Source organism: Gadus morhua, chromosome 13, assembly GCF_902167405.1.
Source record: "Gadus morhua chromosome 13, gadMor3.0, whole genome shotgun sequence".
Lineage (NCBI taxonomy): Eukaryota > Metazoa > Chordata > Actinopteri > Gadiformes > Gadidae > Gadus > Gadus morhua.
Window position 1 is genome coordinate 632,248 of NC_044060.1, and position 69,584 is coordinate 701,831.

The 69,584-nt window shown below is 40.9% G+C and overlaps 10 protein-coding genes, 1 long non-coding RNA gene and 2 pseudogenes across 11 annotated transcripts in view; 12 read left to right on the forward strand and 1 right to left on the reverse strand.

The window, feature by feature from the left end:
• Positions 1-2,852: 2,852 nt before the first annotated feature.
• Positions 2,853-4,267, forward strand: LOC115556794 (transcription factor HES-5-like). The gene is made up of 2 exons (XM_030374113.1): positions 2,853-3,107; positions 3,216-4,267. Exons 1-2 carry the CDS (start codon positions 3,045-3,047, stop codon positions 3,645-3,647), a joined length of 495 nt encoding a protein of 164 aa, XP_030229973.1. The 5' UTR covers positions 2,853-3,044; the 3' UTR covers positions 3,648-4,267.
• A 2,610-nt stretch (positions 4,268-6,877) lies between these two features.
• LOC115556795 (transcription factor HES-5-like) lies at positions 6,878-8,175 on the reverse strand. Its single transcript, XM_030374114.1, has 2 exons — positions 7,898-8,175; positions 6,878-7,789 (listed from the first exon to the last, which is right to left on the reverse strand). The coding sequence occupies exons 1-2, from the start codon at positions 7,958-7,960 to the stop codon at positions 7,358-7,360; spliced, it is 495 nt and encodes a 164-aa protein (XP_030229974.1). The 5' UTR covers positions 7,961-8,175; the 3' UTR covers positions 6,878-7,357.
• Positions 8,176-19,026: 10,851 nt separating this feature from the next.
• LOC115556796 (uncharacterized) lies at positions 19,027-22,618 on the forward strand. Its single transcript, XM_030374115.1, has 15 exons — positions 19,027-19,169; positions 19,382-19,417; positions 19,630-19,645; positions 19,773-19,802; positions 19,901-19,945; positions 20,081-20,128; positions 20,292-20,339; positions 20,615-20,662; positions 20,840-20,887; positions 21,313-21,360; positions 21,538-21,585; positions 21,719-21,757; positions 22,066-22,113; positions 22,255-22,332; positions 22,478-22,618. The coding sequence occupies exons 1-14, from the start codon at positions 19,139-19,141 to the stop codon at positions 22,304-22,306; spliced, it is 585 nt and encodes a 194-aa protein (XP_030229975.1). The 5' UTR covers positions 19,027-19,138; the 3' UTR covers positions 22,307-22,332; positions 22,478-22,618.
• A 4,726-nt stretch (positions 22,619-27,344) lies between these two features.
• LOC115556797 (uncharacterized) lies at positions 27,345-30,915 on the forward strand. The gene is made up of 10 exons (XM_030374117.1): positions 27,345-27,453; positions 27,614-27,649; positions 28,119-28,158; positions 28,638-28,685; positions 28,853-28,900; positions 29,802-29,849; positions 30,140-30,178; positions 30,366-30,386; positions 30,525-30,607; positions 30,790-30,915. The coding sequence occupies exons 1-9, from the start codon at positions 27,423-27,425 to the stop codon at positions 30,568-30,570; spliced, it is 357 nt and encodes a 118-aa protein (XP_030229977.1). The 5' UTR covers positions 27,345-27,422; the 3' UTR covers positions 30,571-30,607; positions 30,790-30,915.
• A 1,982-nt stretch (positions 30,916-32,897) lies between these two features.
• LOC115557373 (uncharacterized) lies at positions 32,898-34,570 on the forward strand. Its single transcript, XM_030375134.1, has 2 exons — positions 32,898-33,432; positions 33,622-34,570. Exons 1-2 carry the CDS (start codon positions 33,377-33,379, stop codon positions 33,929-33,931), a joined length of 366 nt encoding a protein of 121 aa, XP_030230994.1. The 5' UTR covers positions 32,898-33,376; the 3' UTR covers positions 33,932-34,570.
• A 4,736-nt stretch (positions 34,571-39,306) lies between these two features.
• LOC115556581 (transcription factor HES-5-like) lies at positions 39,307-40,072 on the forward strand. The gene is made up of 2 exons (XM_030373686.1): positions 39,307-39,502; positions 39,614-40,072. The coding sequence occupies exons 1-2, from the start codon at positions 39,440-39,442 to the stop codon at positions 40,043-40,045; spliced, it is 495 nt and encodes a 164-aa protein (XP_030229546.1). The 5' UTR covers positions 39,307-39,439; the 3' UTR covers positions 40,046-40,072.
• Positions 40,073-43,425: 3,353 nt separating this feature from the next.
• Positions 43,426-44,891, forward strand: LOC115557728 (transcription factor HES-5-like). The gene is made up of 2 exons (XM_030375791.1): positions 43,426-43,513; positions 43,624-44,891. Exons 1-2 carry the CDS (start codon positions 43,451-43,453, stop codon positions 44,053-44,055), a joined length of 495 nt encoding a protein of 164 aa, XP_030231651.1. The 5' UTR covers positions 43,426-43,450; the 3' UTR covers positions 44,056-44,891.
• A 3,051-nt stretch (positions 44,892-47,942) lies between these two features.
• Positions 47,943-49,729, forward strand: LOC115557725 (transcription factor HES-5-like). The gene is made up of 2 exons (XM_030375789.1): positions 47,943-48,052; positions 48,163-49,729. The coding sequence occupies exons 1-2, from the start codon at positions 47,990-47,992 to the stop codon at positions 48,592-48,594; spliced, it is 495 nt and encodes a 164-aa protein (XP_030231649.1). The 5' UTR covers positions 47,943-47,989; the 3' UTR covers positions 48,595-49,729.
• Positions 49,730-53,113: 3,384 nt separating this feature from the next.
• Positions 53,114-54,711, forward strand: LOC115557726 (transcription factor HES-5-like). The gene is made up of 2 exons (XM_030375790.1): positions 53,114-53,198; positions 53,292-54,711. The coding sequence occupies exons 1-2, from the start codon at positions 53,136-53,138 to the stop codon at positions 53,721-53,723; spliced, it is 495 nt and encodes a 164-aa protein (XP_030231650.1). The 5' UTR covers positions 53,114-53,135; the 3' UTR covers positions 53,724-54,711.
• A 2,417-nt stretch (positions 54,712-57,128) lies between these two features.
• Positions 57,129-58,571, forward strand: LOC115557729 (uncharacterized). The gene is made up of 2 exons (XR_003979234.1): positions 57,129-57,238; positions 57,349-58,571. It is a non-coding gene; the product is annotated as an uncharacterized LOC115557729 (long non-coding RNA).
• A 3,357-nt stretch (positions 58,572-61,928) lies between these two features.
• On the forward strand, positions 61,929-63,779 carry LOC115557730 (transcription factor HES-5-like; annotated as a pseudogene).
• A 2,460-nt stretch (positions 63,780-66,239) lies between these two features.
• On the forward strand, positions 66,240-66,918 carry LOC115557607 (transcription factor HES-5-like; annotated as a pseudogene).
• Positions 66,919-69,459: 2,541 nt separating this feature from the next.
• The window catches only part of LOC115557749 (transcription factor HES-5-like), a 1,756-nt gene continuing 1,631 nt past the window's right edge, over positions 69,460-69,584 (forward strand). The window contains exon 1 of the mRNA XM_030375826.1: positions 69,460-69,549. Within this exon, the coding sequence (XP_030231686.1) occupies positions 69,487-69,549 (63 nt within the window). The 5' untranslated portion in view covers positions 69,460-69,486. The remainder of the gene's footprint in view (positions 69,550-69,584) is intronic.

The following is a 69,584-nucleotide window of genomic DNA, read 5'->3' on the forward strand; positions in this document are numbered from 1 at the left end:
GAGGCCCTGCCCCCTCAGGGTACCTGGGCCGGGTGAAGAGCAGCGTGAGAAGCAGGAGGAAGAGGAGGAAGCGGAGGAGGAGGGAGGAGGAGGAGAGGAGGAAGAGGAGGAGGAGGAGGGAGAGGAGGAGGAGGAGGGAGGAGGAGGGAGGAGGAGGAGGAGGAGGGGAGAGGGAGGAGGAGGGAGGAGGAGGAGAGGAGGAAGAGGAGGAGGAGGAGGAGGGAGAGGAGGGAGGAGGAGGAGGAGAGAGGAGGAGGAGGGAGGATAGCCTAACCCTAACCCTGGGAAAGAGCAGCGGCCGTCATTCTGCAGGAGAGAGAGAGGGGGGGGGGGGGGAAGGGAGAGAGAGAGAGAGGGAGAGAGAGAGAAGGGGGAGGGGGGAGGGAGTCTGAATCGCTGGGGAATATGAGAAAGAATGTGTGTGTGTGTGTGTGTGTGTGTGTGTGTGTGTGTGTGTGTGTGTGTGTGTGTGTGTGTGTGTGTGTGTGTGTGTGTGGCCATTCAGCGACGCTATTCACCGACCACAGGAATGCGTCGCCGCTCCATCTGCCACCAGAGCATGACCTCACCTCTCCGGAATGAGGAGGAGGATGAAGGGAGAGAGGAAGAGAGAGGGTTTCAGAGGGTTTCCCTCCGAAACGCGCCTGGCCATCTGCGCCCCCCCCCCCCCCCCAAACCCCCACGGCCGTCAGCTCTCATTAAGGACCTCGGACGGTTCGCCCATCTCCTCGCTCCCCGGAGCAGCCCTCCTCACGCCACTGTGTGTGTGTGTGTGTGTGTGTGTGCGTGTGTGTGTGTGTGTGTGTGTGTGTGTGCGTGTGTGTGTGTGTGTGTGTGTGTGTGTGTGTGTGTGTGTGTGTGTGTGTGTGTGTGTGTGTGTGTGTGTGTGTGTGTGTGTGTGTGCGTGCGTGCGTGCGTGCGTGCGTGCGTGCGTGCGTGCCTGTGTTTTTATTCAATACGTCCATCAGGACGTGCACTGCAAACCCACGAGGGACGCATGTGTCTCTCATGTATCTCTCATGTGTCTCATATGTGTCTCATGTGTCTGTCATGTGTCTCATATGTCTCTCATGTGTCCCTCATGTGTCTGTCATGTGTCTCATATGTCTCTCATGTGTCTCACATGTGTCTCCTGCTGAAACAGCCCCGGGCGTTGGGACCATCACAGCCTCCTGACGCCTGGAGACACGCTGCCCTCAGAGAGCAGCCTGAGTCTTACTGGTTTAGAATGGACCCCTGCTGCTGGTGTGAGAGCCTGGGAACTGAGGCGCAATCCCACACACGTACGCACACACACACAGACACACACGTACGCACACACACACACACACACGTGTCCGTACACACAATTACACGTGTACGTACACACACATAAACGTGTCTAACGCACACACACGTGTATACGTACGAACACACACAGACACACGTGTCCGTACACACACATACACGTGTACGTACACACACATACACGTGTCTAACGCACACACACTTGTATACGTACGAACACACACAGACACACACAAAGTAACACCCCTTTACCCACACAAGCTCAGGACGTTTACACTTAGCTACAGACACACAAGCCGCACCACGGAAACATGTTAACTCTTACAAACATGCTGTGTATCACACACACACACACACACACACACACACACACACACACACACACACACACACACACACACACACACACACACACACACACACACACACAGTAGCCAGGGCAAAGTGATTAAGAGTGTGCTGAAGCGGGGGGGGGGGGGGGGGTACGAGGGGGGTGGGTCGTGGGGGGCCCCACGGCGCCTGTGATCTCAGCCCGCGGGTTGAAAGGCTGTCCCTCCGGTTGGAGGGGGGCTACGGGTGTCTGGGGGGGGGGGGTCCTCTATTGACAGGAGGATGTGTGAGTTGGATCCCCACCTACTTTCCCACATTCTCTTCCCTATTTATTACCTACTCTGCCCAGCGCCCAGGGGGGGGGGGAGGGTGGGGGGGGGGACAATAGAAGTGTGCCCTCCCAGAGGACACTGGGTAATTGGCATTTACAATGCGACCCCCACCCTTCTCCCCCCCCCCCCCCCCTCTCCTCTCTCCCTCTCCTCCGACCCCTCCTCTGTCTCCCCTGTCTCCATGGCGCTCTCTCTCTCTCTCTCTCTCTCTCTCTCTCTCTCTCTCTCTCTCTCTCTCTCTCTCTCTCCCTCCCCCTCTCTCTTTCCCTCTCCCTCTCCCTCTCCCTCTCTCTCCCTCTCCCTCTCCCTCTCCCTCTCTCTCTCTCTCTCTCTCTCTCCCTCTCCCTCTCCCTCTCTCTCTCTCTCTCTCTCTCTCTCTCTCTCTCTCTCTCCCTGATGTTTTCCCTCCCTTTTTTAAATGATGCGATGGTGGGGCGAGGCATGTTTTATTTGAAGGTGTGCAGCAGGTCCTTCAGACACGCGGTGGGCAGGCCTATTAATCACCGATCGCTGGGGCTGTTGTTATTTTTGTACACAAGCACTGACCACAGGTGTCTTTATGTTTAGCATAACATGAACATCTCTGACTGTGCAGATCCTTCTCATTATATTTTGACAAGCGACCCGTGTGTGTGTGTGTGTGTGTGTGTGTGTGTGTGTGTGTGTGTGTGTGTGTGTGTGTGTGTGTGTGTGTGTGTGTGTGTGTGTGTGTGTGTGTGTTATCTTTATGGCCTGAAGTGGCCCTTATCGGACGCTTTCTCACCCACTCCCCATCTGCAGGGGCCCGTCCCCCAGACAGAGGGAAGGTTCCCAGGTAATAAAGTGTAACGACCTGCCTGTGTTGGCTCTGTACCTTGGCTGGCTGCAGCACCACTGCCCGTGTTGAGGCCAGTCAACCAGGAGATAATTGATGCCTCTCTCCTATTGGTGTGGAGTCCCGCCCACAGGCCTCAGAGTGTGGGAAAGCTAATCCAGCCCGGGACTCATGGCTTTGTAATGCTAATGTCCGGCTATAAATAGGGCAGGGAGACCTCTCTGTGATCACAATTCACTCTGCTGTCCAAGAGAAGCACTGCTCTCCCTCCCTCCACTAGAATGGCTCCTACCACCACCACAGACTTCCCTTGCTCTGCGCTCTCCACCAAAGACAAACACAAAGTAAGTACCACTACCTCTCTGAGCCCAGACGGCTCCCAGCGCTGTGGACTCGTCTCCTTGACTCCCAGGGACCAGACCTCTAACCCGCTCCCCTCTTTGCTTCTGCAGCTCAGGAAGCCGCTGGTGGAGAAGATGCGCCGAGACCGCATCAACAGCTGCATCGAGCAGCTCAAAGCTCTGCTGGAGAAGGACTTCCAGCAGCAGGAGCCCAACGCCAAGCTGGAGAAGGCTGACGTCCTGGAGATGACGGTGATGTTCCTCCGGCAGCAGCTCCAGGCCCAGAGCGCCACTCCGCACGCCGCCCACCGCCGCGGCTACGCCCGCTGCTGGAAGGAGACGCTCCACTTCCTGTCCGCCAACTCGGTGGAGGAAGTGGCGCTCCCTCGCCTCCCGGCCCTCCAGGCCGCCCAGAAGACGTGGGGGGGCGGCGGGGACCAGAGCCCCCCGTCTCCCCTGTCCTCCACCCAGCAGCTCCACAGCCTGCAGGGCCCGGAGAAGCAGAGTCCTGGGTCCCCGAGGCCGGTGTGGAGGCCCTGGTAGACCCCCGGACCCCCTCCCTCACCCTGGATGGATGTTCTCCGTCGTACAGCTGTACCAGGATATGTTGAAATATCCCAATGTTTCATCAGACGCTCGGTTTGAGGACTGAACGTCTGATCCGTTACGCTCTCCGAGAAAGAGCGGGAACGGCATTTTAAAAGTTTACTCCATGTTGGAGAAGCACTTAGAGGAGCTCCTGTACTCAGCGGGTTCCTCCCGCTGTGCGGTCGGCGCGACTCTGTACCTCACTATGTCATGTTGTTTTCAATGAGGATGATCCCGAGGGATGATGTCTGTATCTGGATGGTTGCTGTGCCAACCGAAGCCCTGCCTTAGACGTTAAGATTGTAACGTTTTATCTATGAGTGGCGTTGAACATTGTATGTTTGTGCCTGTGTATGTAAAGAGAGCATTGTTGTTCCACAAAGTGAAGTGTTAACACTGAGTGTTGGCTGCTGTCCCTCAGTGAAGAGGCGACCTGTTTAAAATGTTTCTTGTAGAAACGCCCTTAAACTACAACTCCAAACGAGCTGTGGTTGTCATCAATGTCTTTCCTAATGGAAACCGAATACTGATTGCATTACTCAAAATAAACATTTCAAAATCTCAATTTAAAATCACATACTTTCTCAGTGTCTCATTTGATGCAATTTGTTTTGGTGTGAATACAGAGCAATATAACTTCAGAACTACTATAGATCAGCCAAGTTATATTAGTTGGTTCAAAAGTTAAACAGGCTGGCATCGTAAGTCAGCCTGATACAAGAGGAACCTTTTAGAAACGGTGAGTATTGATCCAGAGCAGGACAACAGGGCCCTGGCTCAGCGGGGACGTGCACTGAGGGGTTATTGACAAAGGCTTCAGCGTCATTGATCAGCGATCAGGCGGCTGTTTTGTGTAAACCACTGCTGGAGCTCCGGTCTCACGGGTTCAGAGAGCCAATCCCTTTCCCACACTAGATAACATCAGCCAGTGGGGTGGGTGGGGGTGAGGGTGGGTGGGTGGGGGTGAGGGTGTGTGTGTGTGTGTGTGTGTGTGTGTGTGTGTGTGTGTGTGTGTGTGTGTGTGTGTGTGTGTGTGTGTGTGTGTGTGAGAGAGGTGTGTGTGTGTGTGTCCAAATATATCGTATTAATGACTGTGTGGATTTGTGTATTATGTGTGCTTGTTGTTTGCATCTTTCTGATTATCTACCTTTATCTGTTCACACATCTGCCTGTCTGTCAGTCTGCGTGTGTCATCCTGTATCTTTCTACGTGTGCCTGTCTCTCTGTCTCTCTGCGTGTGTCATCCTATATCTGTCTGTTTGTGTGTCCGTTGATCCATCTGTGGAATCTGTTTGACTGCCTGTCTATATGTGTGTGTGTGTGTGCGTGCGTGCGTGCGTGCGTGCGTGCGTGCGTGCGTGCGTGCGTGCGTCTGTGTTTATACTGGCTTTAGTTGCGGTGTGTAAACCCATTAGCTTTCATGTGGGAGCAGAGCAGCCCGAAGCCGGCTTACACCTGAGTGCGTCACACAGGCCACTGGTTTCCCACGATGCTTTGCAGGTGTGGCTGCAGGCACTGGCCCTTCCTGCCACACACACACACCAGGCTCAGGAATCAGACTTAAGATTAATTTCTAAGTCAGATGGCAGACAAGCTTAGATTTGGGCCTTTCACCTTCTTTCGCTCCATATTTGTCAAGACCAGTCATGTTGATAGAAGCGGGGCTTTGTACTGTAAGAGTTCTTTAGGCCAACACAAACATGGCAAAGATGTGTGTGTAAAGGTTTCAGAGGAACACTGTGTGACTGACCGCTGGGTCCCAGACTACACACGCCAACGCCTCGCTCTTCAAAGGCCCACTGCCCAGTGCAGCGGGATATTGGAGGTCATAAAGGCTACTTAGCAACTCCCATCTGTTGCAGCCCACCGCTAAGACACTATTCTCAATTTAGTTGAAGTTTTTGAAAGTAGTAGACAGACTTTAATTATTGGTTAGGATTATTGATTATCTAACGGTTTAGATGGAGCTATTCACCTAAAAAGCCTTGACGATATCAGAGAGCCACGATGAAGAATACAAACATCAACATCAATCGGAAATCTCAGAACATGCCGGACAAAAGGTTTGGCGGTGGACTGACAGCCGACCAATGGCTGCCCTGACAAAGTGATAGGCTCTGGTTTCCCTCCAAAACCCAGCAGGGTGAAAGGGGGGGGGGTGGACAAAAGGGGTCAGGGCATCCTCATGGTGGGAGGGAGAGCCAAAGGAGGGGGGAGGTTGTGTGTGGGGGGGAGGGGGTAATTCAACCCGGCACACTTCCTTTGTCCCGGGGATCAAGAGGGAGAGCGAGGGAGCGAGGGGTAATGGCTCTGGGCTGTGGGAACGCAGAGCGGAGTCAGGCTCCACAGAGGCAGCCCCCGCCCCCCCCCCCCCCGCCCCCCGCCCCCGCCCCCCGCCCCCCCGCCCCCCGCCCCCCACCCCCCGCCCCCCCCCCCCCCGCAGCCCACCAGCTGTTTGATGGAAGTGGAGACAGGCGATCGGTGCAGTGGTCCCGGGGGGGGGGGGGGCACAAAGGCCGGGGGAAACAGTGGAGCGGGAGGGGGGGGGGGGCACACGATTGCAACCACACGTGCAAGAGTCGGAGGGCGCTCATTTATTGGATTGGCTGAGCCCTGGAGGGTGTCTGCACACGTGCACCACGCTGGTGTGTGGGAGCAGGGGTGCACACATGCTGGCAGGTATCAGCTTCAGCAGGTTGATGTGGGCGCTACACCTGACCTCATCATGGACTGAAGCCACCCAGGTCCTTTCACAGGTTGATGTGGGCGCTACACCTGACCTCATCATGGACTGAAGCCACCCAGGGCCTTTCACAGGTTGATGTGGGCGCTACACCTGACCTCATCATGGACTGAAGCCACCCAGGGCCTTTCACAGGTTGATGTGGGCGCTACACCTGACCTCATCATGGACTGAAGCCACCCAGGCCCTTTCACAGGTGGCTGCATGGGTGAGTGTGGAGTACGTTTGTTCATACTTATGATTTATAAATGATTCGTATTATGAGTAATGATTTAATACAAGTGAACAATGACTATGTATAAGTGGTATCTTGCACTGCAACAGCAGGTTTCATCCCTTTAAAGAAAGCCTTCTCCACTCAACTGATCATGCACGTGTTACCGTGCAACCCTCTCAAAGCAGGGATCACTGGAAACAAACCAAGTAAGGAGGGAAATTAGTGTATATTTGAAATAAATATCATAGATTTTATTTTAAGTATCACAACAGCAGGCACACTGCACGCCATCACAGCATGGGCTGTCCTTTATAAAAGGACACAATTCGATTATCTTTACAATGTCATCAAACAGAGGTAAAGTAATACACCATCAATATGAACCGGTTAACTCCACAGGAGTTAAAGAGACAGGAGTTATTCCTTGACAGGGTCTGGAAGAGATTCTCTGCACAGCAGAGATTAAACGGTAACCTTTTACATTGTAAAGGCACACAAACTTCTCAAAGAAGTTAACAAACCACAGTTAGAAGGTGCTCAGTGTCCGGGACACCTCGACCACATCTAGTCCTAAGAATCAGGAATATCCTGAACAGCGTTTGGAACGGAGAACATCCATCCAGGGTGAGGGAGGGGGTCCGGGGGTCTACCAGGGCCTCCACACCGGAGAACCTCCATCCAGGGTGAGGGAGGGGGTCCGGGGGTCTACCAGGGCCTCCACACCGGCCTCGGGGACCCAGGACTCTGCTTCTCCGGGCCCTGCAGGCTGTGGAGCTGCTGGGTGGAGGACAGGGGAGACGGGGGGCTCTGGTCCCCGCCGCCCCCCCACGTCTTCTGGGCGGCCTGGAGGGCCGGGAGGCGAGGGAGCGCCACTTCCTCCACCGAGTTGGCGGACAGGAAGTGGAGCGTCTCCTTCCAGCAGCGGGCGTAGCCGCGGCGGTGGGCGGCGTGCGGAGTGGCGCTCTGGGCCTGGAGCTGCTGCCGGAGGAACATCACCGTCATCTCCAGGACGTCAGCCTTCTCCAGCTTGGCGTTGGGCTCCTGCTGCTGGAAGTCCTTCTCCAGCAGAGCTTTGAGCTGCTCGATGCAGCTGTTGATGCGGTCTCGGCGCATCTTCTCCACCAGCGGCTTCCTGAGCTGCAGAAGCAAAGAGGGGAGCGGGTTAGAGGTCTGGTCCCTGGGAGTCAAGGAGACGAGTCCACAGCGCTGGGAGCCGTCTGGGCTCAGAGAGGTAGTGGTACTTACTTTGTGTTTGTCTTTGGTGGAGAGCGCAGAGCAAGGGAAGTCTGTGGTGGTGGTAGGAGCCATTCTAGTGGAGGGAGGGAGAGCAGTGCTTCTCTTGGACAGCAGAGTGAATTGTGATCACAGAGAGGTCTCCCTGCCCTATTTATAGCCGGACATTAGCATTACAAAGCCATGAGTCCCGGGCTGGATTAGCTTTCCCACACTCTGAGGCCTGTGGGCGGGACTCCACACCAATAGGAGAGAGGCATCAATTATCTCCTGGTTGACTGGCCTCAACACGGGCAGTGGTGCTGCAGCCAGCCAAGGTACAGAGCCAACACAGGCAGGTCGTTACACTTTATTACCTGGGAACCTTCCCTCTGTCTGGGGGACGGGCCCCTGCAGATGGGGAGTGGGTGAGAAAGCGTCCGATAAGGGCCACTTCAGGCCATAAAGATAACACACACACACAAACACACACTTGCACCCATGCTCACACACACGATGTTTGTATGCACGTAAAATCAATAATAATTTGCTCAGCGTAAATCCTTTTTTTAAATCCCCTCAGGAGGTTTATTTAGAGACACATTAATAATAGTATTGTTAAAATAAAATACCAACTTAAATATGGCAGTGCACCTGAATACCTGCAGTTAACCTGTAACATAACAACCACATACAACTCATGAGTTGACTCAATTTCCTTTATAGATACTTTTTGGTTTGAAATAAGAAAGGGAATAACCGGTCATTAGCTCAGAGGTATAGGCTACTAGAAACTGCACTACAACTTTACTGATGACTCATGATGGGAGCTACACGAAGCGGCTTTTAAGGAGGGAATGACGTCCATATCTTTTTGAGGATCAGTCGAGGATCAGGGATACACTCTAATCAGTTTGACTTCCCGTTCAGTAAAGCGTGCGGTGTCATCATGCCAAGTTACAGCATGCGTCCCACTGTCCTGTCCTTCACCCGGCTGTAACGGCACACTTCTCTATTCCTGTTAATATTCCCACTTCGCTCCCAAACCGACCCCGCCCCCTCGACGAAGCCACATGCGTCAATACACTCGCGCACAGGTTCGGTACGGCTTGTTATGTATTCCTGCTGCGTGGCGCGTGGGTGCCTCCGAACACCTTTGATGTGGGCGGGAAGTTCACTCGTGTGTTGCCACCTCCGTTTATTCGGCTCGCGTCTTCGATCCGTTCTCACGGTTAAACCGAGACAGCCAGCCAGGTGAGTTGTGAAGAAGCCGTCGTGGCACGCTTTCGAGGTGCAGGGACACATGTCACATTAGGTCTTAACAGATACAGCTCACAGGAAGTTGTAGTGGCGGGTGGCGGATGCAATCAGGTTTCATGGTTTGGCGCCTCGCCTTTATGATAGGACCTTGTGTTGATCTGATGACTGTGGGAAGGCGCAAGGTCCACGTCCACGAGCGACACGAGCCAGAGCGCCATCCTTTATAAGCCCCCCCAGTATATGGAGGTGTGAGCACATCTGTGCGCTATAGGGTGTCCAGATCCCAATTCACCAGAAGTGGGACAAAGACTACGTTTGTGCGGGACAAAGTGGGCAGGCCCGATTTTACGTGAAATTACGCACACCTCCGAGCCGGGGCCCGGGGCGGGGGCGGCGCGCGACCTGGGACCTTCAGTGGGGGTTTGAACGCTAGTTAGTTCAGCTGCTGTTACCTTATCTACGTTTTAATCTTGTTTGGGTTTTAGCAGGAACGTATGCATGGACTGGGAAGCCTCCTTTTGAGCAACCCGTTGAATTCACCCGTCGAATTCACCTCCGTGTGAAATGGAAAATTGACTTATGCAATCGTCACATAACACTTTACAAGACTCCTCTTGCACTGGTTTCACTCATTGATATATGGTTTCCCTGTCTTTGTTCTGCATTTCCTTTTAGTCGTACGGGTCGCGCTCTCCATCTCTCCAGCCGTTCTGACCTGATTGTTTCTTGATGGTGCGCATGTCCTTAACCGGCGTGTTTGAATTGACATGATCACACAGCCCGCCCCTCCCCCTGAAGACAGCCCTCACTGCTGTCTCCGCACACAGCTATTTCATAAATGCCATGCGAGGTTGAGATCTCAATCATGGAATGTTGCCCTATGTCCCGAAATAGCGAACCAATCAAGTTGCGCCATTTTGGGAGGTTCACGTGTAGCATATACTAAATTACAATATAACATAATATTAATCCCGTTATATTCCTATATTTAGTTGTATTGAATTCACCGTTTCAATAGTTGTTTGTATCAATGTCCTCTAGAGGGGGCTGTTGATCAAGCCTCGTATCTATAGGCATGTCATTTGAGGCGCAAGTCGGTAGCCTAATTAAAGGGCTAGTGAACCCAAAACCGTTTTTTGATTTTTAAACGTAGCAATATGGGTTATGTTGTTGTCAGCATAGTACTATCTTCCATTATATCAGTGTCACTAAAATAACTAGTAGACTGTCATTTAGAGAAAACAGGAGAAGAATATTTTGTTTTTACCAGTTTGTGAATAGGCAGCGTTTTATTTGTATCTCCGCATCCAAGAGAGGGTTAATCTTCTCGGACACTTTAAAGTATAACACCACGTTGTGTTGCGCATTTAATATACATCATTGCTCATTATAATACTCATACACACAACGACTGTACAACAAATATATTACAAAGTAGGCGTGGGTTGTAGCAATGGGATAACATGGTCCTTCCTAGACCACTGAACCCAAAAGCCTTTGTTTTATCATCAATTGAAGCATTTTCGAACCCCCGCTGGAAATATTCAAGTCTAATTATTATAACTTTATTCAAGACACAGGAAGGTCCACATAGACAGCACACTACATATATATACACATATACATATACTTACACATATATATATACGCATATAAATACACAAACACACACACACACACACACACACACACACACACACACACACACACGCATATATAAAACAATATAAAACATTTAAGAAGGAATGCAAATGAGGCATTATCAATTATAATACACACATAATTAAAACACATACAAGCTTCGGGTCCAATGTTTCCAGTAGCAAGATGTGTACCTTGTGTCACTCTGAGAGATATCAATTAGAGACACAATAATCGTGTTCATAGACCCAGTCAATCTGCCCATGAATCTATACATAAAATTTCTCAGAACAGCATTGAAAGTGGGCACATTGTTTGTCACGAACATTTCACTGGCATTACCCCCCCTGGGAGTTTTAAGCAAAATTCTCAGAGCATCATTATATGCCACATGAAGTTTTTTCATTTTTGCTTTACTGTAATTACACCACAGGTGGGCAGTGGAGTGCAATACATTGGAGTGCAATACGCTTTGAAGAGCGATATTTTAACATCAGTAGTACACATGTAGAATTTGCGTGCCAGCATGTTTGCCTGCCCATACAGTATACCACACTGACGCTGCACATCATCATCATCATCACAGAGGTCATCTCTTATCACATGTCCCAGATATTTGACCTTCTTTACAACCACTAGCGGTTCACCTGCCAGTGAGAAAGAAGGAAAGACAAGCCTCCTATCCTCCTTGGTTCTAGCAATCAGTACCACACTCTTCATTGAGTTAAATTTGATATCATACATTAAGCCATATTGAGAGCATATTCTAAGAAGCTGCTGCAGGCCAGCACTGGAGGGAGACAGTATAAATCCTCAGCGTAAAGCATATGATTAATGAGGCTATCCCCCACCAAACAGCCAGTTCTACACTCCTTTAGCTCTACAGATAGATGATCCATGTACAGATTGAATAGTAGCGGGGACAGAATTCCGCCCTGCCGCACTCCATTGGAGACATAGAAGGGTGTGGATATTCTCATCCCCCACCTAACTTGCATAGTTTGGTGAGAGTACCAGAACTGCAGTATCCTAATTATATAAGAGGGGACCCCTCGCTCAAGTAGTTTAGCAAACAGTTTCCCATGATTGATACGGTCAAAGGCTTTTGACGCATCCAGGAAACACATGAAGACTGTGCTATTTCGTGATCTGTACCTATGGACCATTTCTTTAAGTGCATAAATACACAGATCAGTTCCATGCTTACTCTTAAAGCCAAACTGGTTATCTGTTGATGCTATATAATCTGCAAGCCTATCCATAAGGATCCCTTCTAGTACCTTGGACAGTATACTTGCAAGTGCAATAGGCCTATAGTTATCAATACTAGTTAATTGACCAGTCTTATTCTTAACTACAGGTATCAACAAGACAGATAACATGGATCCTGGGAGTATGCCATGCTTCATTAACCCAGAAAAGCATAGAGCAAGTAACACTGAAATACTTTGGCTAGAGTATTTCAGATGTTCTGCTGTTATTTTATCCTGCCCACAGGCTTTGTTTATTTTAAGTTTCTCAATAGCATAAGATACTTCATCTGGCCTGATGACTACACCATCACTGTGAGGTATTTCCCCTATGTTAAACACATCACTCTTCACGCAGTTAAAATGTTCTCAGTGTCTCCTCCATAGCTCTGCAATGTTTTCAGGTTCAGTAATGCCATCAATGCTAGAAGGCAGTGGCATCTTGCTGTTGTTTACCACCTTCACCTCCTTCCAGAACTCATATACATTATTAATTTGTAACTTTTTCGCCATAGAGTTCGCCCTCATAGTCTGCTCGTTTCTTTTTATAAAACGCACAGCATATTTAAATCTAGCATTAGTCCGTACCTTGTGCTCACAGACTGGGCCATGCCTCGGTTTGCCTGCTAAAACCCATCTTCTAAAAGCATCTTTTGCCTCCATATGAACTTCATGAACATAGTCATTCCACCCTGGTCTCACAATATGTTGTTTCACCCCCTTTCTTGTCAGTGGTTCACTTCCAACAACTAGACAGTTCACAATTTTATCATACATTGCACCCAGGTCATTATTATGACTTACATTCTTACAGTTGATATTCCCACACATAATTGCATCAACAGGTAACTCAATAATTCTTAAGTACACATCAGTCAGTAACTTGTAATATTGCAGGTCAACATCTGTGAGCCTAGCCCAGTCCAGCATCTCACTTGGTTTATGGCTGTCATTAGAGACAAGCTCAGGTAGGCCCTTGATGTTAATGAACATAGAGACCGGAATATGATCTCCAGTGGCCATACCATATAAGATCTCAGCCTCCTCTATACAAGCATGTGCATCAAATGTAGACATACAGTGGTCCAACCAGGATGTAGTATGCCAAGCTTCACTCACATGTGTATAACTATCAGCTGGCAATAGTTCCTTACTGGACAGAATCACCTTGTTATCTTTGCAGAATTGTGTCAGGTGTTGACCAAACAATGAGTTAGTATCTGATATATCAGCATTCAGATCCCCCAAGACAAATATGGATGTATACTCACTTTCCCTTATATAAGACCCAATAAAAGCAAGCTTATTCAAGTACTCATCTTCATTTTTGTGACATTCATATGGAGTGTATACATTTAAGATTATAAAAACATTCTTATCCTGCACCACCTTGATTCCTACGCACCAATCCACATCTAACCTGATCACGGTGACCAATGAGTCAAGTTTCTTATGCCAGAATATAGCCACACCACCTGGGATCCTGCCACGCAGAATTCTGGTGTTAAGGTCTGTCGTAGATTCCCCTGCTCCGTGGAAATCATTATGCACAGTGTTCAGTTTATCCAGACAACAAACCACATCCGCATGCTCAAAGAGTTTGTCAATAACAATGCGTTGGGCTCTCGCTCCAGTGCCCTGTCCAAGTCGCGGACCACGGGAGTTATAAGACACAACTCTCATAGCAGTTCATCATTGTTTATCATGCACAGGAAGCCCTAGGCTCAGGCGCACTCATCCCTGTGCCATGTGCTGCTATAACACCTGCCCCTACCGCAGCCCCAGGACGTTGCTTGTGCTTGCCATGTTTTAGTACATGGCTCCATGCAGGGGACATCGTCGCGGCACTCCCCCCGCCCGCTGGCTCCTCAGCGACGGCCAACGCCGAGGGCCCGGGCGCAGGCTTCCTGTGACTTGGTCCGTGGAGCTGGGCCCCCTCACAGGTCATGATAGTGGCTGCATTCCCCTTGCTGGAACTGGGTTGCTCAATCACACTCAGGCGTTGGTTAATGTCTGTGGTTATTCCACAAAGGCTTCTCACATGCAGTCGACTGCTCACTCACAGCATTTTTCATGGAGGCTATCTCTACACTTAGGCGTTCAATCTCACTAACCAGGCAAGAGACATCAAGGCTATTAAAAGTCACTGGTGGTGAATCATCCAAGTGATAGGACACAAAGCGAGGAACATCCTCGCCAACCTCATTCAGTAGTTTCAGACAACTCTTAACATTGTTGGCATCTTTCTGTAGTCCTTTGTAAGCTACACAGCGCTGCCCCGTGCCAGGACACAGTTCAAACAGGTACCGAACACCAAATAACATAATACAGATAACGGATCGCTAGATAACACTTGTTTTCACTTTATATTTGTATTGTATTGAATTGTATAATCGAATTTAGCAAGTAAACTGAGTGTTTAAAGCAGGTTTCAATAACCTGTCTTGTCACGCTCAATGAAGGAGTGCAATGAACGAGCATGAAAGTTCGCGAATGTTCAAGAACCTTCCTACGTCATTCGACGCGATCGCCCGTTGCCAGGCAGGTTTGGAATTTGTCAACAACTGATGACGTAGGCCGGTACAATTTTCGCCCCCGGTACAATTTTAACATGACAGGTGCCATAAAAAAAATATCAAAAGTGAAGTGAAGTCTTACAGTTCACTTCACTTCCATAAATAAGAAAATGAGTTGCTATGAAAGCAAAAAACATAACACACATAACAAATTAACCATTAGAGAGACACTTTAACAGCATTTAATTAAAATAGAGTCGCAAAGCCTATCAGAGATGATACCCCTCCCATACGTCTGACCCTAACTGTAATGCCCCTGGGGACTAATGAGGGACCTTCGATATTGTGGATATGCCAATCAGGGATTATACATGCAATGTCTTAAACATAGTATAAAATGAGATCTCATCAATGGAAAACGATGTACAAGTGGGTGTTGTTCTCTTTCAAAAACTCTACAAATACAAACACTTTGAGTCATAGCCTCCAGTTATATTCACAGCTGATTACACACTCTTCCAGAGCATAAAGTCAAACACAACTGTTAAGTCACTGTCCATCACTGAATGAGTGCACACAATGTTAATTGAGCTTATGGACCACTGGTGAAAGCCCTTGCATTTGAAGGTTTACAAATGTAACAAACTGGGAGTTGGTGTCATCACAGTTTATATCTCCCGGAAAAAGGATCTTTAAGGACCTGTTGATTTATTGTTTGTATTTTCTCCTCTTTCAAGGTGCGAGCAATTCAAAACGTGCAAAGGTTGGACATAGAGGGAATGGGAATAGTGCTATTGTTTGATTGTGCAATGCAATACTCAATAAACAGTTCATATTTTGAGTAACCTGGTGTCTGATACATCCATTTGTATTACTATCTTTGTAACAAACTCCCATTTGTCACCTTACAAGCTGAAACCTTACTAACAATGTTTTGTGTTTTCTTTGATGGCAAAGTAAAAAAGCTCCCATTTCTTCAAAGACCACTGACATCTATGGCCACCGACAGTCTTGATGATGTCATTTAATCATGCTTCACATATTCATCATAAAAGAATGGCAGACGGATCAGAAAGTCATATTCACTGTGGCCCTAAAAAGAGCATACATACACGTACATTTCTTCAACCTTTTCGCAATAAATGCAAAACAAAAGCATCTTGACATTCCAGGGGCATGTTAACAGAACAAAACATGCAAACAAACAAAGATGCAAACAGAATTCTTAGGTTAACTCCTTGGGAGTATTTGCTCTTAATCCCCCATCCTTGTAGATATTTAAAGAGAACATCAACCTTAAAGCCCTCCAGCCCTCCCCCAGGGGGCTTATGAGGTTGCATGTCGGCCAGCACAAAGCCTCAGCACAACAAAATTCATTCTAGGGAGAGTAGGGAACGTACACAGAGAAGGAACAACACCCACACACGATCACAAACTGGTCGACACGAAGCCCTTCTTTATAGAACTCTGTCCAAGACGCATATTTATGAAAACTTTGTGTCTCTAGAGCTGTTTGTCCTACTACTTTAGAAACATCGGGGTGCAATATGGCAGGCTCTGATGCAGAGGACCATATCCCTAGAGTAGATTGAAGGGGCCCATTACAAGGAGAACAAAAACATAATACTTTGTGTGATCTTCTTTTCATAAGATCATACAGATACACACTGCTCCGGCTTTAATGAGGCATTAGATCGCTCTGCAGAATGATATTTTTAGATTCTCAGATATAAATATTGTTCTTTTTTGTTAAGGCTGTGAAAGGGTATCTTTATTAATAATAATAAAGATTTGTTGCCCCGACTCTGGCCCTTCATAAGATGTCTGAACTTATTGCTCCGCTAACTTATTCCGAAGTAATTGTTTTAGGTGATTTTTAACCTTTAAGATGAGTTAACCAATGCAACACAGGTCTTAAAGAGCTTTAAGATGAGTTAACCAATGCATCACAGGTCTTAAAGAGCTTCACGACCTGCGCCTTAACCAGCTAATCAATGAACCCACTCTCCCTCATTTAAAAGATATTTCTCAGTCCACTTTATTTTTTATTGATCTCATATTCTGAAATAGACCAGACAAATATGTTGCAAAGGAAGTTTCAGATCTTGGTATTAGTGATCATTGTCCCTTCATTTGCATTCGGGACTGAAGATCTAGCTGACGGGTGTCAACCAAATGGAATTTCAACGAATAGTCCTTTTCAGGTGACCTATCTCTCAGTGACATAGCTGATACTCTCACAATTGCTGAATAATGAGATGGCTCTCAATCCATTTACTGAGCCCAATGATATCTGCTCTGCTTTCAATCCGTTTACTGAGCCCAATGATGTCTGCTCTGCTTTCAATCCGTTTACTGAGCCCAATGATATCTGCTCTGCTTTCAATCCGTTTACTGAGCCCAATGATATCTGCTCTGCTTTCAATCCGTTTACTGAGCCCAATGATATCTGCTCTGCTTTCAATCCGTTTACTGAGCCCAATGATGTCTGCTCTGCTCTTTCTACATTTTGCTGCAGCAGGATTCCTTTCTGAAAACACTGTCCCTGCCACTGACTCACAAGAAAATGACAACACATTCCCCGCCACCGCAATTCATCCCGCTGATAGCTGTGCTAGCTTGTTACCACTAGATTTACCTCAGGTGTACAATGCCCTGAGAAGCATTGACCTCAGAAAGGCCACTGGTAATGACAAGCTGGACCGATTCTTTTTGAAAACCTAAGCAACTGTCATTTCACCAACCTCTTCAATCTCTCCATAACAACTGGTGTTATTCCTGCAACTTCGAGAACAGCACTTGTTCTTCCATTACATAAGGGCGGTGGCAAGCTAACATGAACAAATATAGACCAATCTCAAAGCTATCCTGTCTTTCAAAAATTCTTGAATAAATTGTAAATGCTCCACTTAAATCACTTTTATCTAAATTCTCTATCTTGAGTCCATTTCAATCAGGCTTCAGACTAGGGGTGTGCACGGGTACACGTGTAACCGGTTAGTAAATCATAACCGTTTAGGAAAAATCTGTAAACGAAAAACGTAAGAAAAAAGAAATTCACTGTGCCATTGTTTCAATGGGAATCACGACGGTCCATACTTTCAACATAAAGTTTACATATTTATAATACGAAATTCGTCCCAGCCTTTATACCACAGATACTCTACCGTCTATAGCACATAACTGCGTTGTCTGATTACAGTTTAATTCATTTTTTACAATTTACCAGCTCTTGTTTTGAAGAATAATCACTGCGCCATTCGTTTCAATGGGAATCGCGACGGTCTATACTTCCAACATAAAGTGTACATATTTATAATTCGAAATTCGTCCCAGCCTTTATACCACAGATACTATAGGGTCTATAGCATATACCTCGTTTTCTGATTACAGTTTAATGAAACAGTAAGCTGACAACATCCTAATTAACACCGCAACTGCAAATGAACTACACGTCCTAAATTGTACCAAAACAAAATGAATGTTATTCTCCAAAGCCAGGAACATAGATTTTAACAGTCTACAACTCTGTTCTAAAATAGGTACTGTTCTGGAAAGAGTCACCAGCTACAAGTATCTAGGAATTTGGCTGGATGAAAAGCTTGACTTTAAAACACATGTTGATCTGCTTGTGAAAAAGATCATAATGAAACTGAGATTACGCTACAGAAACAAATGTAGTTTTACTAACTTTGACAGGAAGCGTATTATTGAGGCCCTTTACGTATCTGTTTTAGACTATGGTGACATAATTTATGGAAATGCATCTCACTGCCCTCCTTATATCACTGGGGACAATTATGGTACACACCACTTTACTCTGTATAGCAAGGTTGGCTGGCCAGCTTTTTCTGTGAAAAGAGATGGTCATTGCCTTCTTACCACGTATCTCCTCTCTCATTAGCTGGAATAGCAATACCCTCAGTACCCGCACCCAGAGGGGTACCATTAAAAGACTGAATCAGGGAAGACAGCCTTCTGTCATAAACCACCTTCCATTTGGAACGAGCTCCAAAAATACTTGAAGTTGTGTGCTTTTGTTTCACTGAGAGAATTGATTAACCTCATATCCTTTCCTACACTATTCTCCTATAGTGACTGTAATTGCTAATTTTTTTGTATCCAAAATTGATGCGGCTACATTGTATTTTTACTTTTCTTTATTGTATTATTTACTTTATTTTATAATTGATTTTTCACACATTGATTTTTCCCTCAATGTGTTTTCCGAGGATAAATAAACTAAAATCAAAAATCAAATCAGTTATCATGCATATTCTTTTTAATCAAAGTTAAAACTGACCTTACTTCTTTTTTATGAATAATATTATTTCACGGTATGTTTGGCCGGTGTTTACTCACTAAAGTTTGTAAATACCCCTGGGGGGAATGGCATTTAGGTCAATATTTTCAGTCAGTATGTACAAGGATCTTGTGATGAAAAGCAAACAGTCCCAATGAGTAAATGTAAGAATTCAGTTAGTGTGATTGTTTGTTTGCTTGTTTTGGTATGTTGAGAGATGCTATAAAAGGAGCAGTCCCAGTCCAGATAGAGAACACATTCTGAAGACATTGTATCCTTGCATCTAGCTGAATACCTGCAAAAAATGGCTTCCTTCAAGTTATCAGTGATTGCCTGTAAGTACTTGCTTGATTATTACTCTTACCTCCTCCGTTTATTGTGTCTAAAACAAACTGTAGTTCATAAGAAAACCATTCTTCAAAACATGATTTAAGACTCTCAGTGAGATAGTCTTGTGGCGAACACTCCTGATGTTGGAGAAACAAATGATTCTAGAAAATGCCATGGATCACAGCATTGTCTGTCTTTCTTTCCCTCTTTCTTCAAGTATTGGCCATTGGGCTTTACCTGGACACGGTCTGTGGTGAGTAGTCATACAATACATAATTACTATTTATTTATTTTATCCAAAGCAATTTGCAGTCAATTCAGAAACGTTGTATTTATAAGAAGACAGGGGTTAGGTTACTTGCTCAGGGTGTTTTTTATGGGGAAGCATGCTTGTATAAATATTTTTTATGAAAACATCACAATACTTATCCTCCTAATCTTTGGAATTGTGCTTTTGTTTTACAGCTGCTTCTATAACCTTGTAAGTGCAATTAATCTGATTATTTTCTCACCATAACTTAATTTAGTGAGTCAATTATCGGTTTGTTGGTTTTTTATTTCATTAATTCATTGCTAATGAATGGTATCGCTCTGTCTTTCCATTTCAGGGAAGAAGAAGCTGAGATAATAGTGAACAGGTAAGCATCCCTTTTCTCTTCTGAATCCCTCAACCTCTCCCTTCCATTAACGACCTCTCCTTTACTCAGTTCAATGGTATCTCTTCTTCCATTTACAGTACAATAACTGACCTTACAGAATCAACTTCTGCGATTCTAAGCAGGTAAACCTCCTCTCTCTCCTGAATAAATCACATTTCTATGGTTCAAATCTGCTACAAATGCATAACATTTTAAGCAGAAAGATCTAGATGCTTCTCCTTTTGTAGTCAATTGGTATCTTTCTTTTTTCTTAACAGTGACGCTGCGGTCGATTTGGAACAATTGATTGAGGAAATTAACAACACGTATGACTCCCCATGATCTCTCCACCATCTCACACTAATGCCTTGAAATCAGGCATCCTAATACTGAATTCATTGATTATTATGTAATTCATTGATCTATTTATCATTTTAAAACTTTTTTGATAAATTAACTACAAATCAATGGTATATATTTTCCCTACAGTGCAGCGATGAAAGAGCTTGATGCACAAATTGTTGAACTTCTAAACAGGTAACCATCCTCGATCTCCTGAATACCTCTAGCTCTCTCTCAATAACCTCTTCTTGACCCCTAGCCTTTGTCACAACCTGTCTCTGGGGTCTGAAGTGGACATGGGGAGAAAAGTGAAATTAATGTTTGATATGAAACTAACTTTAGCCTGTCCAGTTCGGTTATTCCTTGGTGATTATTGCATGTTTGTGGTACAAATGCAAAACATTTTAAGCAGAAAGATCTAGATGCTTCTCCATTTGTAGTCAATTGGTATATTATTTTTTCCTTTACAGTGACGCTGTGGTTGAATTGGAACAAAAGGATGCGGAATTTCTAAACAGGTACGAGTCCCCTTCCTCCTGAATCCCTCTGTCTCTCCACCATCTCTCACTGACACCTTGAAGAGTCAGTCCTTATAGTGAATTCCTCTGTTAGTATGTAATGAATTGGTCAATGAATCACTTTTTAACTTTAAACCACCTAACAAAAAATCAATGGTATCTCTTTTTGCTTTACAGTTCAGTGGTGACTGACGTTTATGATGCAGTTGCCAAACTTGTAAACAGGTACCCATCCTCTCTCTCCTTCATGCCTCTAGCTCTCTATTCCATTTGCGATCTCTCCTTGACTCTAGCCTTTCTCATGACCTGCCTAGAAGGTGTGGGTTACTGGCCTTAATTAACAGAGGTCAGAAGACCTCAACGCAATGGGGCCGTCGCACCTTGTTCAGTCAATTCCAGATGTTCATCGATTTATTCACTTTCTAACCAAAGTGGTTTGTTTTATACTTGACATTTATTCCATCAATTTACGACATTCTGTGAGAAAAATTTCAAATTAAGGTTAAATATGAAATGAACCTTACCGTGGCCAGTTCTGCTATTGCTTGCAGACTACTGTGGGTGCTACAAATGCATAACATTGCATGCAAATAGATTGAGATGCTTCTGCTTATGTACTCAATTGGTATCCTTCTCTTTCTCCTTCACAGTACAGCTATGGCTGAACTAGGAGAAGCACTCCAGGCAGTTCTGGAAAGGTATGCATCCCCTCTCTCCTGAATCCCTCTATTATCTCTCAATGACTCTAGCCTTATAGTCAGTACTAATAGTAGTTGTTGGTATTGATCATTAATGGTTGTATTAATCACTTTGTTAATACGTTTTCTCCATTAATTCAGTAGTTACAAATCAATGGTATGTCTTTTCTTTTACAGTCCAGATATGGAAAAGATTTCTACAGCATTGGAGAATATTCTGGAATCGTAAGTAACCATTCGCTCTCTTCAATGATCGAATCTAATCTAATTATCTAATTTAGTACAAACATTATCAATGAATCAGTATGTATGGAATTTGTGGTATCAAATCAATGGCGTCGCTTTTTTTCCTTTACAGGGACGATTTTGCTTCTCTACGTGTTGCATTGAAAGTGGCGTAAGATTCCCCTCTGCTCAATCCTTCTACCTCCGTCATATGCATCTCTATATTATCTCTCATTTAATACATTATATTATCTGGTCAACTTAAACAAAATACAATTCTATAGAAAGGCCATTGCCGTAAAACTGTACTATAGTACAATCCACTGTTGTACATGTCTTAATTAGTATACTTAAAGGGCTAAAACACAATGCCATTTTGGCACCTTAGCGCAGAACTACTGTATGACTTTAATGGTAGCTTACATTAAGAGGTAAAAATTTAATCTTACGAAGCGTCAACTTTCTCTTTCGTTTTTTCAGTTCTGACCAGGAGGAGAGTGCATTTGTCACCGAAGAAGACGCTGAATTGTAAGAAAACCCTTGATCGCTCATCTCTCTTGTTCCTCTGTTCAACCACTCATAATCTATCTATCTCTTCAAAAGACAAATTACAAATGAAATTTTACGACGTCAACAAGTTTACAATAACTATATGTTCTTCCTTTACAGATCTCCTTCTCTTAAGGGATTTGCACAGTGCTTGGAATCTTCTGCTCAGTAGTGGCTTTTGGTCCACTTCCTACAGAGGTAAACACACACACACACACACACGCACACACACACACACACACACACACACACACACACACACACACCCACTCTCAGGGATAATAACTAAAAACAAACATTAATTATTCAACATATTATTAATTGTGTTTGTGTGCCTTTCCAGGTGCACTCTCCTTGCTACCTCGGAACGCATCTTTCAAGCATCTCCACGGTGAACAGGAACCAAATGCTGTGATGTTCTTTTTCTCTTCTCAAGATAACTGAAAAGTGATCAACCTTAAAATAAAAACTTTCTTGCATTCAATTGTTGTGTATTTCGTGGAATTATTTTGTGAAACTTTATTGTAAATTGAATTCAGTATGTTTCTCTTGGTATATGGGTTGGAACAGGTCAACGCAAATATCTGCATAACTAGCAAGATAATTAAAGCTCTGCAGTGCCAGCTGTGATTAATGAGTAAACTTTATGCGCCAGAGACATGTGTACCATCTCTGCAAAAATATTTCTGCCGGGTACGAGATAGACCTATCAATCAAAACCATTTATCTAATATGAGGATGGATAAATACGTTGACCCTCCAGAGGAGAGGGGCAGAGGCATTTTCAATTTTCAGATATTGAAATAAGGTCTAAATTTTTATCTAAGGTCTAAATTCAGCTAAGGTTATAGGTTATATAAGTTACACAATGGTTTTCTATGTGGGTTAGCGGTTTGACTGTGTGTTTATATTTCAGCTTTAAATAATTGTCTCTATTTTTTGTCTGATACACACTTTCTGTCATGACTGTTGAACTATCCAACCATTTTCTTTTTTAAGTAAAGCACATTCTAGAGTGTTACTCTAGAACAGGGGTTAACAGATTTTTTTGGCTTGCTACTTTCAAAATGACCAGGTCAAAATTATCTACCTACATAAAGAAATGCTAAACATCTATTTATTTTTGTATACTGAGTACATGCTCTGAAGACTTGCACTAAATGGAGTCAGCCATGGTTGCTTAGTCCGGACAGTAGCTGCTGGTAGCTAGTCATGGTAATCAGTCATGGTGGAATGGTATTTACACTTAAATGTGACATATTATACCACCATGAGTGTGATTAGCTGTTACAAGCCGTTTTGAAAATCTTCCTTTTCTGACATCCCAAGTGGGCGTGTCCACCTAGATGTATGACAGATAGATGAGCAACGTTTGCTACAGTCCACTGGGTAGGCTGGTAGACTGATCTATCCAGGGTACATCTAGGTGGACACGCCCACTTGTGATGTCAGAAAAGGCAGATTTTCAAAACGGCTTGTAACAGCTAATCACACTCACACCTGTTGGTATAATATGTCACCTTTAATAATCTTCATGTAAGAAAAGGCTTACGAGCATAAATAAAGTACATAAAGTATAGCCAAATAATGAAGTCTAGAAGGTTGCGAATTTCCTCATCCTTTGTAAGTAAGTTCCAAAATTGTCCATGAGCCCTGGACTTAAGCTCAATATCAGCTTTAAGTCTCAAAATCTCATTCTCCACGGCAGACTTGTTCAGGTGAAACAGTGCTGCAAATGTAGTCTTGAAACCGTTTCTCAAAGTCTGACAGACAACTTTCGTCCATCCAACTTTGTCTAGTATAACATCTTGCCAAAGGACTACAGTTGAAAATGAGCCTGCTGGCTAACACTGGCACATTTAAGAAATGTTGATCAATGTGCACTGTCCTTTAAATAAATAAATAAAATGAAATCGATGATAGTTAAAAAAATATATAGGCTTACATATATATATACATATATATATATATTAGAGCTGTCAGTTAAACGCGTTATTAACGGCGTTAACGCAAACCAATTTTAACAGCGTTAAAAATTTTATCGCGCGATTAACCCAATTCTTTTTTTTTTTTGGGCTCAAAACAAAGAAGCAGTAGCCTGACTGCTATGTTCAAATGACATTTGTTCAAAGCAGTCGTTTAATTGCACTATAGGCTCTTTTTTTGTATCGTCCTGTTTTGATCAGTATATGCCAATGTTGTTATCAATAAAAAATAATTTGCACAAGGCAAGCCGATGCACTTCACCATGTTGATAAGAGAATTAAAATGAGAAGAATTATGGGACAAAGAAATCGAGGGATATTTAGCATAGAATTTTTTTTGCGATTAATCGCGAGTTAACTATGACATTAATGTGATTAAGCACGATTAAATATTTTAATCGCTTGACAGCTCTAATATATATAGATAACTCAACAAGCGTCTAAAATATTTAATAGCGATTAATCGCATTAATGTCATAGTTAACTCACGATTAATCGCACATTTCTTTCTAATATAATTATCCCTTGATTTCGTGCTGCCAGCCTTTTAGTGAGATCAGAGAGTGTTGAGAAGGACAGTAAGAAGAGAGACCCGCAGTGAATTCAACCCGGTCCACTTGGCATCGGGTAGGTGCATGACAGTGGTACTTCAATAACCCAGGCTTTTATTTGTTTCAATCACTCAACTTTCAAACAAAATTCTTGCTCAGCAAAGATGGGAAATAACCTTTATTATTTAAACCAGTATGAATATTCCTACCGTACGTAGGCCAATACACATTACCAGGCTACCGATTAACGCCTACACACACACACATACGATCGCAATCGACATATTGGGCACCCCTGCTCAAGAAAGATAAACAATATTAGGAAAAAAATATTAAAGTTTGGCAACACTTCAAAACGAGACAATATGATTCAAAAAAGTTAAATGCAAACTTTGTCAATATCAACTGCCATATCATGCACTCATAATGGTGACAATTATTTCGCTTTTCTGCTCAATTCAATGTGGCCGTATTTGTTCTATCCGCTGAAATGCAGCGTTCACATGTATTCAAAATGATTATTATGTCAAACACTTCTACAGTCTCTTCATTGTTGCAAGTCTTTCAAGGTCTGATGTGAATACTGTGGGAAGTCAGACAGAATGGAGCTCTTCATCTCCTCAAAGTCCGGCCACTGTTTGAGTTCAAAATGTATTTTATTTATTACTGTAGATTATATTAGCCTTTTCAAGCCCTTAAACCATGGAAAATTCCTAACAAATTATGCATTGTTGAGCCGAATATATCAAAAAATATATTGCACGCAAATAAATCGAAAATGGGTCTGGTCTTAAACACATCACAAAATCTTAGTCGAGGATACCCTTACTTTATACTAAAATGATACTCAACTCTGGACTATCCAGGTAAGTGTATACATATAATGGTTTTGCATTTATACTTGGTATGCTACAAGTGTACCTTTGCGTTTGTCAAACTGGAACAGGTTGACGGTTTGCCTGTACTGATTAGATGTATTAATGTTTACCTTATTCACTCTAGATGCTCAGGGAAAACGTATTTCCATTAGGCTGGCAGTTTAACATACCACAGAAAGCAAACAAACAGACACTTACAGAATGTACTCTGTCGAAAGAAAATATTGACCTAAAAGTCTTCGGGCCTTTCTGCAGGGGTGCTTCTATGGCTTCATGTCAGGCAGTACAAATCATAAAATAAATTCTATATCAAGCCTTTTGGCGAGCAGTTGTGATTGCATCAACATTAAAGGGGACCTATTATGCTTTTTCGACTTTTATGACCTATAAACGTTGTTATAATGATTCATAGTCATGTTTAACCATACTAAAGTGTCAAATAATGACGTACATGCATTTCGACGCATTCCCTGCTGACAGTCTGGGGTGGCTGTGCAGAGCGCTAAACACTCGAGACAACGATTGCTATTCACTTGTTCACATTTCCGGGAAACATCTACGTAGACGTACTCCTGCCACCCCCCCATATGCCGTTGACAGAGAAGGCTGAAAGCGCCCAGATGAGAGGAAGAGTTTCCCGAAAATCTACATCGTTTTTTTGTGTATGGTTAAACATGACTATCAATCATTATAACAACGTTTATAGGTCATAAAAGTCGAAAAGCATTATGGGTCCCCTTTAACTGAAAGTTAATTATCACATTATTAAGCAGGTAAAATATATTTGCTATAATATTTTAAAGCTTGTTTTTCAAAATTGCCTTTCAATATTTGAAAAGTCAATTATCTATGTATTAACAAGGTTCACACGGTAACAAGGGTGTTTCAAGGTAGATTCTACACATTAAAATCACTTTGTCAATGGTCTTTATTCTAATTCAAGGCTCAATGTCATGGGTATATAGTGGCCCCAGCAGAAGTCAAAACAAAAGACTATTCCACACACCAGGCTTACCATATCAAACATTGTAAATGTATAAATGTGTTTCAATTAAACAGCTCAGGTATCTCCCAAATTGTTTTATTTAAATGAATAATGTATAAAATGTGTACAGCAGGTGAAACCTGGTTTGAGATATTGAGCTGTCCTTTGATATATTGTCCTTTCAAAATATATTCATAATTAATTCATAATTCATAATTAATTGACAAGTTTTATAATGTATTTCAATTATTAAACTTTTAAGGCAAAAAATATTTGACTTGCTTGATAATGTAATAAATTACACATAATATAAATATGCATTACATTCTGCACTCAAAGTTCTTACAGGAGCAGCTCAGCAATTGTATTACATTACGTGCAGTTCTTACATATTGTTGTCAATATATCTTCAGTTCTTACATACCTTTTGAAAGATAGCATGAAACACCATTCAGGTATTTGAAAACAATGCATTAATGTGAACCCCATTAATGTTTTACAATAACAACAGTTTTCTTTACAAAGTATAATGTCAATATTTGACATTGTCTTTAACAGTTTTAATTACTTGAAGGAATCCATTCAGCAGTTATTCAGCTGGATATAAATACATTTAATAGTATTATTTGACTATGAGTTTGACTGGTGTTTGCTTAATGCAGTTGTTAATACCCCTGGGGGGACATTCTAAAGTCAATATTTTCAGTAAACATGTACAAGGATCTTGTGATGAAGAGCAAACAGTCCCAATGAGTAAATGAAAGAATTCAGTTAGTGTGATTGTTTGTTTTGGTATGTTGAGATGCTATAAAAGGAGCAGTCCCAGTCCAGATAGAGACCACATTGTGAAGACATTGTATCCTTGCATCCAGCTGAATACCTGCAAAAAATGGCTTCCTTCAAGTTATCAGTGATTGCCTGTAAGTACTTGCTTAATTAATCTAATATCATCTGTTTAATTTGTTTTAATGTTGATTTAAAACCGAACTGTAATCCGTAAGAAAAGCTTTCTTCTAGAGACACTCCACTGATGTTTGATGGTACACATTGATCATTTCTTTTTTTCTTTCATTCTTCAAGTTCTGGCTATTGGGCTTTATCTGGACACAGTATCTGGTGAGTAGTCGTACAACACACATATTCTGTACCTCGATTTAGCAGGTGCTTTTATTTTGCAGCAAATTCAAACATGTGATGAAAGAGCAGGTAGGCTTAGGCATCTTGCTCCAGGATGCCTAGAGTGGGACAGGCTGCGGTGGTTGGGGGTTGAACCTGCAGTGATGTACGGTCAGGTCAGGCAGGGTAGAGACCAAATGTCTCAAAATTACTTGGGAATACAATTTTTTGAAGGTTTAATTTGTTCAACATTGGCTGGACAGCATAATAACCTTTATGCATAGTTAAATGTTATGTGTTACCTTTATGCATAGTTAAATTAGTGGATATTCCCACCCAGCCTAGTCACTTGACTATCTTGCCCCCATATATTCCTTTTTATGGTGAATAATGCATGTATCAAGGATTTCAATGTAAACATCTGAATATCTGTCATCCTCCTCATCTATGAAACCTCTTTTTGTTACAGCTAAAGGAGTCAATTCTCTAGTTGAATCAATTCTAGCGAGGTAAGCATCTCCTGAAACCCTCTCTCTTTAAACTGCGGTGCCTCTCACTGGTTGTGACCCTGTAGTCAGTCCTAATAGTTCATTCATTAAAAGTAGGCTTGGGCGATTCGCAAACGATTAGGTCAGAATGAACGAATCCCGAAGGTGAACGACGAGAACTGATTCCCGAAACAATTGAACTTTTTTTACATAAAACAAAAATATTGTCACATAAATTAAAGATACAAAAGAAAAGAGCTTCAGAAATGTGCTGTTTCCGAGCACCGTCACCGTCTGAGATCTTCTGGTGTTTTAAAAGGCTCCATTTGAGGGCGTACCCCATAGACCATATGACTTAACAAACTGATTCCTGGAATAGAATAGTTTTGCCCATGCCTAATTAAAAGGGTTAGCAATTCACGGATCAGTTAACCACCAGTTGTTAATACATTAATGGTTGTATTACATATCAATGATATCGCTATTTTTTGCTTTCACAGTGATGATGCGGCAGAGATTGCTAAAGATCTTGATGATATTGAACAGAGGTAAGCATCACCTGTCTCCTGAATCACTCTATTTCTCTCTTCCGTGATCTACCTCTCACTGAATCAATAGCAAATCATTGATTAGTTTAATGATTCATTGATTCATTAATCCCCTTGTTAATTTTTTATTTAATGAAGTCCTTAACAAATCCCTTTTTCCTGTAAAGTGATTTGATGATGGCACTGGGACAAGCAATGAAGAAAGTTGAAAACAGGTAAGGATCCTCCCTCCTAATCTCGTGTATTCTACTCAGAAGGGATTATAGTAAGTGGATTCTTAAAGTGGCCGGTTAATACTCCATACCAACATTTTTTTCAAAAATAATGGCTGTTCAGACAGATGTTTTAGTTTTTTTTGTCCTATTGGAATAGATTGACTAGCACTGGTAGAGTTTGTGTCGGCTGTTGCACGCGCTGACGGATCACTAGCGTACTCAATGAGGACAAAGACGTGAGGCTACACCTAAGGCCCAGAGGGATTTTCTGGGGTTCAAAAAAGGTTATTTTTTACGGATTAATGGAACAGGACATTCACCTAAAGTCGGATTTGTAAGACTACCTCTCGACCGAACCCCTCCTTCGCGCCAGCACTCCCAGACTGGTCTGGAGAGTCAGTGCTAAAGCTAGCAGGCTAACCGTGTGTTTTGGGAGCGTGGCCTATGAGGGATGGCTGAGGCCAGGGGTCTGACGCTACATGCCCACTGCACCGTCAGTCAACGGACGTGGGAAGGCGTGGCTGACGGATGGGGGAGTAGTTTTTGCAGAGGCATCCGTCAGCCAATCAAATCGCTTCGCCGGGTTCTTCCCGCTTCTTCCTGCTTGTTGCGATGCAAGATGACCCGCTTTCCAGTATCGTCAGAGCCCGAGTCGCGTCACAGTGCTTAAATTTGCATACGCGATCTGATTGGATGACGGTTCTGTCGCTGCCGAAAAAGTTGGATCCACAATGCATTGCGCGTCCGTCCCCATTCAAAGTCAATGGGGATCAGTCAACGGACGGAGGTAGTGGGCACGAGGCGTGATATGTAGCCGAATAAAGATGGTTCCTCCATAGGGCCTAGCCTAGCTTTAATTGATTTAAAATAACTGGCATCTCTCTCTCTTTTCCCTGTACAGTGACGAAATGAAGGCACTAGGTGAAGCAATTAAGAAGCTTCAAAACAAGTAAGTATGCCCTCCCTGCTTTGTGGTTATTTGCTGGGTTTAAAAATACTTGACTAGTATGTTTATTGAAAAGAGATAATTCTTTGTGGATTCAGACCAGGACTTTTACATAAATCTTCCTCTCTCCTGAACCCATCCATCTCTCTCTTCCATTTTCAATCCCTCATTGACTTTTTGGAATCAGTCCTAAAAGTTGATTAAGTGATTAATTTAGTAATAACATTATTAATCAATCAGTTAATAATAATAATTCATAAATGATCATTGGTACGTCTCTTTGTCCTTAACAGTGAGGAGGGGGCTAAACTAATTGCATCAGCTCAAGCGATGTAAGTATTCTTTACCAAGTAATCTCCCAAAAAATATTAAGCAGACCTTCCTCTACTTAAGCTACCACTGCTGAAGCAATATGATCATAATCCTTGCGACTGCAAAGAAATTAGATGACTTTTATGGTAGCGTAAATCAAGAAGTATCAAGGAAATCTTAAAATTGTAAACTCTTTTTCATTCACAGATTGACAGATGAACTTAAAGTGTAAGAGTCCCCAGTCTCACTCCTTTCTTATCTATCATTCTATATTCTACCATTCATAATGTTTCTATCTCTGCAAGAACTACTGAGGAGATCTAATGAAACCATAAATGTATCTGTAATTATATCTTATCTTTACAGACCTCAAGTTGAAGCCATTACGAAGTGTATAAAAACAACTAATTAGATCCTAGAAGTCCACTTTCAACAGCGGAGCCCTAGAGGTAAACTAACACACAAACACACAAACACACACACACACACACACACACACACACACACACACACACACACACACACACACACACACACACACACATACGCACACACACACACACAATATATAAGAGATAATAACAAGCATTCGTTTTCAAACATAATTACTGATTGTTTGTTTGTTTTCTAGGCTTCGTCTCGACAACTATTTCCTGCCTCCTTCATATATTCACGTCTCCATGGTGACCAGAAACCATATGCTTTCATGTTCTTTCTCTTTTCTCAAGATAACAAAATAAAGACTTCCTTGCATTCATCTGCTGTGCCTTTTGTGGAATAATTTTTGACAACTTTATTGCATAGTTGTAAAATTAATTATGGTCCCTCATCTTCCTGTTTTTTGCGCTGCCTTGAAGCTAAGGCGCAGTCACACTAGCCTATGAGCTTCTCAATCTGAACCAATCAGAGAGCTAGGGAGGACTGCCAGGAACGCAGGCTGCCACATGCTGCAGGCTCTCATTGTCACATCTGCCTGTTTATTCCCCGGACAGGCCCTCTACTGGTCTGCCTCCCATCGGCCCATCGCCACTAATCACACCTCTGGTGGCGTTATCGAAACCATCGCCACTCTGACTGTTACCGAACCATCGCCTCTCTGACTATCAGCCCGTTATTGAGCCATCGCCTCTCTGACTATCAGCCCGTTACTGAACCATCGCCTCTCTGACTATCAGCACATAACCTATCCATCGCCTCTCTGACTATCAGCCCGTTATTGAGCCATCGCCTCTCTGACTATCAGCCCGTTACTGAACCATCGCCTCTCTGACTATCAGCCCGTTACTGAACCATCGCCTCTCTGACTATCAGCACATAACCAAACCATCGCCTCTCTGACTATCAGCCCGTTATTGAGCCATCGCCTCTCTGACTATCAGCACATAAGCAAACCATGGCCTCTCTGACTATCAGCCCGTTATTGAACCATCGCCTCTCTGACTATCAGCTTGTTATTGAGCCATCGCCTCTCTGACTATCAGCACATAAGCAAACCATGGCCTCTCTGACTATCAGCCCGTTATTGAACCATCGCCTCTCTGACTATCAGCTTGTTACTGAACCATCGCCTCTCTGACTATCAGCCCGTTACCGAACCATCGCCTCTCTGACTATCAGCCCGTTATTGAACCATCGCCTCTCTGACTATCAGCACATAACCAAACCATGGCCTCTCTGACTATCAGCCCGTTACTGGACCATCGCCTCTCTGACTATCAGCCCGTTACCGAACCATCGCCTCTCTGACTATCAGCCCGTTACTGGACCATCGCCTATCTGACTACTAGCTTGTTACTGGACCAAATGAAAGATGCTTCATTTGAAATGTTTAAAACCGTTAACCTGTAAATTGTTATTGAAATGACATTACAAATTACAAAATAAATTACATACATGATATTAATGAATCATAAAAATATCTTTCATTACCGAAAATAAATAACGAATTTATCAAATTATGTATTATTAGTTTATTGTAATGTTCTAACTTACCATTATCTCATGATTTGTCTGTAGGAACATCATTTGATTATTTAAATACATTCAATATCATAGAATACATCAAATACAATTCGGAGCTTTAATGTATTCTACTCCATTCCGGTTAAATCTAAAACTAAACATTGAACCTTTCCATATGTACTGTATAAGCCTAGAGACACTGAGCGGGGGGGGGGGGGGGGGGGGGGGGGGGGGGGGGGGGTAGAGTATATGTACTGTATAAGCCATGGGACACTGAGTGGGGGTGGAGTATATGTACTGTATAAGCCATGGGACACTGAGGGGGGGTGGAGTATATGTACTGTATAAGCCATGGGACCTTAGATATCATATCCATTTTGACCCCTCCAGTGATTCATCGTGTCCGTCTGTCTGACACGCTGCAGTCTGGGGCCACAGGCTCCCGTTTCCTCCTGCCCCAGCTGGCTCTCTGAGCACCAACGTGCGCGGCTGAGCGTGCCCCCGTCACACGCCCTCCACTCTCTGCGGAGCTGGGAGCCACGGCGACACACGGCTTCCCACACTTGTGTATGCAGCCTGCTCAGCTGCCAGACAATAGAAGTGTGTCGGCTCTCTGAGCCCCGGGCCCGTTCCCAGGGTCGGCCGTAGTGACCTGGACACAGTACACAGACCACTGTTCCATCTGGTTATCATTTATGAAAAGATACTGGACAAAATTATTTGAAATGTTATACTCTTATTCAATTTAATAGTTAAAGTTAAATGTAAATGACTTTAAACTATGGCATTCATATTATCCATATTGCCACTGCATGGTTTAACATCAATTTTGACAGCCAGAATATTTTAGCATTTTGGGGTATTTTTTGTGCCGCACCAAATTCATAACTTAAATACAAAAATATACAGATTTGTATTATTTGTTAAATATCCGTGACAATAGAACTGGCCCAGGCCTTTTTCCCATGGAAGATGTTGCCCAAACACATTGACATATGCCATTGAGAACAACATTCCACCTGTTCTCTGTGTCATCCATTAAATTCAGGCCATTGTCCCTGACTCTGGGCCTCCTGATTGGCTGAGCAGCCAAGCTCATGCTGGATGAGGAGCATAAAGGCAGCACGAGGAAACCAATCTAGACACAGAACATCTTCAGAAGCAACTGCAGCCTCCACCTCCACTGAATTGCTGGATATTTCTTGAGCGTTTTATCCTTTTTACAAATAACTGCAAACTCAAGACCAATATCTAAAATGGCTCCCTACTCTGATATGGACCTGCAAGGCACCATTAAGGAACAGCTCTTTCGGTAAGCATTTCATTTTATAACCTAGTTGCTTCCCAGAAAAAATTGCATATTGAGTATCCACAGCAACTGGCAGATTATGGTTAAATCTGATTCTTAAGCTATTTAAAGAGTCAAATGACTCCAATTATTATGTCAGTTTAACGCTGTTACTCAGTTCTGCATTTCTAATGGCGTTCTCTCCCCTCCCAGGTGTAAACTCCACATGCTAGAGAGAAAGTGCTCCACTGGAGTGGAGAAGCTGAGGGTTCTGATCGGAGAACACCTGCAGAATGGAATCCCAGCGTCGGACATCTTGGAGAAGACGGTGTCCTTCTTCACAGTGAGGAAGGCCCTGCTGACCCACAACGGCTACTCCAGATGTACCAGAGAGTTCCTCCGTCTGTCCTCCACGTCGGATGAAGATGTGGCGCCGCTGTGCCTTTTCACTGATGATGAAGACAGAGAGCTTACTTTTTCATTTTCTGAAGATGTCGATCAACTCCAGTTAAGCTGGAGTTGATCGATGAGATACAGTTTGCAATCAGTGGTGTGGCTGTTGGTTGCAAGTCTAAAAACTGGAAAATGCTTTATAGGCATTGTGACAAGTAGATTTACTGCTAAAGCCTTTCTCTAAGAAAGCCTATTCTAATTATTGTCTTTCATATGCTGCTTGAACATGAACATACCAGCTCACATCATGAAATGTTGGGGCTTTGGGCGAGGGGATGTTTTGTGCCAGGTTTACCTGGACAATCCTCAATCTTTTGGGGGATGGTCAAAAAACAATGAATGTTTTCTGGCACACACGCTGTTAAAGAAAAGAAGATGGAAAATCAAGTTTAGGATTTTTCTCAACTAAAGCTGCAGTTATCTTTGAATCTGACTTCAGGTTTTTGATGAGAGAGTGCTGGACACTCCCACAGGAAGCTGGATACTTTTATTATTGTGTTTTAAAAACATAAAATCGCTGTTGATTAAGCCTATTTTTTAGGCCAATGATCAATGATTTAGCTGGAGTTTAAATACCCCTTAATTAAAGGGAATGGAGATTTTGCCTCTTTAAGCATATTGTTTAATTTTGTTTGCGTTATTGCCTTATAATGTACGACATGTACACCAACGTAAGAAGTGTTTATACTGAAATAATAAAAAATCTAATTCAGAAATACTGTATTTTCCCTTTGTTTTTTGAATTCCTTTGAAGTTGAATATAGGCTTGTTATTTGGTTTTATCTTTTTTATTGTGTCTCTATTGGCTCATCAGACATGAATTCATCATGGACTGTCATTCTGCCTTAATAAGTAAAGAAGCACAAATCAATTTAAATGAAGGAAAATGATTTAGTATTACACTGATTTTATATCATGAGGCAGCCGGTCAGTTTATGTTCCAGAAAGCGAACCTCATGTAACAAAGCAGCTAACCAGGTTCAAGTTATTTCAAATATTGTGAATAACAGATTCTCCATGTGTCTAGATGCCTTATGTCTAAAGGAGGTTTCCATGGTTCTGTTTGGAAGTAGATATTATAGCCCATTCACAACCCAAGCTCCTTTTAACCGAAACAAAGGAGAAATACATTCCACAAAAGCTATAAAAAATGTTGATCATTGTGAAGATGTAACCAAAATATGAACTTCTGCAAAGCAAAGGAGAAATGTGTGTCTTAACAAATAAATTCAGCTGGCCAAAAACAGCATTTAACAGTGACATATTATATGCTTAGTAAAGAAACATAATTTCTGCGAATTACAATATGAGACATTATCTTGAACAATCAAAAAAATGCTTGAGCTGATCTATTGTTTCACAATGTTTTTGTTTACTAAATGCTTTTTAGTAAAAATGATACTCCAAATCAGAACCAAGTTTCATGCTGCAGATTTTTTCTTTAATCAGGGTCACCACTTTCCCAGATCAACACAGAGCCTCTCTCCATCACCCCCCAGTCCTCCACCTGGTCCCCTGAGATCTATCTATTGTCCCCCAGCAATAAGAGCCTGCAGCATGTGGCAGCCTGCATTCCTCATTGTCCTTCCTAGCTCTCTGATTGGTTCAGACTGTGAGAACCTCCAACCAGTCCTAGACCCACACATTCATATGGAGATGGCGGTTGAAACCAGGAGGGACCCGATTCTCTCAACAGAGACCTTCACAGCAGAGATCCACACATGCCTCCTAGAACACTTTAGCAATGACTTCTTCTAAGGAGCACATGACTCTGACCCACAAGGTAAACTCAAGAGTCTCTCACACAAACATTGAGTTGGGCAGGGAGCGAATAAGCCGCAGCATTATGGGCTGCCCTCTGGGTCTCTGCTGGGCCCAGACTTCTTTAGAAAACAACCTGACTCCAACATTAAGAAACTAAACACTGTGGAGGTTAAAGTTCGCTCCCTGACAGAACAGCAGCTCGATCGCCATTGAAACTCCTGCCTATCCGGGTCACTCCATGTGTGTCCAGGAGGTGGTCCACTTACTGTCCAAGGATTATGTGAAGACACTGTCCAACAGAAGAATCGATGCAGATAATGCAATTAATAAAAAATAAAATTGCCTGCTTCAACATTCTGTTCACCAGGGGGATAATTTTAGTAATTTTAAAATTATTTAAATTATCTTCAGTGTGTATTTGCCAATCTGATTTTGTCTTGACACGATTGCGATTCAGCCTACGCATAGCATGACCGCAAACTCACAGCCAGACACAAGAACTCCTTCTAATTCAATAGCAGCTTTTTCTTTAATGACATAGAAAAGCATGATTAAAAATAAAATAAAACTGAAGCCAATTTTTTACATGCTTCCATATTGTGTTTTAATGGAAGCTGCATTGATTATTGCATTGTTCATAGAAAGTCATAGAAAGTCAGAAAGCATATTGTTTAATTTTGTTTGCGTTATTGCCTTATAATGTAAGACATGTACACCAACGTAAGAAGTGTTTATACTGATATAAATAAAAAATCTAATTCAGAAATACTGTATTTTCCCTTTGTTTTTTGAATTCCTTTGAAGTTGAATATAGACTTGTTATTTGGTTTTATCTTTTTTATTGTGTCTCTATTGGCTCATCAGACATGAATTCATCATGGACTGTCATTCTGCCTTAATAAGTAAAGAAGCACAAATCAATTTAAATGAAGGAAAATGATTTAGTATTACACTGATTTTATATCATGAGGCAGCCGGTCAGTTTATGTTCCAGAAAGCGAACCTCATGTAACAAAGCAGCTAACCAGGTTCAAGTTCTTTCAAATATTGTGAATAACAGATTCTCCATGTGTCTAGATGTCTTATGTCTAAAGGAGGTTTCCTGAGTCTGTACAACTTTCGTAGTACAGACTCCCGTGGGAGCGTCTACTGTGTGTATGTTCAAACTGAATGAATATTTTTTCTCATATAGAGAATCTATTTTTTGCTATAATTTACACGTTGAAATATAATGCAACTCAATATTGTTAAATGTAACATTTGTGAATTGTCCTCTATGAAGACAATGTTGAATGTATATCCTCCACTCTGTTTTAGTACAATGTGCTTTTTTTTTTCTCTAATAAAATATTAGATAAGTTAATTCATCTGTTGATTGCTGGTAGTCAGTTGATTGGTTGTTGTCTTTAATGATCATCACAAAAGTAGGAAGTTATTAGCAAACTCTGAGTAGCAAACTCAAATGTATATATATATTTTTGAAAATCACGCATGGAAATGTACCTGAAAAAAATTAGCGATGCATCGAGATGCATCGCTAATCGCTTTAGGATCGAATCGTTGACCTCATAATCGGAATCGAATTGAATCGTGAGGTGCCAAGAGATTCCCACCCCTAAACACTTGAACCTTCGGACCTCCTCTGATACAAGGCTGACCGAGGGTGGTTCAATTCAGCTGAGCTCTCCACTCACAATATTACCAAAGAGGAAAGTTCAATTCACATTACCCTCTGGAGGTACCGGTAGAAACCTACGGACTGGAGAAACATGCTCGGACAATGTTGATCTTGTTGCTCACAAGTTTTGAGCGATGTACAACTTAATAGTTCAAAGATAACATGAAAATAATTATTCTGAAAGAAGAATACCTCTACACCTTTTCCTAGTCCATATTGCAGCATATTGCACTAACTTTCGTAGTACAGACTCCCGTGGGAGCGTCTACTGTGTGTATGTTCAAACTGAATGAATATTTTTTCTCATATAGAGAATCTATTTTTTGCTATAATTTACACGTTGAAATATAATGCAACTCAATATTGTTAAATGTAACATTTGTGAAATGTCCTCTATGAAGACAATGTTGAATGTATATCCTCCACTCTGTTTTAGTACAATGTGCTTTTTTTACAATGTGAAAATATTTTTCCTGACCAGAACAATTATAGAGAATCCTATGATCAAGTTACATTAATTATTTTCATATTAAGAGTTTATAATTTTTGTCTTCTACAGCTATTTCTTCCCTTCCTCATTTGTGATGGCACTCTCTGTATGTTACATGATGAGTAATAAGACACACTTCTATTGTTCCTCCAGTGAATGGAGAGAGTGTGGGGGACCAGTGAGAGCGCACTCACAGAGGCCCTGTGGGACGATAAAACCTTAACCCTGGGGGTGAAGAGGGGCGTTTTGTATGGGTTTTGGTTCAAGTAAGGAATATTACGCATGACGAGAGTCTTTCTCAAAGCTAGGCAGACTTATTGCTCTAACCAGTGATCATGGTGAGATACTTCTTAAAAATAAATAACCTTAACCCTAACCCAAACTGGTTTCTCCAAAATAGCTACCTTAGCTTTGACATTTTACAATGCAAACTCATAAGATTTAAAGGGAAGCTCTATCAATGAACAGTGTGTGAAGAGTGTGGGAAAGCCCTGGAGAAAGAAGTCCCATTTCAGAGTCATTAGCATCATGAGTGTCATTGGAACCACCTCATTCTCACAGGGGAATTGGCACACTTCAGGGAGAGCTGTCTCCGACCACAGCGGCCTGCCTGCAACAAGGTTGGATCTCTAGAAAAGCAAAGCACAAGGCTTTTGATCACTATATGAAGGTTTTCTATGATGTTCCAATTTATTAAGTCAAATTCAATGCGGCTAGGGGTGACTTTTGATAGTAGTCTATCAAGATAATTGTTTTCTCAAAATTCCACACCGCAAGACTCAGCCAATGGGGTTCTTTCCCTCCAGATGGTCAGTGATGTCAGGGGTCTGTTTGTGGTGCAACACAGAGAATGGATCCTTAACCAAGGGTCCATTCAAAGTCCTTTTGTCAGCCATGACCACAGCACATTGGAGCCAGTGTGGGAAACTCTGATCCACTCTATACTCACACCGACTACCAGTCACCACACTGAAGAAACATCTGCTACATCGGGACACCCAAAAACATGCCCTAACAAGTTAGAAATCACCAACGTAATAATAACATACAATTAAATAAAAATATCAGAGAAATAAAGAAAGAATTACTTTTAATGAAAAATAAAACTGAACCGAACTGATTTCATGAAAGAGGAACACATGCATCATAAATACATATAATCCTAAAATGAATGAATCTATGTGCTGTTTCTAAGATTTATTGGTCAGGTACAGTAATGGCATTATTACATGATAAATGTTCTACCCATAACTGATATCAATAAATCCTGAACGTGTGTGTTGTAATGAGGAGCACGTGCCCTATCAAAGTCATTGGTCCCATTGTTAGGATCCAGATCTGATCTCTCTACTACAGGGTCACCACTTTCCCAGATCCACACAGAGCCTCTCTCCATCACCCCCCAGTCCTCCACCTGGTCCCCTGAGATCTATCTATTGTCCCCCAGCAATAAGAGCCTGCAGCATGTGGCAGCCTGCATTCCTCATTGTCCTCCCTAGCTCTCTGATTGGTTCAGACTGTGAGAACCTCCAACCAGACCTAGACCCACACATTCATATGGAGATTAGGAACTATATAAAGGAGGGCTGAAGCCAGGAGAGACCAGATTCTCTCTACAGAGACCTCTACAGCACAGAGAACCACACATGGCTCCTACAATCACTTCAGCAATGACTTCTTCCCAGGACCACCTAACCGTGACCCACAAGGTAAATTAAAGGACAATATACCAAAAAAAATTTTTAGTTTAATTGTAGCATAAATTGATGCTGACTCCATGTTGAGATTAGTGTATTAAATATGCCTTTGTCTTCCTCCAGATCAGAAAGCCGCTGGTGGAAAAGCTACGCAGAGAGCGAATCAACAGCAGCATTGAGCAGCTCAAGTCTCTGCTGGGTCCAGAGTTCCTCAAACAAGAACCTGACTCCAAGATGGAGAAAGCAGACATTCTGGAGATGACAGTTGACTTCCTGAGACAACTGGAGCTCTCTCGCCATGGAAACTCTGTCACAGGTTTAACAGCTGCCAACCAGGGTCACTCCAGGTGTGTCCAGGAGGTGGTCCACTTCCTGTCTAAGGATGAGGTGAAGACACTATCCAACAGAATAATGTTGGATCACTTCCAGAACCTTCGGACCTCATCTGATACAAGGCTGACTGAGAGTGGTTCACTTCAGCTGAGCTCTCCACTCAAGAACAATATCACCAAAGAGAAGAGTTCAGTTAACAGCGCCGTCTGGAGGCCCTGGTAGAAACCTACACACTGGAGGTACCAGACAACATGAAAATGTACAATATTAACTCTATTGTAATTGTTTGATGTTCGAACATCACTTTATTCTTCGAAAATAAGAAGACCTCCACATATGTTTCTGCTACATGTTGTAATGTACTGTTTCAACTGTCTGTTATTACAGACTCATACATGAGATTTTGCTGCTTTGAGGTTTGACTTTCAAACTTAATGGCAATTCTTTCATAACATATTGAGCCTCTTTTTCTCATGTAAAGATCTATTTCCATTTAAGGAAACATTTTTACAATGTATAATTAATTCAAAATGATCATATTGATCTATTCCGTGTTCTTACTTTAAATCTGTGATTTGTAATCTGCGCTCTACCAATTGGTGATCTTTTACAAGATCACAGAGTAATGTATCTCTTGCATTGTGTAAGGTTATTCTAATGATGATATTGATATATTCTGTGTTCTTACTTTTGATCTGTGAATTCTAATCTGTGCTCTATCAAATATAATCTCTTATAGGATCAAAAAGTAACTTTTATCTGATTGCATTGTGTAAGGTTATTCTTAAACACAAAAGTGGTGACATTTCTATTTTCAGGAAAATTACCATTTTTGTTTTTCACAAGCGTTAGTATCCTAATTGGATCCTAATATATCACTTTGTGATGACAAATTCCTGATCAGTAATATGATCACATTACTCGTTTGCTTTAATGATGAAGCATAAAACATTGGATTCATAATGAACTATGAGCTGCACGTTAAAATATAATGTAAACTCAATATTGTTACATGTAACATATCTATGTCTTTTATGAAGACAACAAATGTATATCCTCTACTCTGTTTGAGTAATGCGTTTTGGAGATCTTTTTCAAATGATTGTTGTGATGCGTCATCACCTCTATTGGACTTCAGTGGAAATGTTATTGTTCTGAAATCGTCTGTTTGAATAAACAAACATGAACTTCAATATTTCTTGTCTTCTCTCTTTTAAGTGTGTCTAACAATGATATTATTACACTAATAGATCATAAATAAAAACATTGTATTGCTTTTGAGAAAAATATAACAATAATGGATATTACAGCAGTGCATCATCTCCATAACAGTGAAACCAAATACAGTTCTTGCTGAAGATAACAGCAAGAGACCGTATGCACTATGCAGACAGAAAATTCTTGAGATAAGATTGAGAATGGAATACTATCCTCATCCACAAGTACAGTATATGGGTGAGGGGGGAATAAAGTGTTTCACTCATGTCAGAAAATTATTTATTGTCAGATGTGAAATGAATTTGGTTAAAGTTTTCTCTGATATTAAAAATTTTCTAGACACTTTTTCCAGTGTTAATTAGAGTTGCATATCATAATTAATTATGCAAACACAATATCCATTACTGTTGATACAACGAGCAGTAGAGGCCTATAGTTAAAAAAAACCTGGGGGCAGTATTTGTTTTTTCCGTCCCAAAATATATTATATTATTATTATTTATTATTGGTACTAAACATATTGGAAAAAAAGCTTTGTCATCTTGAGAGAAGATGAATTTTATCTTGTTCAGCTTTTTTCCATCATTCCTTATTTGAGATGTCACAATCTGTTTCTGATATGACGAGTAATAAGACACACTTCTTTTGTTCCTCCAATGAAACCAGTGAATGGGGAGAGTGTGGGAAACCAGTGAGAGCTCACTCACAGAGCCCCTGTGGGACAAAAGATTTAGGACCTTTCCCCCCGGGGATGGACATGGGTAAAAGGGGGAATGTGGACCTCTGAATGGAAACCTGTGAATGAGTTTCACATCACTAATTGCTTTTAATTTTATTTCTTACAAGTTTATAATAATATTTTGATTTACTTTTAATATTTTTGCCTTCTAATGTTATTAATTTAACTTCAGCATATAAACAAAGAACATTTCAATATCCATAATAACTAACAAATCTATAGTACTTTTATACCATTGATATCATTAATACGTGTTAATTTACTAATTTGAAAACCAATGGTATTTTGTACTTAGATGTAAATAAATGTGTTAAAACTATTGTAACATCTACAGAGTTAAAGCTTGACTATTCAACAATACAAATGTTGTTTACCCTAAAACATATGACGGCGCTAATGAAGAAATAGCATTTAGCAAGGCACACTCTGTTAATGGACGGAGAGTGGGAAAGCTCTGGAGAGTGAAGTCACATTTCAGAGTCATTAGCATCATGAGTCCTAACAGAACCGCCTACTTCTCAAAAGGGAATTGGCACACTTCAGGAAAAAGCTGTCTCCGTCCCCTCCCTCATGTCCACCACAGGGGTTGATTTCAAGAAAAGTTAGAGACTCATTTTATCATTGTCCGTAAAGCGTTTTCCATGATATTCCATTTTAGTGTATCCTAAAGATGGCCTCTTATTGTTAAATTTCTGCTGAAACTATCCAGGTTTTGATGTTATGGCTAAATTCTACACTCCATGATCCAGCCAATGGGGTTATTTCCCTCCAGATGGTCAGTGATGTCAGGGGTCTGTTTGTGGTGCAACACAGAGAATGGATCCTTAACCAAGGGTCCATTCAAAGTCCTTTTGTCAGCCATGACTACAGCACATTGGAGCCAGTGTGGGAAACTCTGATCCACTCTCTACTCACACCGACTACCAGTCACCACACTGAAGACACATCTGCTATATCTGGACCCTCAGGAATGTATCCCAATAAGTTCAGAAATCCCCAACATAATAAAGCAAGAAAGTATCAGAGAAAAAATAGAACGAGAGAATATTAAAATTTGTAAAAATAAAAAAAGAATAAAGAATTTATTCGCTTGGATTGAGAATTATTAATCAACGAAAATTCAGATATAGTCCAATGGGCATTCATGAATCAATGAAACATATCCTTGAATGTACAAAAAAATGTAACCTATAAATCAAAGTTCTTGTGCCGTTACTCATATTTATTGGCCATGTCTTTTTTTTTAAAATTATTAATTGATAACCGGTAACTCCATAGCTAATATCAATTTAACTACAACGTGTGTGAGGTGATGAGGAACACATTCTCTAACCACTTCATTGATCCCCATATCAGGCAACAGATATAATCTCTCTACAGGGTCACCCCTTTCCCAGATCCACACAGAGCCTCTCTCCATCACCCCCCAGTCCTCCACCTGGTCCCCTGAGATCTATCTATTGTCCCCCAGCAATAAGAGCCTGCAGCATGTGGCAGCCTGCATTCCTCATTGTCCTTCCTAGCTCTCTGATTGGTTCAGACTGTGAGAACCTCCAACCAGACCTAGACCCACACATTCATATGGAGATTAGGGACTATATAAAGGAGGGCTGAAGCCAGGAGAGACCAGATTCTCTCTACAGAGACCTCTACTGCACAGAGAACCACACATGGCTCCTACAATCACTTCAGCAATGACTTCTTCCCAGGACCACCTAACCGTGACCCACAAGGTAAATTCAAGAATAAACTTAAGATAACATTTTGAGTTTAATTTAAGTATTCATTGATGCTGATGACATGTTGAGATTAGTGTATTAAACGTGCCTTTCTCTTCCTCCAGATCAGAAAACCACTGGTGGAAAAGCTACGCAGAGAGCGAATCAGTAGCAGCATTGAGCAGCTGAAGTCTCTGCTGGGTCCAGAGTTCCTCAAACAAGAACCTGACTCCAAGATGGAGAAAGCAGACATTCTGGAGATGACAGTTGACTTCCTGAGACAACTGCAGCTCTCTCGCCATGGAAACTCTGTCACAGGTTTAACAGCTGCCAACCAGGGTCACTCCAGGTGTGTCCAGGAGGTGGTCCACTTCCTGTCTAAGGATGAGGTGAAGACACTGTCCAACAGAAGAATGTTGGATCACTTCCAGAACCTTTGGACCTCATCTGATACAAGGCTGACTGAGAGTGGTTCAATTCAGCTGAGCTCTCCACTCAAGAACAATATCACCAAAGAGAAGAGTTCAGTTAACAGGGCCGTCTGGAGGCCCTGGTAGAAACCTACACGTTGTTGTCAAGGTATAATATTAACTCAGGATAGTAATTGTATGATGTTCGAACATCATGTTATTCTTCTTAAAGAAGAAGACCTCCACATATGTTTCTGCTACGTGTTGTAGTATACTATATCAACTGTCTGTTATTACAGACTCACCTAGGAGCTTTTTCTGCTTTAAAGTTTGATGTTCAAACTTAATGGCGCCTCTTTTTCCCATGGAAAGGTAGGGCATGTTTAGTGCATTTAATTCCATTTAAGGAAACATTTTCTATACTGTATAATTAATTTATAATGATCAAATTGATCTATTCTGTGCTCTTACTTTAAATCTGTGATTTGTGATCTGTGCTCTATCAAATGGTGATCTGTGATAAGATCAAAAGTAACTTTTATCGGTTTGCATTATGTAAGGTTATTCTTACACACAAGTGGTGAAATTTCTGTTTTCAGAAGAATTACCGTCTTTATTTTTCACAACCATTATTATCCTAATTGGATCCTAATTTATCACTTTGTGATGACAAATTCCTGATCAGTTACATGATCATGTTGCTAGTTTGCTTTTATGATGAAGCATAAAACATTGGATTCATAATGAACTATGAGCTGCACATTAATTTATAATGTCAACTCAATATTGTTACATGTAACATATCTGGTATGTCTTCTATGAAGACAACTGTTGAATGTATATCCTCTACTCTATTTGAGTACAATGTGCTTTGGAGATCTTTTTCAAATGATTGTTGTGATGTGTCATCACCTCTATTGGACTTCAGTTGAAGTTTTATGGTTCTGAAATCGTCTGTTTGAATAAACAAACATGAACTTAAATATTTCTTGTCCTCTCTCTTTTTAATGTGGGTGAAATTGTTATTCTTACATACTATACTTGAATTATAAAAATACGGAAATTGCAGCAGTGCATCATCTCATTGTACTTGCTGATGAGAACAGCAAGAGACAGCATGCAGATTGAAAATTCTGAAAGTAAGATGAAGAATGTTATACTATACTAGCACAGGAGCATATGGGTGAGGGGAATTAAAGTGTTTCACCTATGCCAGAATATAACATATCAGTCGGATGATATATCCTCTCTAAATTTCTTTTGCCAGTCTTAGTCGGGGTTGAGTATTATAACCTATTATGCATACACAATATACATTTGTGTGCATGCAAAAAGCAGTAGATGGACTATGTTTCACAAAACCACTTGGGGCAGAACATGTCTGTCCTTTCATACATTATACTACTCATTATTGGTACTAAACATTGTGAAAAAAAGGTTTGTCATCTTGTCATCTTAAGAGTTGGCGATTTTAGTCTGGTTCAGCTTTTTCCTCCATTGCTTATTTGTGACGTCATCCTCTTTATGTGACGTGATGAGCATTAAGACACACTTCTTTTGTTCCTCTAATGAAATCAGTGAATGGAGAGTGTGGGAAACCACTGAGAGATCACCCACAGAGCCCCTGTGGGACAATATACTTAGAACCTTTACCCAGGGGGATGGATATGGGATAAAGAGGGAATGTGGACCTCTGAATGGAAAACTGTAAATCAGTTTCAAATCACGAATGGTTTTCTTTTTTGTTTTTACAAGTTTACAATCATTATTTAATTACTTTTAACATTTTTACGTTATTCATTTCACTTCAGCATATAAATAAATAACATATCAAAAGTCCATAACATCTAACATATCAATAATACTGTTATAGTATTGATATTATTAATACATGTGCTAAAACTATCGCAACATCAACTGAGTTAAAGCTTAAAAAATACCAATGTTGTTTACCCTATAACATATGACGGTGAAGATGAACAATTAGCATTAAGCAAGGCACACTACTACGATTCAGAAGAAGCTGTCAATGAACGGAGAGTGGGAAAGCTCTGGAGAGTGAAGTCACATTTCAGAGTCATTAGCATCATGAGTCCTAAAAGAACCGCCAATCTCTCAAAAGTGGAATTGGCACACTTCAGGAAAAAGGATTCTCCCACCCCTCCCTCATACCTAGCCTGGCACCGCCCACCTACCTACTTCCGCTCAATTTTCATTTCACTTCAGTACTAGGTCTGGGTCTGCTTCATATGCATGGTTTCCTTGGAAGCCATATTTTTGGCGGTCCAATCAGCGAACGGAGGGAGTGGCTGAGAACGATGACGTTGAAGGTTCTGCGCCAGTTTCAGTTGTAGTCAGAGGAAGACCATGAAGACAATGGAGAAGGAGACGAGAGAAACTATTTGGTCTGTTGTGGGATCGCTGCCGAATATTGATCAATTAAAGCCAGAGCAAGAACAAGCTTTGCTGAGTTTTGTTGGTGGCCATGATGTTGTGGCGCTTCTCCCCACCGGGTTCGGGAAAAGATAGATTTTCCAGCTGGCTCCGTCAGTGGTGAAGGAGCCGGTCCCGTTGCATGACTTACGTCACAACCAAACGCTATGCAATTGGTTATGGCAGATCGAGAGTGGCACTGGGCAGATCCAATCATTTTAAACTTCAACAGACACCCGCCTCCAAGTGAGTGAACGTTTTTCAATTGGGCAGTTCCAGACCTTCTTTACAAATGAAATGAAGTACGATGGTCTGGTAGGACCAGGCTACCTCATATACGCCACAGGGGTTTATTTCAAGAAAAGTTAAAGAAATGCAATTTTATCAGTGGCCGTAAATGTTGTCCTTGATATTCAATTTTAGTAAATCCAAATCCTCTACAGAGACCTCTTATTGTTGATATTGTGCTGAAACTATCCTGATTTTGCTGTTAGGCCTAAAAAAAAAAAAGTTTGGTTCCTGTTGGTTGTCAGTTGAGGTCATGGCCATGGGTAGGTAGGGAATTTATTTTATTTTTTTATTTTATTTTTTCCAGCGGCAGCGCATGGTTGTTTTCATTTAAAAACGAGAGAATGCGCTCATCCTTGTACAGAATGAAGAGGTGCTGTACAAAAACGTAATTATAGTTTGCATCAAAAAAAAAAAAATAATCAAATCAAATTTTATAGTCCATGATTCAGCCAATGGTGGTCTTTCCCTCCAGATGGTCAGTGATGTCAGGGGTCTGTTTCTGATGCAATACAGAGAAAGGATCCGTAACCAAAGATCAATTCAAAGTCCTTTTGTCAGCCATGACCACAGCACATTGGACTCAGTGTGGGAACTCAGATCCACTCTCTACTCACACCGACTACCAGTTACCACACTGAAGAAACATCTGGGCCCTCAGTAACATGTCCTAACAAGTCAGAAATCCCCAACATAATATAATCAATAATAAACTGAGAAAATAGCAGAGAAAAACAAGAATATTAGAATATTTTAATTGAAAAAAAAGAAAGAATGAAAGCTTACCTACTTTTACTTAACAATACTGAACTGATACTGATTTCATTCAAAAGGCAATCATGAATCATAAATACATATAATCCTACAATGGATATATTTAAGCTATAACTTTTTTTTTATTTTCTGTTTCTCATATTTAGTGGTAATGTAAAGTAATGGAATTATTGATTGATAACTGTTAAAGCCATAACTGATATCAATGAATCCTGATGTCGTGTGTTGTAATGAGGAGCACGTGCCCTATCAAAGTCATTGGTCCCAACATTAGGATCCAGATCTGATCTCTCTACAGGGTCACCACTTTCCCAGATCCACACAGAGCCTCTCTCCATCACCCCCCAGTCCTCCACCTGGTCCCCTGAGATCTATCTATTGTCCCCCAGCAATAAGAGCCTGCAGCATGTGGCAGCCTGCATTCCTCATTGTCCTCCCTAGCTCTCTGATTGGTTCAGACGGTGAGAAACTCAAACCAGACCTAGACCCACACATTCATATGGAGATTGGGGACTATATAAAGGAGGGCTGAAGCCAGGAGAGACCAGATCCTCTCTACAGAGACCTCTACAGTAGAGAACCACACATGGCTCCTACAATCACTTCAGCAATGACTTCTCCTCAGAATCACCAAACTTTAACACACAAGGTAAATTCAAGACTGAACTTAACAAAACATTTGGAGGTTAATCATAGTATGTATTCATGTTGATGCTCGATTGAGATTAGTGTATTAAATATGCCTTTGTCTTCCTCCAGATCAGAAAACCACTGGTGGAAAAGCTACGCAGAGAGCGAATCAACAGCAGCATTGAGCAGCTCAAGTCTCTGCTGGGTCCAGAGTTCCTCAAACAAGAACCTGACTCCAAGATGGAGAAAGCAGACATTCTGGAGATGACAGTTGACTTCCTGAGACAACTGCAGCTCTCTTGCCTTGGAAACTCTGTCACAGGTTTAACAGCTGCCAACCAGGGTCACTCCAGGTGTGTCCAGGAGGTGGTCCACTTCCTGTCTAAGGATGAGGTGAAGACACTGTCCAACAAAAGAATGTTGGATCACTTCCAGAACCTTCGGACCTCCTCTGATACAAGGCTGACTGAGAGAGGTTCAATTCAGCTGAGCTCTCCACTCAAGAACAATATCACCAAAGAGAAGAGTTCAGTTAACAGGGCCGTCTGGAGGCCCTGGTAGAAACCTACACACTGGAGGTACCAGACAACATTGACCATGTTGGTCACAACATGTTGTTGTCAATGTATAATATTAACTCAATATTGTAATTGTTTGATGTTCGTATATCACGTTATTCTTCTAAAAGAAGAAAACCTCCACATGTTTCTGCTACGTGTTGTAGTGTACTGTATCAACTGTCTGTTATTACAGACTAACATAGGAGCTTTTGCTGCTTTAAAGTTTGATGGTCAAACGTAATTGCAAATCTTTCTGAAAATATTGAGCCTCTTTCTCCAATGTAAAGATAGGGCATGTTTAGTGCATCTATTTCCATTTAAGGAAACATTTTATGCCGTATAATTAATTTCTAATGATCATATTGATCTATTCTGCGTTCCTACTTTAAATCTTTGATTTGAAATCTGTGCTCTATCAATTGGTGATTTGTTACGAGATCAAAAATGAACTTTTATCTGTTGCATTGTATTCTAATGATCAAATTGATCTATTATGTGTTCTTCCTTTAAATCTTTGATTTGAAATCTGTGCTCTATCAATTACTCATCTGTTACAAGATCAAAAGTAACTTTTATCTGTTTGCATTGTGTGAGGTTATTCTTACACACAATTGGTGACATTTCTATTTTCAGGAAAATTACCATCTTTATTTTTCACAAGCATTACTATTCTAATTGGATCCTAATTGATCACTTTGTGACAAATTCCTGATCAGTTATATGATCATGTTGCTTTTTTGCTTTTATGATGAAGCATAAAACATTGGATTCATAATGAACAATGAGCTGCAAATTACAATATAATGTCAACTAAATATTGTTACATGTAACATATCTGGTATGTCTTCTCAGGGGCGCCGCTAGGGATTTTGGGCCCCATGAAAAAAATCTTTACAGGGCCTTCTGTATTATAATTTCATCATCATTAGGGGCCTCTCTGGGCCCCCCTCCATCATGGGCCCCTAGAATCCGTCTCCTTTACCCCCCCTTTTCGGCGCCCCTGTGTCTTCTATGAAGACAACTGTTGAATGTATATCCTCTACTCTGTTTGAGTACAATGTGTTTGGAGATCCTTTTCTAATGATTGTTGTGATGTGTCATCACCTCTATTAGACTTCAGTTGAAGTTTTATGGTTCTGAAATCATCTGTTTGAATAAACAAACATGAACTTCAATATTTCTTGTCTTCGCTCTTTTAAATGTGGGTTACATTGTTATTCTTAGACATATTGATCACAAATAAAACCTTGTGTTGCTCCTGACGAAAAATATGCAATACTTGAATCATAAAAATATAGAAATTGCAGCAGTGCATCACCTCCATAACAGTGAAATCATGAGAACAGTGAGAGACAGCATGCAGATTGAAAATTCTGAAAGTAAGTTGAACAATGTTACACTATACTAGTACAGGAGTTTATGGGTGAGGGGCATTAAAGTGTTTCACCTACGCCAGAATGTAATATATCAGTCGGATGTGGAATAAACCTGGTTATTGTATCATCTAGGAATGCGCGATATAAACGATATACGATATGAACGATAAAAAATGGCCTACGATAGAGATTTTAGTTATATTGCCCTATCGCGATAATGCATGTTTGACGCGATCTATCCATGACCCGCGAAATATAAAGAGCGGGTCATGGGTAGAGCTACGAGCTGCAACCGTCTGCAACGCATCATCCGCGACCCGCGGAATTTAAACAGAGCCACGAGCTGCAACCGGCTGCAACGCATCGTCCGCAAAATTTAAAGAGCCACGAGCTGCAACCGGCTGCAACGCATCATCCGCGACCCTCGAAATTTAAACAGAGCCACGAGCTGCAACCGGCTGCAACGCATCGTCCGCGAAATTTAAAGAACCACGAGCTGCAACCGGCTGCAACGCATCATCGTCATCTAAGCAAATATGGCTGAAAGCGAAACGGAGGAGCTGGTTATTGCCCTAATTTCATGTTCAGTTTAAAATTGTATGCGTTCACTTTGCACCTTTATGTTTTAATATCAAGTATCTGTGCACACACTTGGAAGATTTTTCTTTATTTAAAATAGCCATGCCTAATACGTATTTCCCTAATTCACAGTATCCGTTTCTTTATTAACAAGACACCACCAGTTTTAATTTAATTAAGAGAAGCATACGTCATTACACAGAAGATTTTTTTCTTTTTTAAAGTATCTGCAGCTACAACATTATGTTGTATGATTACAGTTTTGCACAATAAATGTTCTCAAAACGACATAGGCCTACTGAGTTTCTTTCTTTTGTTTTATACATTTAGCAGTTTGGCTTTCCTTAGAGTCTATGTAACCTGTTCTGAAATGGTTCTATTATGATTTATATATCGTGATATATATCGTTATCGCAATAGGTTGCAATGTATATCGCAATATGGATTTTAGGCCATATCGCCCATCCCTAGTATCATCCTCCTCTTGAGATTTCTACACACTTTTGCCAGTGTAAGTCAGGGTTGACTATTATAATTGATTATGCATACAAAATATACATTTGAATAAATAGATCAAGCAGCAGATGGCATTTATTTTACAAAGCTCCAGGGGCAGAAGTTGTCACTATCCTAAAATATATGAGATACATTTTTTCTGGTATAAAACATATATATACATTAAAAAAAAAGCTCTTTCAATTTAAGAGTTTATTATTTTAGTGTTATTCAGCTATGTCCTCCATTCCTTATTGGTGATGTCACTCTTATTTTCTAACGTGATGAGTCATAAGACACACTTCTTTTGTTACTCCAGTGAAACCAGTGAATGGGGAGAGTGTGGGAAACCAGTAAGAGCTCACTCACAGGGCTGCAGTGGGGCAATAGACTTAAAAACCTTTACCCTGGGGGGTGGACAGGGGTTAAAGGGGAAACATAGGCCGCTGAACAGAAACCCGCAGATCAGTTTCAAATCACTACTTTTTTCCTTTTTCTCTTTTTAAGAAGAGAAAAATATTGTGATTTATCTGTATTTTTATTTTATTTGGATATAAATGTAACTTCGGCATATCAATAAAGAACATGTCAATGTCCATTCGATATCACATATCTACAGTACTGATATAACATTAATATAATAAATGTTATTGACTGATTTCAAAGCCAATGGTATTATGTAGTGAGTTTTAAATACATGTGTTAAAACTATTGCAACATCTACAGAGTTAATGCTTGACTATTGAACAAATTGACATGTTGTAAAACTATCGCAACATCAACTGAGTTAAAGCTTAAAAAATACCAATGTTGTTTACCCTAAAACATATGACGCCGCTAATGAAGAATTAGCATTGAGCAAGGCACACTCCTATTAATCAGAAGAAGCTCTGTCAATGAACAGAGTGTGGGAAAGCTCTGGAGAGTGAAGTCACATTTCAGAGTCATTAGCATCATGAGTCCTAACAGAACCACCTATTTCTCAACAGGGAATTGGCACACTTCAGGAAAAAACTGTCTCCCACTCCAGACACATGTCTGCTAAAGGGATCGATCTCAATGAAGGCGAAGGACAAAGCTTTTATCAATGCAAATAACATTGTATCTTAATATTGACTCTTGATATAATTAACTGAAGATTATTGTTGTTTAGGGCAAAATTCGACAGTCCATGATCTAGCCAATGGGGTGCTTTCCATCATGATGGTCAGTGATGTCAGCGGTCTGTTTGTTGTGCAACACAGAGAATGGATCCTTAACCAAGGGTCCGTTCAAAGTCCTTTTGTCAGCCATGACCACAGCACATTGGAGTCAGTGTGGGAAACTCAGATCCACTCTCTACTCACATCAACTACCAGTCACCACACTGAAGAAACATCTGCTACATCTGGACACTCAAGAAATATGTCCTAACAAGTTAGAAATCACTAACGTAATAATAATATGCAATTCAACAAAAACATCAGTGAAAGAAATGAGATTATCGAAATTGAAAAAAAAATACAGAATTGAAGCGTTCTTGCTTTTATTCAACAATATTGAACTGATGACAGATTTTGTTTAATAGGCAATTATTAATCATGAATAAATATAATCTAACAATGAACAGAAAAACATAACCTAGAAATGTTTTTTCATGTGCCACTCCTCATACTTAGTGGTGGTCATGTTAAGTAACGGCATTATTACATGATACCTGTTCTACCCATAACTGATATCAATAAATCCTGAATGTGTGTGTTGTAATGAGGAGCACCTGCCCCATCAAGGTCATTGCTCCCAACATTAGGATCCAGATCTGATCTCTCTACAGGGTCACCCCTTTCCCAGATCCACACAGAGCCTCTCTCCATCACCCCCCAGTCCTCCACCTGGTCCCCTGAGATCTATCTATTGTCCCCCAGCAATAAGCATGTGGCAGCCTGCATTCCTCATTGTCCTCCCTAGCTCTCTGATTGGTTCAGACTGTGAGAACCTCCAACCAGACCTAGACCCACACATTCATATGGAGATTAGGGACTATATAAAGGAGGGCTGAAGCCAGGAGAGACCAGATTCTCTCTACAGAGACCTCTACTGCAGAGAACCACACATGGCTCCTACAATCAATTCAGCAATGACTTCTTCCCAGGACCACCTAACCCTGCCCCACAAGGTAAATTCAAGGATAAATTAAACAAAACTTTTGGAGTTTATGCTGATGACATGTTGAGATTAGTGTATTAAATATGCCTTTGTCTTCCTCCAGATCAGAAAGCCGCTGGTGGAAAAGCTACGCAGAGAGCGAATCAACAGCAGCATTGAGCAGCTCAAGTCTCTGCTGGGTCCAGAGTTCCTCAAACAAGAACCTGACTCCAAGATGGAGAAAGCAGACATCCTGGAGATGACAGTTGACTTCTTGAGACAACTGCAGCTCTCTTGCCTTGGAAATTCTGTCACAGGTTTAACAGCTGCCAACCAGGGTCACTCCAGGTGTGTTCAGGAGGTGGTCCACTTCCTGTCTAAGGATGAGGTGAAGACACTGTCCAACAGAAGAATGTTGGATCACTTTCAGAACCTTCGGACCTCCTCTGATACAAGGCTGACTGAGGGTGGTTCAATTCAGCTGAGCTCTCCACTCAAGCCAAATATCACCAAAGGGAAGAGTTCAGTTAACAGCGCCGTCTGGAGGCCCTGGTAGAAACCTAAATTCTGGAGGTACTAGACAACGTTGACCATGTTGGTCACAACATGTTATTGTCAATGTATAATATTAACTCAATAGTAGTAATTGTTTGATGTTCGAATATCACATTATTCTCCTAAAAGAAGAACACCTGCATGTTTCTGCTGCGCGTTCTAGTGTACTGTATCAACGTTGTTATTACAGACTCACATAGGAGCTTTAGCTGCTATAAAGTTTGATGTTCAAACTTAATGGCCATTATTTTTGAAAATATTGTTCCTTTTTCTCCCATGTAAAGACAGGGTATGTTAGGTGCATTTATTTCCATTTAAGGAAACATTTTTACACTGCATAATTAATTTCTAATGATCATTTTGATCTATTCTGTTTTCTTACTTAAAATCTTTGATTTGTAATCTGTGCTCTATGAATTGGATCTGTTAAAGATCAAGAAGTAACTTTTATCTGTTGCATTGTGGAAGGTAATTCTTACGATCATATTGATCTATTCTGTGTTCTTTCTTTAAATCTTTGATTTGTAATCCGTGCTCTATCTAATGTGATCTGTTACAAGATCAAAAAGTAACTTTTATTTGTTGGCCTGGCATGAGGTTATTCTTAAACACATTGGTGACAAGTGGTGACATTTCTATTTTCAGGAAAACTACCATCTTTATTTTTCACAAGCGTTACTATCCAAATTGGATCCTAATTGATCACTTTGTGATGACACATTCCTGATCAATTATATGATCATGTTGCTATTTTGCTTTTATGATGAAGCATAAAACATTAGATTCATAATGAAATATGAGCTGCACGTTAAAATGTAATGTCAACTCAATATTGTTAAATGTAACATATCTGGTATGTCTTCTATGAAGACAACAAATGTATATCCTCTACTCTGTTTGAGTACAATGTGTTTGGAGATCTTTTTCTAATGATGTTGTGATGTGTCATCACCTCTATTGGACTTCAGTTGAAGTTTTATGGTTCTGAAATCGTCTGTTTGAATAAACAAACATGAACTTTAATGTTTCTTGTCTTTCCTCTTTTTAATGCGGCTAACAATGATATTCTTACTAATAGATCACAAATAAAAAAACGTTGCGTTGCTCCTGACAAAACCATAAAATAATTGAATTGTAAAAATTATGGAAATTAAAGCAGTGCATAATCTCCAAAACAGTGAAACCAAATATTTTACTTCCTGACGATTACAGCAAGAGACCGCATGCAGATTGAAAGTTCTGTAAATAAGATTGAGAATGATACACTAAACTTGTCCAAAGTTCATTTTTGAGGGGCTTTAAGTGTGTCACCTATGCCAGAAAATGTCTTTATTTGTCAGATGTGAAACGAACCACGTTTCCCCCTCCCCTTTAAATGTCTACATACTTTTAGCAATGTTAATCTGGGTTGTATATTATAATTTATTATGCATACATCAATATACATTTGTGTTCATAAAACAAACAGTAGATGGCCTATAATTCACAAAACCCCTGGGGGCCAAAGTTTCACTGTCCTCAAATAAATAACATTAGTTGTTATTGGGACTGATCATTTTGAAGAAAATGTCATGTTGAGAGTTGGCGATTTTAGTCTTGTTCAGCTTTTTCCTCCATTCCTTATTTGTGACGTCATCCTCTTTATATGACGTGATGAGTAATAAGACACACTTCTTTTGTTCCTCCAGTGAACCCAGTGAATGGAAAGTGTGGGAAACCAGTGAGAGCTCACTCACAGAGCCGAAGTGGGACAATAGAGGTAGGACCTTTCCCCTGGGGGATGGACATGGGTCAAAGGGGGAATGTGGACCTCTGAATGGCAACCTGCAGATCAGTTTTAAATCACAAATGGCTTTCATATTTATTATTTACAAGTAAAGATCATTTTAATTTCCTTTTAATTTCTTTGTATTTTAATGTTATAAATGTAACTTCAGCATGTAAATAAACAACATGCAGATATCCGTTGAATCTCACATATTTAACAAACTGTTATACATTTGATGTCATCAACACATGTTCATTTACTGATTTGAAAAACAAAATAATTGTGTAGTTATCAGTTGTAAAGAAATGCAGTTAAGGCTTGACAATCCAACAAAAAACAATGTTGTTTACCCATTAAGAGATGAAGGTGCTAAGAAGGAATAAACTTTTAACAAGGAACACTCCTATGAATCAGAAGAAGCTCTGTCAATGCACTGAGTGTGGGAATGCTCTGGGGAGTGAAGTCACAATTTAGGGTCAATAGCATCATGAGTCCTAACAGAAGGGCCTATTACTCAATAGGGAATTGGCACACTTCAGGAAGAAGTTGTCTCCCACCCCACCCTCATGTCTGCTGCTGAGGTTGATACCAACGAAAGCTTAAGAGATGCAGTTTGATATATGTCGATAAATGTTTTCGTAATATTCAATTTTTTTTAAATCAAAATATTCTGTCTTATGATGACTTTTGTTGCTGAATACAACCACTTTGGTTGTAATGTTCAAATTCCAGAGTCCATGATTCAGCCAATGGGGTTCTTTCCCTCCAGATGGTCAGTGGTGTCAGGGGTCTGTTTGTGGTGCAACACAGAGAATGGATCCTTAACCAAGGGTCCATTCAAAGTCCTTTTGTCAGCCATGAACACAGCACATTGGAGCCAGTGTGGGAAACTCAGATCCGCTCTCTACTCACACCGACTACCAGTCACCACACTGAAGAAACATCTGCTACATCTGGACACCCAAAAAACATGTCCTGACAAGTTAGAAGTCCCTAAATTAATAAGGTTATTCCAAAGAAAGCATGCATTTTTAACCTCTATTTAGCTTGGGAAAAAGTAAATAATCAAAGCTTATTCATTTTTATATTAAAGAATACTGCTAAACTGAAAAATTGACTTAGTTAACTTTGCAATCAAAAATCATGATGAATACATTTGAGCATAAAATATATGCTCAAATGTATTTGATTAAAGGTTTGATAAAATATCAATCCTTTAAATGTTTATATATGCATGCTGTTTTTCCTATTAAACGATCATGTAAAGTGATTTCAATATTGGTTTGCAGAATGTTAAACGTATGACTGATATCAATAAAAGTCCAACATGTGTCGTGGGATAATGGACTATGGCTTATCCAAGTCATGATCCCAGCATCAGGCAACATATTTGATCTCTCTACAGGGTCACCACTTTCCCAGACCCACATCAACCCCAGTCCTTCATCTGGTCCCCTGCAATCTATCAATTGTCCCCCAGCAATAAGAGCCTGCAGCATGTGGCAGCCTGCATTCCCTCATTGTCCTTACTTGTGCTTTGATTGGTTAATACTGTGAGAAACTCAGACCAGACCAAGACCCACAAATTCACATGGAGATTGAGGACTATATATAGGAGGGCTGAAGCCAGGAGAGACCAGATCCTCTTTCTACAGACACCTCTGCTGCACAGAGAACCACACATGGCTCCTACAATCACTTGACTTGCAATGACTTCTTCCAAGGAGCACCTGGCCCTGACCCACAAGGTAAATTCAAGGACAAATTTATGAAAACATTTGGAGTTGAATTGAAGTATGCATTGATGCTGAGGTTATGTTGAGATTAGTGTGTTAAATATGTATTTGTCTTTCTCAAGGTCAGAAAGCATTATTGAGCAGTTCAGGTCTCTGCTGGGTCCAGAGTTCTTCAAAAAAGACCCTGACTGCAAGATGGAGAAAGCAGACATTCTGAAGATGACAGTTGAGTTTGACCATGGAAGCTCTGTTTCCTGTTAATCAGCTGCCAACAGGGGACACTCCAGGTGTGTCCAGGAGGTGGTCCACTTCCTGTCTAAGGATGAGAAGAAGACACTGGCCAACAACAGAATGTTGGTTCACTTCCAGAACCTTCGGACCTCCTCTGATAGGCTGACTGAGGGTTGTTCAATTCAGCTGAGCTCTCCACTCAAGAACAACATCACCAAAGAGGGATCAGTTAACAGCGCCATCTGGAGGCCCTGGTAGAAACCTACACACTGGGTGTGCTAGACAACGTTGACCATGTTGGTTATGTCATGTTGTTGGAAATATAGACTATTAACTCAATGTGGTAATTCTTTATTGTTTAAGATCACATTATTCTTCTAAAAGAAGAAGACCCCCACACAGGTTTCCGCTACGTGTTGTAGTATACTATATCAACTGTCTGTTATTACAGACTCACACTTTACAGTTTGATGTTCAAACTGAATGGCAATTCTTTCAGAACATATTAAGCCTCTTTCTCCCATGTAAATATAGTGCATGTTTGTGCATTTATTTACGTATAATTAATTGCTAATGATCATATTGATCTATTCTGTGTTCTTACTTTAAATCTGTGATCTGTAATCTGTGCTCTATCAAATAGTGATCTGTTTCAAGATCAAAGAGTAAGTTTTATCTGTTTACATACATAGTATGAGGTTATTCTTATACACACATGTGGTGAAATTTGTATTTTCAGGAAAATTAACAATTCAATTTTCATTAGCATTACTATCCTAATTGGATCCTAAATCATCACTTTGTGATGACACGATTCTGATCAGTAATATGATTATGTTGCCAGTAGCCTTTTATGATGAAGCATAAAACCTTGGATTCATGATGAACATGTGCTTCACGTTTAAGTATAATGTCAACTCAATATTGTTACATGTAACATATTTGATATGTCTTCTATGAAGACAACGGTTGAATGTATATCCCCTACTCTGTTTGAGTATAATGTGTTTTGGAGATTATTTTTTTGTGTGATGTGTCATCACCTCTACTGGAATTCAGTTAAAGTTTTACTTTTCTGAAATCATCTGTTTGAATAAACAAACATGAACTTCAATGTATCTTGTCTTCTCTCTTTTTAATGTGGGTGACAATGTAATTCTTACACTACTAGATCACAAACAAAGAACATTGTACTACTTCTGACAAGAACGATACAATAATTGAAACATACAAATTATGTAGATTACGGCAGGCAGGGCATCATCTCCATAACAGAGAAACCAAATATTTCAAAATAAACCGTTGGGGCAGTGGTTTTCTATCATAAAATAAAAAAAATTACTTCTTAGACATATTGTGAAAAAAATGCTTTGTCATCTTATTTGTTGATGTCTTATTAGCCTTGTTCAGCTTTTTCCAACATTCCTTAATGGTGACGTCACTCTCTGTTTCGAATGTGATGAGTAATGAGACACACTTATTTTGTTCTTCATGTGAAGCCAGTGAATGGGGAGAGTGTGGGAAACCAGTGAGAGCTCACTCACAGAGCTGCTGTGTGGCAATAGACTTAAAAACCTTTACCCTGGGGGGTGGACAGGGGTTAAAGGGCAAACATAGACCTCTGAACAGAAACCCACAGATCAAGAATACTGTTATTTGTATGAAATTATTTACTTTAAGCATGTAAATAAATAACACTGCAATTTCAATACGTAAATATATATAGAACTGTTATACCGTTGATATTATCAATGCTGTAATTTTATTGTGTTTTGTATTTAGTTGTATGTAAATCTGTTAAAACCATTGTAATGTACATCTACAGAGTTAAAGCTTGACTATTCAACAACACTAATGTTGTTTACCTTAAAACATATGACGCCGCTAATGAAGAATGAGCATTTAGCAAGGCACACTCCTATGATAAAGAAGAAGCTCTGTCAATTAATGGAGTCTGGGAAAGCTCTGGGGTCTCATTTATAAAACTGTGCGTGGGATCGCTACTAAAAGTGTACGTACGCCCAAAAGCCAAGTTTTGCGTGCGGCAAAAAATATTCAGATTTATAAAACCCTGCGTACGCACTCCGTACGCAATCTTTTCTTTATAAATCACAGACTGCCTACAAGTGTGCGCAGCTGAATCAGCTTCACGTTCCGCCCTGTACACGCCCCTTTTTAACCATAAATGGTCAATGCAAATGACCTCATGAATTCGATCTGCATATAAAACAGACTCAGATGCAAGTATTATGTCTTGTCGGAAACAAAGGCAGAAGTACTGAGAAAAGCAAAAAAGCGAAATTTCACGGAGGTTGAAGTGGAGACACTTGTGGGTGAGATGGAGGCCCGAAAAGTAGTTTTGTTCGGCGGTCACGGATGGGATCGCCAACAACAAAAAGCAGAGTGAGCGGCAACATGTTGCTGCAGCAGTGAACTCTGTCAGTAGCAAGGAGCGCACAGTCCCAGAATTAAAAAAGAAGTGGTCTGACATAAAGTTACATATTTTTATGTAGCCTACCAATAAATCGTTATGGTCCCGAAAGACCCTCTCCCTCCGAATCCTGTCATTTGCATGGTCCGCCAGAAGTGCGATATGGTGCAGCATTACCACGGCGTTCACCTCTGCATTTATAGGGTTACGGTAATAAGACTGACCGAGAACACCTTGGATAATCAGTTTTAATCACCCACGTAAAATGTTCTGGAACATAACCCCTTTTTAATGCCTGATTTGTCATGAAAAGCATCAAGAGTAACGGACAACGATTGTGATGAGGAGTGTGGCTTGGTTTTCCATACTTGGGATTTAATTGACATTTGATTATGTGTTTACAGTGTCACATAAAAATATTATGTTATTGACACATGTTGGACGGATGCTTTATTCCATGCAGTCGCGCCGTCAGTGGACAGTATGGAGTGACGGGATTAAATATGGAGATTTTTTTTTTTTTTCTATTCTAAGGAGATGTTTCTGGAGTTATAACTGAGAAATAACGAAGTTGACTTAAATTATTCTGATTACATAGATTTAACGCATGATACGGGTTGAAATTAAATTTATGAAGGGCGATGATAAAACATAATTGTTCTTCTCACTCTACAATTCTTCGGTCTGACTTCAGTTCATCACCACACCATCTGTGTCGCAAATTCTCCTTTTCCTCCAAACCATGCATACGCATGGGTCAGAGTTTGCTTAGGGCTGCGCACATTTTCCCGTCAAGTTGGTTTTTTATAGATCACAACCTTGGCGTGGAAAGTCACGTACGCCAATTTCAGCCCTGTTTTGTGCATACGCAACGGTTATAAATGAGACCCCTGGAGAGTGAAGTCACATTTCAGAGTCATTAGCATCATGAGTCCTAACAGAACCGCCTATTTCTCAAAAGGGAATTGGCACACTTCAGGAAAAAGCTGTCTCCCACCCCTCCCTCATGTCCACCACAGGGGTTAATTTCAAGAAAAGTTAAAGAGATGCATTTTCATCAGTGTCCGTAAAATGTATACCATGATATTCCATTTTAGTAAATCCAAAAGATTCCCTCTCATTGCTGAAATTATTCAGATATTGTTGTTGTGGTCAAATTCCAGAGTCCATGATCCAGCCAATGGGGTTCTTTCCCTCCAGATGGTCAGTGATGTGATGGTCAGGGGTCTGTTTGTGGTGCAACACAGAGAATGGATCCTTAACCAAGGGTCCATTCAAAGTCCTTTTGTCAGCCATGAACACTGCACATTGGAGTCAGTGTGGGAAACTCAGATCCGCTCTCTACTCACAACGACTACCAGTCACCACACTGAAGAAACATCTGCTACATCTGGACACTCAGAAACATGTCTTAACAAGTCAGAAATTCCTAATATAACGAAATAAACAATCAAATAAGAAAATACGACTGGAAAAATAGAACGAGAGAAAAAATAAGGTTTATCCGCTTTTATTGAACATTATTACTGAACTAAAATCCTGATTCAGTTCAAACGGCAATGAATGAATCAAGAAAATGTAATCCTAGAGTGAAAAAAAAATAATATAACTGATAAATCACTGGTCATATGCTGTTACTCATTTTAATTGGCCATGTAAAGCAATGGCATTATTGATTGATAACCGGTAACTCCATAACTAATATCAATTTAACTACGTGTGTGAGGTAATGAGGACCACGTGCTATATGCACTTCATTGATCCCAGTATCAGGCAAGAGATCTGATCTCTCTACAGGGTCACCCCTTTCCCAGATCCACACAGAGCCTCTCTCCATCACCCCCCAGTCCTCCACCTGGTCCCCTGAGATCTATCTATTGTCCCCCAGCAATAAGAGCATGCAGGCTGTGGAAGCCTGTGTTCCTCGTTGTCCTCCCTTGCTCTCTGATTGGTTCAGACTGTGAGAACCTCCAACCAGACCTAGACCCACACATTCATATGGAGATTAGGGACTATATAAAGAAGGGCTGAAGCCAGGAGAGACCAGATTCTCTCTACAGAGACCTCTACTGCACAGAGAAGCACACATGGCTCCTACAATCACTTCAGCAATGACTTCTTCCCAGGACAACTTAACCCTGCCCCACAAGGTAAATTAAAGGAGAAACTTAAATACATTTTGACCTTAAATTGTAGTATTCATTGATGCTGATGCCGTGTTGAGATTAGTGTATTAAATATGCCTTTGTCTTCCTCCAGATCAGAAAGCCGCTGGTGGAAAAGCTATGCAGAGAGCGAATCAACAGCAGCATTGAGCAGCTCAAGTCTCTGCTGGGTCCAGAGTTCCTCAAACAAGAACCTGACTCCAAGATGGAGAAAGCAGACATCATGGAATTGACAGTTGACTTCCTGAGACAACTGCAGCTCTTTCGCCATGGAAACTCTGTCTCAGGTGTATCAGCTGCCAACCAGGGTCAATCCAGGTGTGTTCAGGAGATGTTTTACTTCCTGTCTAAGGATGAGGTGAAGACACTGTCAGAATGTTGGATCACTTCCAGAACCTTCGGACCTCCTCTGATACAAGGCTGACTGAGGGTGGTTCAATTCAGCTGAGCTCTCCACTCAAGCCCAATATCACCAAAGGGAAGAGTTCAGTTAACAGCGCCGTCTGGAGGCCCTGGTAGAAATCCACACACTGGAGGTACTAGACAACATTGACCATGTTGGTCACAACATGTTGTTGTCAATGTATAATATCAACTCAATATTGTAATCGTTTGATGTTCGAATATCAAGTCAAGTCAATTTATTGTGTCTCCCAGGGGAGAAATTTGTTTGGATCTGGGCAATAGCTGCATCACATCAGTATGAAACAACATACAACATACAACATACAATCAGTTCATCACATGGGCAAGTGCAAAAATTGTTGTACATAGTATTGGCAAATCACAGATACGAAAACGATCAGTAAAAACTATTGGACAAACAGGCTCAAAAACTGTTGTACATAGTATTGTGCAAACAAGCATTCATGTGCAAAAATAGCAATCTGTAAATTCCCACATATCATGTTATTCTTCTAAAAGAAGACCTCCACATATGTTTCTGCTATGTGTTGTAGTGTACTGTATCTACTGTCTGATATTACAGACTCACATAGGAGCTTTTGCTGCTTTAAAGTTTGATGTTCAAACTTAATGGCAATTATTTCATAACATATAGAGCCTTTCTCTCCCATGTAAAGATAGGGCTTGTTTGGTGCATTTATTTCCATTTTAGGAAACATCACGTATAATTAATTACTGATGATCATATTGATCTACTCTGTGTTCTTACTTAAAATCTGTGATTTGTAATCGGTGCTCTTTCAATTGGTGATCTGTTACAAGATCAAAAAGTTACTTATATGTTTGCATTGTGTGAGGTTATTCTCACATACAAGATTTGAAATTTCTATTTTTAGGAAAATTACCATATTTTTTTTCGTAAGCATTACTATCCTAATTGGATCCTAATTGATCACTTTGTGATGACAAATTCCTGATCAGTTATATGATCATGTTGCTCGTTTGCTTTTATGATGAAGCATAAAACATTGGATTCATAATGAACTATGAGCTGCACATTAATTTATAATGTCAACTCAATATTGTTACATGTAACATATCTGGTATGTCTTCTATGAAGACAACTGTTGAATGTATATCCTCTTCTCTGTTTGAGTACAATGTGCTTTGGAGATCTTTTTCAAATGATTGTTGTGATGTGTCATCACCTCTATTGGACTTCAGTTGAAGTTTTATGGTTCTGAAATCGTCTGTTTGAATAAACAAACATGAATTTCAATATTTCTTGTCTTCTGTCTTTTAAATGTGGGCGACAATGATATTCTTACACTAATAGATCACAAATTTCACAAATTTCAGTTGAAGTTTTATGGTTCTGAAATCGTCTGTTTGAATAAACAAACATGAACTTCAATATTTTCTTGTCTTCTCTCTTTTAAATGTGGGTTACATTGTTATTCTTAGACATATTGATCACAAATTAAACCTTGTGTTGCTCCTGACGAGAAAGATACAATACTTCAATCTAAAAAAATATGGAAATTGCATCAGTGCATCATCTCCATAACAGTGAAACCAAATATTGCACTTGCTGATAACTGTGACAGACAGCATGCAGATTGAAAATACTGTAGGTGAGATTAAGAATGTCATACTAGACTATTCCAGGAGTATATAGGTGGGGGGAATAAAAGTGTTTCAACAAAGCCAGAAAATTATATATCAGTCAGATGTGAAATAAACCTGGATAATGTTGCCTCCTCCTCATTACATTTCTACACACTTTCGCCAGTGTTTATCGGGTCTGAATATTATAACCTATTATGCATACACAATATACATTTGTGTTCATGCAAAAAGTAGTAGATGGACTATATTTGACAAAACCACTTGGGGCAGAACATTTCTCTTTCCTTAAATACATTACATTACTAATTATTGATACTAAACATCGTGGAAAAACTGCTAGCCATCTTAAGAGTTGACGATTTTAGTCTTGTTGAGCTCTTCCCTCCATTCCCTATTTGTGACGTCATTCTCTTTATGTTAAGTGATGAGTAATAAGACACACTTCTTTTGTTCCTCCATTGAAATCAGTGAATGGGGAGAGTGTGGGAAACCAGTGAGAGCTCACTCACAGAGCCCCTGTGGGACGATAGACTTGGGACCTTTACCCTGGGGGATGGACATGGGTTAAAGAGGGAATCTGGACCTCTGAATGGAAACCTGTGAATGAGTTTCAAATCCCGAACGGTTTTCTTTTTTGTTTTTAAAAGTTTATAAGAAACTTTGATTTTATTTTAATATTTTATTTTTATGTTATTAATTTCAGTTCAGCATATAAATAAAGATACTATCAAAGTCTATAACATCTTATATAACATCTTATATATATAGTACTATTATACTATTGATATTATTAATACATGTTAATTAGCTGATTTGAAAACCAATGGTATTTTGTAGTTAGTTGTAAATAATGTTATGTGTGTTAAAATGATTGCAACATCTACTGAGTTAAAGCTAGACTATTCAGAAAATTCCAATGTTGTATACCCTAAAACATATGACGGCGCAAATAAAGAATTAGCATTTAAAAAGGCACACTCCTATGATTCAGAAGAAGCTCTGTTAATGAATGGAGTGTGGGAAAGCTCTGGAGAGTGAAGTCACATTGCAAAGTCATTAGCATCATGAGTCCCAACAGAACCGCCTATTTCTCAATAGGGAATTGGCACACTGCAGGGAAAGGTATTCTCCCTCATGTCCGCCAAAGGCGTTAATTTCAAGAAAAGTTAAAGAGATGCATTTTTATCAGTGTCCATAAATGTTTTCCACAATATTCAATTTTAGCAAATCCAAATTGTCTACAGAGACCTCTTATTCGTGTATTTGTACTGAAACTCTACCGATTTTGTTGTTATGGTGAAATTCCACAGTCCATGATTCAGCCAATGGGGTGCTTTCCCTCCAGATGGTCAGTGATGTCAGGGGTCTGTTTGTGGTGCAACACAGAGAATGGATCCTTAACCAAGGGTCCATTCAAAGTCCTTTTGTCAGCCATGACCACAGCACATTGGAGCCAGTGTGGGAAACTCAGATCCACTCTATACTCACACCGACTACCAGTCACCACACTGAAGAAACATCTGCTACATCTGGACACTCAGAAACATGTCTTAACAAGTCAGAAATTCCCAATACACAAGATAAATATAATATTTCAATTGGAAAAAAAAGATTACTCACTTTATTGAAAAAGACTGAACTGACTACTGATTTTGTTCTAAAGGCAATCATGAACCATTAATGTGTATAATCCTAAAATTAAAAAAAATATATAACCTATAACTCTTTGTTTATTTTCGGTTTCTCATATTTTTTGTTCATGTAAAGTAATGGCATTTATGATTGAAGCTGTTAAAGCCATAACTGATATCAATGAATCCTGATGTTGTGTGTTGTGATAAGGAGCACGTGCCCTATCAAAGTCATCTGTCCCAACATGAGGATCCAGATCTGATCTCTCTACAGGGTCACCACTTTCCCAGATCCACACAGAGCCTCTCTCCATCACCCCCCAGTCCTCCACCTGGTCCCCTGAGATCTATCTATTGTCCCCCAGCAATAAGAGCATGCAGGCTGTGGAAGCCTGTGTTCCTCGTTGTCCTCCCTAGCTCTCTGATTGGTGCAGACTGTGAGAACCTCCAACAAGACCAAGACCATCTCATATGGAGATGGGAGACTACATATAGCAAGGCTGAAGCCGGGAGACCAGATTCTCTCTACAGAGACCGCTACAGCAGAGAACCAGATACATGGCTCCTACAATCACTTCAGCAATGACTTCTTCCCTTGAGCACCTGACCCATAGGGTAAATGAAAGGACAAACTTATCAAAACAATTGGAGTTGAATTGAAGTATGCATTGATGCTGATGCCGTGTTGAGATTTGTGTATTAAATATGCGTTTTCCTATCTCCAAATCAGAAAGCCACTAGTCGAAAAGCTACGCAGAAAGTGAATCAACAGCAGCATTGAGCAGCTCAAGTCTCTGCTGGGTCCAGAGTTCCTCAAACAAGAACCTGACTCCAAGATGGAGAAAGCAGACATTCTGTAAATTACAGTTGACTATCTAAGACAACTGCAGCTCTATCGCCATGGAAACTCTGTCTCGGGTGTATCAGCTGCCAACCAGGGTCACTCCAGGTGTGTCCAGGAGATGGTCCACTTCCTGTCTAAGGATGAGGCGAAGACACTGTCCAACGGAAGAATGTTGGATCACTTCCAGAACCTTCGGACCTCCTCTGATCCAAGGCTGACTGAGGGTGGTTAAATTCAGCTGAGCTCTCCACTCAAGCCCAATATCACCAAAGAGAAGAGTTCAGTTAACATCGCCATCTGGAGGCCCTGGTAGAAAACTACACACTGGCGGTACTAGACATCATTGAAGATGTTGGCCACAAAATGTTATTGTCGATAAACAATATTGTCTTTGTTTTTTAAGTTTGAGATTACATTATTCTTCTAAAAGAAGAACACCTCCACACAGGTTTCTGCCGCGTGTTTTACTATACTGTCTGAATTGTCTGTTATTACATACTCGCATAGGAGCTTTTAATGCTTTACAGTTTGATGTTCAAACTTAATGGCAATTCTATCAGATAGTATTCAGCCTATTTATCCAATGGAAAGAAAAGGCCTGTTTAGTGAGTTTATCTCCATTCAGGAAACATTTTGTTATGCCAATGATCATTGTGATGGTTCTGAAATCGTCTGTTTGAATAAACAAACATGAACTTTAATATTTCTTGTCTTCTCTCTTTTTAATATGGGTGACATTGTTATTCTTACACTTATATATCACATTTTAAAAGCCTTGTATTGCTTCTGACGAGAACAATACAATACTTGAACCATAAAGATGATGGCAATTACAGCAGTTCATCATCCCCATACCAGTGAAAACAAATATTATATTTGCTGATGATAACGGCGAGAAAGAGCATGCAGATATAGAATTGAGAGTTTTATACTATACAAGTGCACATGTATATGGTCAGGGAATTTAAGTGTGTCGCCTTTGCCAGAAAGTTTTTTATTTGTCAGATGTGAAGAAAACCTGGTTAACTTTCCCCTCCCATATTCAAATGATTCCTCACACTTTTGCCAATGTTAAACAGGGTTGAATATTATTATGTATACACAATATACAAGAAGTAGATAATCTATATTTTATGAAACCCCTGGAGGCAGAGGTTTTATCTGCAGTAAAATAAATTGCATTCGTAATTATTGGTCCTAAAAGTATGGTAAAAAAAATGCTTTGCCATCTTATTAGATGATGATTTTAGTCTTGTTCAGCTTTGTCTGCCATTACTTATTTTTGACGTCACTTTCTGCTTCGAATTTGATGAGTGATAAGACACACTTCTTTTGTTCCTCCAGTGAAACCAGTGATTGGGGAGAGTGTGGGAAACCAACGAGAGCACCTTCACAGAGGGGCAGTGACATAACCTTTACCCTGGGGGATGGACAGGGGTTAAAGGGGAAACAAAGACCACTGAGCGGATATCTGCAAATAAGTTCAAAATCATAACTCTTTAAAAATAAAACGTTTGTTACAAGTTAAGAATATTGTGAGTTGCATGTGGAAAAATAAGGATTTGTGTGGAATTAATTTAACTTTAGCTGTCAGTAAATAAAATGTCAATGTCCTTAAGAAATCACAAAACAACAGTACTGTTATAACATTAATATAATCAATACGTTAATTAATTGATTCAAAAACCAATGGTACTTTGTAGTTAGTTGTAAATAAATGTGTTAAAATTATTGTAACATCTACAGAGTTGAAGCTTGTCAATTCATAAAATACCAATGTTGTTTACCCTAAAACATATTACATAGCTATAGAAGAATTAGCATTTAACAAGGCACACTCCTATTATTCAGTGAAAACTCTGTCAATGAACGGAGTGTGGGAAAGCTCTAGAGAGTCTAGTCACATTGCAGAGTAATTAGCATCATCAGTCCTAACAGAACCGCCTATTACTCAATAGGGAATTGGCACACTTCAGGAAGTAGCTGTCTTGAATATATGAAGATTCTTGAGGTTCAGTTCAAATTCCAGTGTCTATGATCCAGCCAATGGGGTTCTTTCCCTCCAGATGGTGACTGATGTCAGGGGTCTGTTTGTGCAATACAGAGAATGGATCTGTAACCAAAGATCCATTCAAAGTCCTTTTGTCAGCCATGACCACAGCACATTGGAGTCAGTGTGGGAAACTTAGATCCACTCTATACTCACACCGACTACCAGTCACCACACTGAAGAAACATCTGCTACATCTGGACACCCAAAAACATGCCCTAACAAGTTAGAAATCACCAACGTAATAATAATATACAATTAAATAAAAATATCAGAGAAATAAAGAAAGAATTACTTTTAATGAAAAATAAAACTGAACCGAACTGATTTCATGAAAGAGGAACACATGCATCATAAATACATATAATCCTAAAATGAACAAAAATATATGAATCTATAAATGTTCGTCTATGTGCTGTTTCTACGATTTATTGGTCAGGTACAGTAATGGCATTATTACATGATAAATGTTCTACCCATAACTGATATCAATAAATCCTGAACGTGTGTGTTGTAATGAGGAGCACGTGCCCCATCGAAGTCATTGGTCCCATTGTTAGGATCCAGATCTGATCTCTCTACAGGGTCACCACTTTCCCAGATCCACACAGAGCCTCTCTCCATCACCCCCCAGTCCTCCACCTGGTCCCCTGAGATCTATCTATTGTCCCCCAGCAATAAGAGCCTGCAGCATGTGGCAGCCTGCATTCCTCATTGTCCTCCCTAGCTCTCTGATTGGTTCAGACTGTGAGAACCTCCAACCAGACCTAGACCCACACATTCATATGGAGATTAGGGACTATATAAAGGAGGGCTGAAACCAGGAGAGACCAGATTCTCTCTACAGAGACCTCTACTGCACAGAGAACCACACATGGCTCCTACAATCACTTCAGCAATGACTTCTTCCCAGGACCACCTAACCCTGCCCCACAAGGTAAATTAAAGGACAAACTTAAAAATATTTAGACT

Excerpts from the sequence above, each read along its gene's own strand:
- LOC115556794 (XM_030374113.1), top strand. The coding sequence starts at position 3,045 with ATGGCTCCTACCACCACCACAGACTTCCCTTGCTCTGCGCTCTCCACC. Across the intron at positions 3,108-3,215 it reads CCACCAAAGACAAACACAAA|CTCAGGAAGCCGCTGGTGGA; the intron begins GTAAGTACCACT and ends TTGCTTCTGCAG.
- LOC115556795 (XM_030374114.1), bottom strand. The coding sequence starts at position 7,960 with ATGGCTCCTACCACCACCACAGACTTCCCTTGCTCTGCGCTCTCCACC. Across the intron at positions 7,790-7,897 it reads CCACCAAAGACAAACACAAA|CTCAGGAAGCCGCTGGTGGA; the intron begins GTAAGTACCACT and ends TTGCTTCTGCAG.
- LOC115556796 (XM_030374115.1), top strand. The coding sequence starts at position 19,139 with ATGGCTTCCTTCAAGTTATCAGTGATTGCCT. Across the intron at positions 21,586-21,718 it reads TTGGAGAATATTCTGGAATC|GGACGATTTTGCTTCTCTAC; the intron begins GTAAGTAACCAT and ends TTTCCTTTACAG. Across the intron at positions 21,758-22,065 it reads CGTGTTGCATTGAAAGTGGC|TTCTGACCAGGAGGAGAGTG; the intron begins GTAAGATTCCCC and ends TCGTTTTTTCAG.
- LOC115556797 (XM_030374117.1), top strand. The coding sequence starts at position 27,423 with ATGGCTTCCTTCAAGTTATCAGTGATTGCCT. Across the intron at positions 28,901-29,801 it reads ATGAAGAAAGTTGAAAACAG|TGACGAAATGAAGGCACTAG; the intron begins GTAAGGATCCTC and ends TTCCCTGTACAG. Across the intron at positions 30,179-30,365 it reads ATTGCATCAGCTCAAGCGAT|ATTGACAGATGAACTTAAAG; the intron begins GTAAGTATTCTT and ends TTTCATTCACAG.
- LOC115557373 (XM_030375134.1), top strand. The coding sequence starts at position 33,377 with ATGGCTCCCTACTCTGATATGGACCTGCAAGGCACCATTAAGGAACAG. Across the intron at positions 33,433-33,621 it reads ATTAAGGAACAGCTCTTTCG|GTGTAAACTCCACATGCTAG; the intron begins GTAAGCATTTCA and ends CTCCCCTCCCAG.
- LOC115556581 (XM_030373686.1), top strand. The coding sequence starts at position 39,440 with ATGGCTCCTACAATCACTTCAGCAATGACTTCTTCCCAGGACCACCTA. Across the intron at positions 39,503-39,613 it reads ACCTAACCGTGACCCACAAG|ATCAGAAAGCCGCTGGTGGA; the intron begins GTAAATTAAAGG and ends GTCTTCCTCCAG.
- LOC115557728 (XM_030375791.1), top strand. The coding sequence starts at position 43,451 with ATGGCTCCTACAATCACTTCAGCAATGACTTCTTCCCAGGACCACCTA. Across the intron at positions 43,514-43,623 it reads ACCTAACCGTGACCCACAAG|ATCAGAAAACCACTGGTGGA; the intron begins GTAAATTCAAGA and ends CTCTTCCTCCAG.
- LOC115557725 (XM_030375789.1), top strand. The coding sequence starts at position 47,990 with ATGGCTCCTACAATCACTTCAGCAATGACTTCTCCTCAGAATCACCAA. Across the intron at positions 48,053-48,162 it reads ACCAAACTTTAACACACAAG|ATCAGAAAACCACTGGTGGA; the intron begins GTAAATTCAAGA and ends GTCTTCCTCCAG.
- LOC115557726 (XM_030375790.1), top strand. The coding sequence starts at position 53,136 with ATGGCTCCTACAATCAATTCAGCAATGACTTCTTCCCAGGACCACCTA. Across the intron at positions 53,199-53,291 it reads ACCTAACCCTGCCCCACAAG|ATCAGAAAGCCGCTGGTGGA; the intron begins GTAAATTCAAGG and ends GTCTTCCTCCAG.